At 36.7% G+C, this 72,089-nt stretch overlaps 1 protein-coding gene across 1 annotated transcript; it reads right to left on the bottom strand.

Annotated features, from left to right (window-relative positions):
* Positions 1–3,110: 3,110 nt before the first annotated feature.
* LOC145999278 (uncharacterized) lies at positions 3,111–55,126 on the bottom strand. The gene is made up of 3 exons (XM_083136215.1): positions 55,011–55,126; positions 11,732–12,240; positions 3,111–3,142 (listed from the first exon to the last, which is right to left on the bottom strand). The coding sequence occupies exons 1-3, from the start codon at positions 55,124–55,126 to the stop codon at positions 3,111–3,113; spliced, it is 657 nt and encodes a 218-aa protein (XP_082992341.1).
* Positions 55,127–72,089: the final 16,963 nt, after the last annotated feature.

Here is a 72,089-nt window from a genome sequence, read left to right on the forward strand (position 1 = left end):
TACCTCAAACAATCACACCTTTTGTGTTCGATGGAGACTTAGGACGAATAATGGACTATATTTCTGAGTGCATAGTCCAAAAATCGTCATACACTGACTGAAAAATGACTCACTCCTCCACCCCATTCCATTAGCAATCTTGTTCTTTGAAAAGGAAATACACTGCATTTGTCTGATTACAAGAACAGATCGTTTTGCCTTTGAAAACCCATGTTTAGGGTACAGAATTGAAGAACAGGAGTGATATTCAGAAAATAGTTTATGTAAAATGTATGCCTCTAATATGGGACTCCCCCTTTCACAATATAGGCAGAATGAAATTACTATTAATACTAATCATACACTTCAAAGCTCATGTAGCAGAAATAACATTTATCTCGGAACAATATCTGAGTAAAAGAAAATTCCGAAAGATACAGTATTGGCAAAAAAAGAAAACCTACTGGTGCAGATCTTGGACAAAAACTGATAAAGAGGAACTCTACTAGATCGATATATACAGAGTGACCACTCTAAGATCATGATAAAATTAAATTATAATTACTAGTTTTCAAGGCAAACTTTCCAAAAATTCAAAGGTACAAACAGATGCTATGCCTATTTCAACATTATGCATTACCACCTTTCATCACCGCCACACAAACAAACACACATATATTAACAAAATAATGGGTCTGTGTGATTCCATTGAATCCACAAATTCTAATTTAATTCAAAGAAACGGTATGGTATATATATTATTTAATATATTCAATTCAAGGTGTAGAGTTTACATTTGCTATTTCACGTACTCAGGCTTCAAATACATGTACAAACAGAAATATACTATTCTATGAAAAGTTGTTAATTGTGTAAGAATTGCAAACTCAAAATTACACAATGAACTTCATATCTTGCAATAATCTGTCTGTCAGATAGATTGTTCTGCAAAGGGCACTAACAAAGTAAACGTACTGAGAGAGATTTCTATTATATCTTCGATGCAGCTTTCATTTCTATCCTTCCTCGATAAAAATAAAAGCTAAACTGTGAAAAACTCACCTCAGGGCATTTGCAAATGTATGAATTCATTTGGATTTACAAAAGTTGCAATTTTTTACATAGAATTCACGCATAATTAAAAGGTAAAAAAAAAGGTAAAGTGTTCCCCTGTGCATAGCACCACGCCATGAAGGCGTATAGGGGGTGTGGGGGTAACGCCCCACACTTTCTTGATCCGGTCGTGAGTGGGGGTGATGTGATCAGCATCACGCCCCTGACCGCCTTTACCCCCCAGGGTTTCCCCCAGGTACCCATGTTATTCGACGCTGGGTGTGCGCCGGGGCCGCTTCCACCGTTAGAAAAGTTCCCGGATTTGAACCGGCCGGGGATCGAACCCGGGACCTTGAGCATGGTAGTCAGACGCGTTACCGACTGAGCCACCGCGGCCACTTAATAATTAGCAACCCTGATTTAGTATAGTTGATGCGGAATGCATATATTTCAGTATGTATAAATGTTCTGAACATGTATAATTGTTACAGTGTTGTACCATCATGATCAAAAAAGGGGGGGTACTATAAGATTATTGGAAGTAGTCTCTTACACTCTGTCCTAATTATATTCAATAAATCTGAGGCTAAAGTAAAGTATTCATTAATGTCGTTGAAATATATATTCAGAAACTACACATGAATGCTATAGGAAGATAAAACTGACAGTTTTTTGTATCATGCTGCCCTTTCTTCTTGTGTGCAGGTCACATTTTTTTCCATTTGCATTGTCTTCTGCTATGAAGTCTCACATGTATATTAAGTATCTTCATGGTTAAAATCTATGTTTATAATTAAGCAATTAAAAGTATTCTCCTTGATGTGAAACATAATATGCAAATAATATATGGAACTTTAATGTTGGGATTTATAAAGTTCTTCATTGTGATGAATACTTAGAACTGTTTCAACACCAACCTTTTGAAGTATTCACAATAAAATAAAAAATACAGTCATACGTAGTGTTTTATTATAAAAAGACAGGATATTACATACACAGTGCAAAACAGAAAAGAAAACATAATTTTAAGGTTCTGGCAGTTCACATGACCAGTGAAATTATATGCCGATTTTTCAAGAATGGAAATTTTTTAAATATATATTACATGTTATAACTAGGGACAAGAAGTTTTCTTTTTATTTTTTCCTAAATTTTGAGGTTATTTATTACTACAATTCAGTGTTATTTAAAGCAAAATTCGGTGACATTAATTGAAAATCTGTGTTATTTTTACATGCATTTTTACGGTTTCTTCTATGCATAAGATTTTCACATTGCCTTAGTTATGGAAAATTAAGGCAAATAGTTTTAATGACAAAAATAAATCAATCGAAGGCTTACCTTTGTGAGAACTGACTAAATTTCTTGCATTTGGAAAACTATTTCATCTGATCGGTCACTAAATATGAAATGTTTATTGATGGATATCACCCAAATCTTTGAACACAATCATATTTCAAACCTTTTCACTGTCACAAAATAAAATTTTCAAAAATTGTTTACTTAAATTCATTTTCAGTTTACAATAACATTGATGATTTTCCATGCACAGATTGTGCATAGTAAAAGTTCACAGTATTCACTCACCACACTTCCCATATTTATAAAAAAAAACCTTCTAAATAGAAAGACAGCAGTTTTTTTTTCCCCATTCACTCTAATGGAATGATTGCTTTAACGAAGGCTTCCACAGTTCGAAGTGTGATTTGCACCTTGTCTTCTTTCCTTCTCTTAAGCTTCTCGAAGCCTTCGACGACAGAAAGTTGCCGGTTTCTAACACTCACTTTATTCTTGTTCTCGGGCCTCTCCGACAGTGTAGTGGTAATGTCGCCACCTTGTAATTAAGCGGTCCCGGGATTGATACCTGGTGGAGGCACCACAGTGGTCTGGATTCAACAAACTTTAGGTCCAGTCCCGATTAGCCTTTATGTGCATAAAATGTATGTGAAACAGCCTCTCACTTCCATTGTGCTTAATCAAGGAATCCTTCCGCTCTCATGTTATTTTGCAATTCAGTGATTACAAAATAATATAAGTTCTATCTTAAGCATAAAGTCTTTCAGAAGCAAACTATGCATTCACTGCTGGCCTTGGGATGCTGCGGAGTACACTACAGTAGGAAAAGGAAATAAGACACTGCACAAATTGTGCATCTGCAGTAATTCTGACTGACTGAAATTTCCCTATGAATGTCAAAAAATCCATCTGACCTCAAAATACAGTTTTGTGTACACACATACAACCACATCCCTATGTAATCATTTTAAATTTACACAATGTTAAGGATAAAGACTGCCATTGTTACGTGCATGCTATTCATCAATGTTTGTTTCTAGTTATGCAGTGAACCAACATGCCATTGATCAAAGAGCACATTGATGCTACCTTACATTGTGGTGGACAGTGCAAAGAAAGTTGCAGATCTCTTTAACTGCAGACATACTGAGAGGAGGCTGGCCAATTGTTCATAGCGCAGTAGTGAATCTCGTTCAGAAATTGATGCAAAGGAAAAGTGTTTGTGATCACTAAGAAGCAGCAAGCATGGTTTCAGCAATGCTTGCGAAAAAAAAAATCTATAGGAATGCTCATATTGTTGATATTGAGAAGCACATCTAGGAGAAAAGTCAAATAACGAAAATTAAATTCATCAATTTTCAGTTCACATTAAATGTTACGATATTAATTTTTCTCAGTGCATCAGCTGTGGGTGAGAGAAAGATCCTCTTATGAGCTACATCAGTGGTTTCTAAATATCATTTTAACATGTTGTATTATGTAATCTGCTAAAAAGTGATCATGTGTACATAGGTGACAATATGCACAGCTCAGGCCAATAAAATCCCTATCCACAATGTACAGTGGGAACCATTCTAATTCCCGGATGATGGGGAGGGAAGCTTCTCCTTCCAGACAGCTGTCGCTGCGAGGCTGTTGGTGGGGACAAGCTGTGAGAGGTGGTTCTACCTGCCTGTTACGTCACACCGGGAATCGTCCTGCGTGGAGGTCACAAGCCCCAACTGCGAAGGTTGTGGGAAGGAAATGGAAAGGTGTTTCAGATGTATTGCATGTTATGTCTGCAAGGGGGATATGTGGATAGTAACTATCATATGGGGGGTAAAGGCGGTCAGGGGCGTGATGCTGATCACATCACTTTACTCACGACCGGATCAAAAAAGTGTGGGGAGTTACCCCCACACCCCCTATACGCCTTCATGGCATGGTGCTAAGCACAGGGGAGCACTTTACCTTTACCTTTTTACCATCTCACTCTATATACGCTTACATGGGAATAATGGTGATAAAATTTCTCAGTTTGAATTCTCCCTTTCTCCCTATACAATTCAATTTTGAGAAGTGTGATTTTTATTAGCACAGATTATTGACCTAAAAGTAAAGAAAGATATCTGAAAACTTGCAAATATTCCTTCTTCTTCTTTTTTTATTGCAATCTGTGCAGTGTGTTGAATAGAAGGATAAAAATATTATTCAAACTCTTAAAATATGTTCAACTATGGCTACTGTCAAAATCTTCAACATTTACACTGAGGTAATAATGTTCCCAGAAGCACAAACACACATCAAGTTTCGTTTGCATAGCCTACTCTGAAATACACGTTGTAGAAAACGAAAAACTACTGACTCCTAAAACAATTAAACAAGTCCCTGGTTGGACTTGAATATTTATCACTCATTCTAATTGCTTGTGCACATATCTAGATAAATGCAAATAATTTGTATACATGAAGGCTAAACAGATTTTTTGGCATGATCTGTAACATAATATTATACATTCATTGCTTTCTATAATCAGTGTCTTTCCTAAGGAGCAAAGGGTGGGGTGTATTGACGTTTTAATATGTAGACTGCTCTTGCTATAGGCCCAAAGCTACACATGAGGATTTGACTGTTCGGGGGAGGGAGGGGACACAATTTGTTTCCAGTAACTATATTTTAAAGATGTTTACTCTGTACATCAAATGATGATAATTGCATATGTTTCTGCACATACAAACCTCAATAAAAACTTGTTTATATGTGCCGTCTTGCCTAATTTGTAAAGATGCAATTTCAAACCAGTTATGTTGTAAGTTAATTATTTATTGATTTTCTATAATTTACTTCGCTTTTTTTGCCAATTTTATATGTGCCGTCTTGCCTAATTTGTAAAGATGTAATTTCAAACCAGTTATGTTGTAAGTTAATTATTTATTGATTTTCTATAATTTACTTTGCTTTTTTTGCCAATTTTCGCTAATCTTCAAAAATGGGGTGAGTGATGATTAGATAAAATTGATGAATGAACACTCACAAACATCCATGCCCAGGCCAGGATTCGAACCTGGGACCCCTGCCATCATAGCGCAATGTGCTAACCTCTCAGCCAAGAGGAATGGCAGGTTGTTAGTTTAAAATCGCTTGATAGTTTGTCATTGTAATTCCTAATCAATACATGTGCAGGGCCTCCCCGATGGCATAGCGGTAACATCGTCATCTTGGGTTCAATACCTTGTGGAGACACATAGTGGTTCAGATCCCACTTTAATCTGTAATTCCAATCCACGATTAGAGTAAAATTACACGCACGTATTCATATTAACTTTACAGAAGTCATGGTAATTTATTTCAATGTTTTGAGAGAGAAATGCATTACGTCTCAGGGAAGCACCGACCCCTCCACAAACACGTTATCACTCTTCTAAATGCCACTTAATATTACATGTTTTTTATTAATTCTTTGTTCTGAATTGATGGACTGCGAACTTTACTTTTATTGCCTTTTAGGCCTCCCCGATGTTGCAGTTGTAGCATCGTTGGCTTGTAATCAAGGGGTCCTGGGTTCAATTCCCTATGGAGGCACATAGTAGTTTGGATCCCACTTTAAACTGTAGGTCCAGTCCCGATTAGCCCTACTGTGCATAAAGTTTACTTTAAACACCAACTCAATAAATCAATCAACAGGGTAGGCTCTTTCCCTGGCATTCCTTACTTTTGATTTTCCACTAACTTTGGAAATTTATACTTTGATATGATGACAGGAATAAAGAATTGATAAGGCAAAAATGGGAGATGATACCAAAGACACTTTTCACTTGGTCACAATTATACGAGGTTCACTATTTATATTTTGAGGCTAACAATGAAAAAACAGGAATTTGGCATTGAAAACTGCTTTATTGTTTTTCGAAGTATTCTCCTTTATGGTCAATACACTTTTGCATTCGTTCGAACCATTTGTCAAAGCAGTTTCTCCAATCTTCTTGAGACACCTCCATTATATGGTTTTTCAACGCATCAACGGCATCTTCCGCCGACGAAAATCGTTGTCCACGCAATTTATTCTTGACATTCGGGAACAAGAAGAAGTCATTGGGTGCCAAATCAGGGCTGTACGGCAGATGACCCATCAATTCGATTTTTTGACTGTTCATAAAGTCGGTTGTTAGACGAGATGTGTGACAGCTGGCATTGTCTTGATGAAGAATGATCCGATGGCGTTTGTTTATTTTCTGCATTTGACCGAAGACCTCTGGCAAACAAATTGTTGTGTACCATTCAGAGTTAACCGTTCTACATTCCTCTAAAGGCACAGTTGCCACATGACCAGTTTTCCCGAAAAAACAGGCGACCATTTGTTTCGATGTGCTTCGAGCGCGAACAACTTTTGTTGGATTGGGTTCATCTTGAAACACCCATACAGTCGACTGCTGTTTACGTTCCGGCTCATATGCATATATCCATGATTCGTCACCTGTTACAATCTTATATACGTCTTTTTTTGAAGCACCACGATTGTATTTATTGAGCATTTGTTTGTACCAATTGACGCGAGCGTCTTTTTGAGTTTTTGTCAAATTGTGAGAGATCCAACGAGAACATACCTTTCTCACAGCTAAATGATCATGTAATATTTTATATATGCTGGTGGAACTAATGCCTATGGTTGCCTCAATCTCACAGTATGTCACATGACGATCTTTCAGTATTAGGTTTTGCACAGCATCAATGTTTTCTTGAACAACAACTGATTTTGGACGACCTTCGCGAATCTCGTTGGTGAGCGAATGGCGGCCACGATTAAATTCGTTATACCAGCATTTCACAGTGGCAAAGGATGGGGCTTCATCGCCAAATGTGGAAGTAAGTTGATCGATGCACTCTTGTCTTGATAATCCACGTCGAAAATCGTAAAAAATCATCGCACGAAAATGTTCACGAGTTAGGCAACATAAACAACACAAATGAAGTTATTGACAAAACATTTCAAGTACGTTATGGTCAATAATGCCAGACGATTCCGTGCAAACGTTAAATCGCGCCTAACTTCAATCAGTGTTGCCAAGGCTCAAAATATATCCGATACAAACCCGCCCATAGTTTGAACCAGAGACTAGTTCAATATGTCCTTAATGACATTATAGATTGTGATTGATGGTAGAAACATGATTGATTATTGCAAACCGAAATCTGGTTAGCTTATTAGTGTAGAAAGCATAAAAAGTTTGTGTCATAAATTTTATTTATTAGAATAATAATACGTAAATGACAAGAACATGTTGCACTCTATCTTCTCTACATTTCTTTAAATAAATTATATTATGAGCTAGGGGAGGCATTCAAGTTAAACCGGGAGTTTTGTTTTTTCAGAATAAGGGAACACATTTGGATGTATAGAAAATACTTTTATTTATCATGTAATCCTGCTCTAAACTAATGCACTCATTACAGCGTTTCACGGGCACTTGGATACCAACAGCGTAGAAAGGTATGTCAATGAATATTTCTCGGTCATGATCAAACTGCTTGCTTCTTCATAACACATGGCAAAGAAATTCATTGACAAATATATATATATATATATATATATATATATATATATATATATATATATATATATATTCTGTGGATCAAACATGTGAAGTGTATTTTCCAAAATTCTGTTAGTTAGACTTTAAAGTGAGCCAATAGCTAACCATCCTTCGGAGTTTCCAACTTCTATAACAATACCAGCTAAAAGGATCTACATTTGTTGCAGTGATCATGGACACACAATTGGTGATGTCATCTTAGCATCACGCGCCCCATCTAAATTATGCACTATATTTATTCCATATTTTAAACCCTCTTGTGAGTCTCCTTCTCTAAGCTCCCCAGGAATCTAACCTAGGCAGTGTTTGAAAATGTCCAAACTGACCAAAATTTACAGCTATGTGTGTGAAGGTTTGTTGGCAAAAATTTGCTCCCAGCAATGCAAATTCAGTCAGGATTTTAAAGTAACGAAAGTAGTTACTTTGTGAAACGATAAACTGTGCCTCAGGTTACATTTTCGGGTAAGGAACATGGTCGTCAGGAGGGGTCTGTGGACTTAAAACAACAATTCAATAAAACAATTCAATTCTATATTATTTCGACTATAGATGGCCTCAGCCCTCCCCCCTTCCCTCTCCGTCACAAAAAAATTCTGGCTACGTCCATGGTAAGAAGTTCAATTGATTTACTCAAAGTTTTTTTTTTTTTAAGTTAATAGTTATGTGTATACATTTGCAATGTGGGTTATTTTGGATGATGTGGTTTTTCAGGTTCACTATCAATTTCGTGTCTATTTTCATGTGAGTTTATTATAATTTTTGAAAATGAATGTTCACTTTTGAGGATAAAGACGAGGAAAGGCTGCTTTCAGTTCCAGCATGTTACATGTTCTACGAGGTTTAGCTTATATGCAAATAACATCGTTACTCTTTAAAGTAATGGTAAACTATGCAAATCAGTTACACTCCATAAAAAGTAACTATCTTAGTCACATTGTGGGCAAAATACTACAACTGGCTTTCTTTTACGAAGTAATTTTACAAAGTCTGAATGCAACAAGCACTTGATCTGTCTGTAATCTGTCTATACGTGGGAGAGGACATTTTCAGATCAGTTTTCAATAATTCATTTTCATTTCTGTCACATGCTTGGAAAATAGTTAACTGCATTAAAATTTATACGTAAAAATAGTAGTCCAGTGAGAATCAAACTTTTAACGAATCATGTTGATGAGTTAATAGCTCAAAATTTTGCATTTAGCAAATTTGATGAGTTATATTACGCGCATATGCTTAATGTATACTTTCTTAGCTTTGTGTTTATACTATTGATAATAAAATACTTGGGACAATAATGGAAATTAACAAGCGCTTCTCAAGTTGCCACCCATTCCCTCCTCCTACATGGAAGGTAACTGTGTAAATTACTGTGTCGTGCAATCTGTAACCTTCCTTTCTAAACATAAAAACAAATTGATGATATTGAATATAAAGGATCATTTTCAGAAGATTCAAACTCAAGAACGAACACCTGTTTGGTCTACTGGCAGATGAGTTATCATCTTGACCTGACATTGCGCACTATGGTGATGATTAATTATTGTATATATATTTTTTTAAAAAAAAAATAATCACATGTGCTTTAAAAGTAATAAATACTTCACTTGTCTCGAAACACTTACGAATGAATTACTCCCTATATATTTCCTTTGGAGAATGCTGTTAGAGGAGTGTTGTGAGCATGCAAAAACTTGCCTGCAATTAGAAGTGCACCAGGTGGGGGTGGGGAGAGGCTGTTCATTGCAGACACCACTTGGCTTGTACCCAGCGACAGCGTCCTACCTGTCTGCAAGGAAAAACTTCCCCGCTGTCTGGGAATACAAATGATTCCCACTGTACAGGTTAAAGAGCCTGTTATGAGAGCTTCCATCTCTGTTTTGTACCTTCGATAAAGAATAAGCATAAAAATTGGTTTGTCAGTTAAAAATCAAATATCGGTATTATCTTTCAACTACTGGTGGCATGTTTGAAAGCATGGATGAGATCCCTGCTGGATATAGATGTGCAGACAATTGATTCTGAAATGCAGATGTCAAAATCCTAAAGCATGTGAGATGTGCACAGAGTCAAGAGATTTCTATTTAAAAATCCATTTAGAAATATAGATGTTTGCAAAACTTCCTTAATGAATTCTGTTAGGTGTGTAATCTCCTCACATGCATAATAACTTTATGTTTGCAGACAAAATATTTGATTCAAATTAAACAATTAATAGATTTTGTTTCAAGTGTGTCCCCATATGTACCATGAAGTTATCTTTACAGGAAAATCTTGTCATAAATACAGTTTCTCTTTCAGATGAAACATCCTTGTATGTCTCTATTAAACTTATCATTCCAGCCAAAACATTTGTTACAAATTGAACAATTGAAAAGCTTCTCTCTACCATGAATGCACATATGCGAATTAAGACGTCTTTTATTCCCAAAACATTTGTTGCAAATTAAACATTTGAAATATTACTCTTGACTGTGAAGCTTCATGTGTACATTAAGTGTACACCTCCAGACAAAACCTCTTAGCAAATTGAATAGGAAAAGTTTCTTCGTACTGTGAATGCTCACATGCACATTAAGTCAGCTTTTAGGAGAAAAACCTTTGTTGTAAATTGAACAATTAAAGGCTTCTCTTTTGAGTGAACACTCATATGTACACTAAGGTCTCTTTCAGGGGCAAAATATTTATTGGAAATTGAACAACTAGAAGGGCCTCTCTTTATTGTGAACCTTCACATGGTCCCTAAGATGTTCTTTACAAGCAAAATCTTTATTGTAAATTGAACAATTGAAAGGCTTCTGTCCAGTGTGACCCCCTCACATGCTTATTAAGATAACCTTTAAGGGCAAAACTTTTGTTGCATATTGAACAATTGAAAGGCTTCTCTCCAGTATGACGTCTCACATGCTTATTAAGATGAACTTTACAGGCAAAATCTTTGTTGCAAATTGAACAATTGAAAGGCGTCTCTTTCATGTGACCAGTCATATGTACACTAAGATCTCCTTTACGGGCAAAATTTTTATTGCAAATTGAACAATTGAAAGGCTTCTCTTTAGTGTGAACATTCATATGTACACTAAGAACTCCTTTACATGCAAAATATTTATTGCAAATTGAACAATTGATAAGCTTCTCTTTAGTGTGAACATTCATATGTACACTAAGATTTCCTTTATGGGCAAATTTTTTATTGCAAATTGAACATTCGAAAGGCTTCTCTTTCGTGTGAACAGCCATATGTACACTAAGAACTCCTTTATGGGCAAAATATTTATTGCAAATTGAACAACTGAAAGGCTTCTCTTTAGTGTGAACATTCATATGTATACTAAGATGTTCTCTACGGGCAAAATTTTTATTGCAAATTGAACAATTGAAAGGCTTCTCTTTAGTGTGAACATTCATATGTACACTAAGAACTCCTTTACATGCAAAATATTTATTGCAAATTGAACAATTGATAAGCTTCTCTTTAGTGTGAACATTCATATGTAAACTAAGATTTCCTTTATGGGCAAACTTTTTATTGCAAATTGAACATTCGAAAGGCTTCTCTTTCGTGTGAACAGCCATATGTACACTAAGAACTCCTTTACGGGCAAAATATTTATTGCAAATTGAACAATTGAAAGGCTTCTCTTTAGTGTGAACATTCATATGTATACTAAGAACTCCTTTACGGGCAAAATTTTTATTGCAAATTGAACAATTGAAAGGCTTCTCTTTAGTGTGAACATTCATATGTACACTAAGAACTCCTTTACATGTAAAATATTTATTGCAAATTGAACAATTGAAAAGCTTCTCTTTAGTGTGAACATTCATATGTATACTAAGATTTCCTTTATGGGCAAATTTTTTATTGCAAATTGAACAATTGAAAGGCTTCTCTCCAGTGTGAACCTTGACATGCTCATTAAGATGAAACTTACGGGCAAAATACTTGTTGCAAATTGAACAACTAAAATGTCTCTCTTGTGTGGGAACACTCATAAATGTATTATGCTCAGCTTCATGGACAACAGTTTTCTTGGAAACTGAGTCTTTAAAAAACATCTGTGGTTCATGGGTTATAAAATCACCTTTGTCAGGGAAAGTGTTGTTGGAAATGGGGGCAATACATTGCTTTCTCCTGTTATTAGGCTTGAAACCTTCAACATGTGCCTTGCTTGCAAGGGTTTTTGTTGCAGTTTCAGCTTCTAATTTTTCAACTGTACTAATACATTCTGCAATTTCTTTTGGCTGCTCTTGTTTTCTCAAGTTTCCTGCGGACACTGGCAAATGTGGAACTGACCTTGGGACATCTTGTACTTGTTCTTCCACATTGTTCTTGATCCTGTAGCTGAAAAAAATATGATACAAATGTAGTTTCACTTTCTGAGTAAATAATGAAAGACTAACATGTATAAATCAATGGAAAGAAAGGAGAGTAGAGTAGACTGTTGAAGGTGACGTACATATTATTGTGTAGAACTTTCAGCAAAAAAATGCAGGCTGGACCAGGATTCGAACCCAGGTCTCTGGCATTCGATGCCATTGCTCTATGACTGAGCTACTGAGCCGGCTTGACTTTCAATGAGTTTTCACTTAAAGTTCTATGTAGTACATCTATGTGTGCCTAATTTAATGTATATTACTCCTGCAAGAATAAATACATAATATTTTTTCTACTACTTAGTCAAAAAATATTCATATCTTTGCTTCAATTTTCATTAGGTTAGCCATAAAGCTTGGTACATATCAATAGTGTGACAACATGTTGTCATTGTCTCGCATAGTTACATTCATTCAATCTTCCATTTCTTCTTTCTGTTGCGGGGTAAAAATGAGTTACTACAACCATATCTACTTGTGACCAGATATGTTAATTTGACTTAGGGCTGCCACTGCACAGTGTCAAAGCTCAAGGTCAACCTCCATTGTCACATGCCCTCAGCCTCTGAACTCCCATCTTGGTCTCATCCCTATCTCAGAGCTCAATGTAGACCCCTGGTCTAACATGAATTCAGTGACGTGCGGTGACGTCGACACTTGGGGTAGCAGTCAGTAGTGTGCTCAAGGGGGGTTGGGGTTGGTGTGGGTCACACACCCCTCCCCTTTAGGGTTCAGTATTCCTAAAAAAAGAATGCCAATAAGAGGAAAAGATTACAAAATGATGAATGAGTACTAAAAAAAATACATGTACATAAACCCCACCCACATTCGAAAATAAAAAAAACGATTTGATTTGACTACTAAGCCAGAGATCCTGGGTTAGAATCTCAGCTTGACCATGGGTATTCTTTGTGTGTGTGTCCCTTCATCAGTTTTATCATATCATCTTCACGATTAGCCAAAAGTGGCGGGAAAACGAAGTAAAACAAACCAAATCCAGCAATCAATCAATGATTTGATTTCATTTTTGTTACTTAGCGTCGCTTTTTGTCACATTTGGTTAATTGCGAAGATGATACGATAAAATTAATGAAGGTACAAACACAAAGAACACCCATGCCCAGGACGGGGTTCGAACCCGGAACTCCGGGTATCGTAGCGCGCTATGATAACCACTCCCGCACAGTTGGTTGATTTGGTGTTTTATGTCCACTTTATGCACAGAAACAAAACAGGAAACAAAACACACTTTTTTTTGTAGTTTCTTCAATAATATTCATTTGGCTTTTTGAGTTCTGAGATACACTTTCCATTCCAAATTATTTCATTATTCACTGCAGAGTACAACACATAGGACAAGAATGCGCACTCATCACGGGTTCGAATCCCGGCCTGGATTGTTCATATGAGGTTCCTTCATCAATTTCATCATATCATCACTCATCCTCATTTTCACGATAACCAAATGTGGCAGAAAAGCGAAGTAACATGAACCAATCCAACAACAATATGAACGCGCGTTCTCTTGCCCAAATAAATACATCCGTATTTATGACTGTTAGAGGCCAAGAGTAGTATATTTAAATAAAACAGTACTAAAACGAGAGTGAGAGAGAGCCCGAGCACATATTTGTAATTTAATCATTATATATTCCATACTTGAAAAAAAAGAAAGAAAGCATAACATTATTGTCTGCACATAACACGTTCCCATTTCTTAAATAATAAAACTACATCCCATATTATACATACATATTGTACAACGTGTAAAATGTTTTGTAAATACAGAGAACTGCAGAAAATTTTACCCTGAGTTCTTTAGAGGATTTACAAAAAAATCTATGAGAAACCAATCCCCTATCTGTCCTATAGGAGATAGACTGGGGGACCTGAAAGCACGGCTTTCAACCATTGCAGCGGGGAGAGGGGGCAAGGGAGGTAGAGGTAGAAATCTTCCTTTTCTTTCGGGCGGCCGTTTCTACCTGGAAACTGCTCAGGCGGAAGAAGAGCGAGCTAGGGTATCCAGCTAGCTTTGCCCGCGGAGAAGAGCGTGGAAAAAAAGGTGTTGCATATGAGCTGTGGTGGCTTTAACAAGACAATAAATATTGTGATTTGAATATAATTCGAGATGTGAGATTGATTGATCTATCTCTGCTAGACTAGCTACTCCTCAGTGCACGTCACTGCATGAATTCACTTGTAAGTCTCTTGCAGGCTGGGGACCAATCTCTGGAAGCTGTATATTTGCAAAAGTAAAACATTCACAGTAGTCGTAATTGGGGGATGCCTCAAGTAATTCAGAAAGTGATTTAAGTGTTGTATTCACCTGACATTTTCAGCCACACTATGTCCACTCCAATAAAATTTATTAGGCACAAGTACACGTTACCTTTCAACTTTCTCTTTTTTACAATGCTTCCAATTATTTTTGATTTGGTGTTTTAAGTCCACTTTATGCACAGTAAGGCTCACTGGGACTAAACCTAGAGTTTAAAGTGGGATATGAACCACTATGTGCCTCCACCGGACCCCTTGATTACAAGGCAACGATGCTACCACTGTGCCATTGGGGAGGCCTACAATGCTTGTAAAGGTGAATGCCACAGAAATTATCAATTGCTTCCAAAATTTTCTCTACATATTTACAGGTACAAGTATCCTGGGTAACTGTAACAACTTTTCTCATGGGATTTCGACCACAGCATGGGACCATGGCCACTCACCATCGTGGGAAAATTGGGGAGCTATGAATAAGTAGCATAAACCAGTCATGGATACCTACAACAACGACTGGGGGTTTGTTGTGCTGACCACCTCTGCTGAGGCATATGGGAGGGAGACAGGCAGTCAATACGTACACCCTGAACCTTACGGGCTGTTGCACCACAGGTTGAGGGGGAAAAAAACAACTGCATTCAACGCAATTTTTATTGGATAAAAAAGTCCAAACTAAATAATTTTGGAAGATATTATCAATGTACATTAATATTTCGATTTGGTATCTATTGCCACTGAGAGTCTCATGTTAATAATAATAATGGAACCTACTTTCTAGTAAGTACAAGTGCTAAGCAATTATTTTGAATATCCATATGGTTGGTTTATTTCTTATGCAGAAGTAGTAAAGCGGCCATTATCACATAGAAGGAAGTGTATTTTTGGTAAACATAGATGTAGCTGTAACAAAGTTACATTTTTGGAAGATTAGCTGTAGCTGTAGAGAAGCTACTTTTAAAGTGCAGCCTTCTGATTACTGCTAATATATTTGCTCAATACTGGTGCAGTACCAAAGCACAATGAAATGCTGCCTACTCTAACTTTTATATTATTGAGATACAAATAAATTATGTATATAAAATCTCATAAAAATGAAAAGTGTGCTGCATTTGATGAAAGGATGAACCTAGATTTATAGACCAGTGCAGGTGCGAGAGAAAATGAGAGCTTTAGCTTGGACAGTCAAAATTGGAGAGGCCAGACTCCAGACTTATTACTGAACGTAAATACTGAAACCAAAAAACCTTGGAATCTTGCCACCTTTTGGTATGGTGATACTCAACTTTAGCCTAGGAAGAAGTAAATGAGTTGCTTGGTGGGGTTTACTGCCTCTGTGTTCTGTAAAAATTGTTCTTAATATGCTGAACAGTGACATATGTTGAATTATGTAATCTGCTGAAATATGATCATGTGTACAAACAACGGCAAAGGTAATAGTAGACCTCATGGCGAAGTGGGTTAGAAACCCTGTATGCTTCAGGACAGCTTTGATAAGGCACCTGAATTGTCTCGAGCTGAACCAGGAAGATGGCGATCTTTAATCCTCAAGGCCATTCTGCAAAACGAATGCCAGAAGAGGTTAGTGTGTCGATTTGCTGGGTGATGATAAGTAGATATGTTCCTGTTTTCTGTTTTCGTTACTTTACGTTGCTTTGTTACTTCTGGAATTTGAATGACGAATAGAGTGATTTGATGAACTGAAAACCAACCCCGTGACAAATTGGTTAGCGTAATGCGCTTCAAAGTCGAATGGCTGGGTTTTGAACCTGGTCTTCATCCTGCCTCCACCTATCACATCTTTAATCTTTATCATCGCAATTAACGGAAACTGGTAGAACAATGGCGTGAAATAACAAAAATCTAAGTTTCGGTGTCCGCTTTTGAGCTTGAAGCATTGTTGTTTCGTCAATCAACAAACATCAACGATAGATCGTGCGAGTGAAATGAAATAATTCTTATTTTCTAATGAATAGTAACAAGAGAAGAACGATAGGTATTCCTCGTATTTTTCGCAAAAAAACTAATTTCCAATCTGTGGTGATAATGAACTTTATTTAGTGTCCAAAATATGTTTAAAATGAATTTACGTTAATCCATGCACATGTAACCCATTGCGGAGGGTCTTCAGGATGGCGTAGTAATAACGTCAAGCCATGTAATCAAGGGGCCCTGAGTTCCATACCCGGTGGAGACATATAAAGGTTTGGATCCCACTTTATACCGATTAGCCTATCTGTGCATAAAATGGACTTTAAACAAAAACCGAAACTAATTAAGAACTTACTGTAAAATGAAGAATATTTTAAGAGTATATCAAGAATGGTAACAACAAAAATGATTTCGAAAAGCAACAATATGCAAAGCACCTGAAATCCCCACTGGCTTACAACATGATACTATTCGTCATATAAGAATTATTATTTCAGAGTTAAAACTCTGACATTTGCAGAAATTTGCAGCTTTGAAATTTATTGCTACTCTCAATGATTAAGTGCTTTCTTAGCTTTGCATTGCTCTGGTTCGCTCAGTCGCTATCTTTGTGTGAGCTTAGATTCAATGTGATAGAATCTTATAGTCAATCCTTCACACAACTTTGCTGTATGCTTGCTACAGGTTTGACATATTAACATAACAATAGCGTCGCTTTTCTGCCAGTTTTTTTTTAAAATTGCGACGATGAAGATGAGTGAACATATGATAAATAGAAGATTCAAAAATAACACCAATGAGCAGGCCGGTATTCGAACATGGGACCCCTGACGTAAAAGCATCTAGTGCTACTACTCAATCAATTTTCACATAGAAACTTACACTTACACATCTCTTCCTTACATATGTATTTTGTTTTACCTGCTGCACTTCTCTTATGGTGAATACTAACCCCTCTTTTCAGGTTTATCTCATGTTTATAGCTATTGCTTTGTAGTGAATGATACTTAGTTCTATTAAGCCCTCGCGAATCTTATTCCGAAGAAAACCCTGTTAGAGGATTACATGTGAAGTGTTATTCATAATATATAATAAAGTCTGCTTTGGTCAGCATTTTTAGTGTATCTAATGAAAATTGCATTTTCATTTCGTGTTGAGGCACATTTTCGTCAGCCAGACTTTGCATTTAAAAAATGTAGGTCAAGTATATATTAGTCATTCTGAATTCGAGTCAATTAAAACATTTTGCGTTCCGAGATTATCCATTAGGATAAAATTTGGACGTAATGAATGTAAGTAGAGAAAATTCAAGTAGAGAAAATGCAACTTCAGGGTGGCTACAAACAAGCAGAATGAAATTCCCTGACTTTTCCAGGTTTTCCAGGACAAAATTTACATTTTTCCCTGACAATTACTAACTAAACCAAATTGATGTTTTTGCAAATGGAAATAATAAACTCATAGAGATCCATGTATGGTTTCGTTAAGTACCAATATTATCTTCTATGAAATTGACTTAATTTCTTTATTCTCTATGATTTGAATTCAAACTGCAAAATAGTGAATTTGGAAAATTATTACAATTCACAAGCTACGGAAAGATTATGGAATTTTGTCATACGCAGTAAGTTTAAAATAAAATACTTGATTATTTTTAAAGTTACGACTAAATTAGATACGAGAGAAGAGTGATTGTTTAAGATATACAATTTGTAATTTATCAGTCTCCTTATACATTCTTGGTATAATATGTTGATATTTCCAGTGTCCACTGAGATTTGGAACCCTCTGCTTGCAAGAAACGTGAGTGCGGACTCATTTTTCAATGCATAAAGCTACTTCTCTCTTCTCTGTAAAGCAAACAACTTAACTCTTGCATATGAGTGAAACAACTGAATCGAACAAAATAAAGTGTCATATTTCCTTACATTATCAATGGGATTTCTGCTTCAGTACAGTATATTCAAATGAAGTACTGTGAAACTGACAACAAGCAGTTATACCGTTAATGCTGATGAAAAGGGTATATAGGTATTAGAAATTTAACACAAGGAATTTATAGAATTGCATTGTATAGGTACCTCATTTGGCTAACCACACATTAAAACAGGTACACTCTAATAATAAAAGCTTCTGAAAGTTCATATACGAGGGGCATCCTGAAAAAAGCTCCAATGGTGCCTTTACGCAGCACTAGTGGTTGGAGAGCAACACACACACATGCAGGCAGGAAGAAGTGGCATGTAGCTGTAATCTGGTACAGTTGCAATGCAGCCGTTTTAGGACAGTTCTAGGTTAAAGTTGCAGCTCGAATACAGTCTCCCACCAACTGTAATGTAGCCTACATTGCATGCTCAGAATTTGCCAAAGAGCCACCAGCAATCGTGTGTGGTGTGCAGACCAGACGTCATGAGTGATAGTATGGTCAGACGATGGTGCAGACAATTCACGGAAGGCCAATCGAATGTGCACAACCCCATACAGCTGAGTACACATGGGCCCTTTGCATCACTTCAGGTGAGAGATCTTGGACCACTCCCTGTACAGCCCTGGCCTTGAATGTACCGACTTTCATCTCTTTGTTTAACTGAAGAGGTTTCTGGCAGGCCAAGGATTTGACAGCTATGCTGCGGTAGAGATAGTTCCAGTCTTTGCTGTCAGATACATATACCATGGGCATATAAAATTTAGTGCCATGCTACGACAAATGACAGAACAACGGTGGTAATTATGCCCAAAATTAGGTTAGGACTCACTGTTACGAATGCAATAAACTAAACTGATATTCTTGTTTTATTTATGCCTAATTGGTAGGGACCTTGATATTCTGAATTTTTTTTTTTTTGAAATTGGTGTATTTTCTTCTTTTTTTATTTTTTACTATACGGTGTTATTTTTCCCAAAATTCACATTTTCATTTTAGGGCATTTTCTGGCAAATATCTGAAATTATACCTTCATGGTGTTTTAAAACTACTGTTTCAAATTGTAAGTCGCATGGCCTACGCCTCTTCGTGAGAGTTTCATATCTTGAAAGTTATTTTGGGAAAGTTATTTTCCATACCCCCTTTTTAATTTTAAGGACGGGTTTTAGATAATGGAATTTTCCCCGTATATACTGAAGGGTGCAGAATGACCATAAGTGTCGACACACCAAAAAAATTAAAATCAATTTCACGTGACAGATATCGATATATTATGGCACCAAAAATTGGCATTATCTTTTTTTGACTTGTTAGTGTTATGTTTCCGAAAATTCGCGTTTTGGTTTTAGAACATTTATCTGCCAAATATACCGAAACTTAGTACTCCATTGTGCTTCTAAACTATTATTTTAAATTGCAGGTCACATGGTCTACGTATTTTCGTGACAGTTTGATATGTTGGAACAGATTCTTGAGGAAGTAAAAGTAAAGTACTCCCCTGCACTTTTCGATGAAGGGGTATAGGGGTGTTGAGTTAGGGCCCCACACTTTCTTGATCACGGCTGAAGGTGGAGGTGATGTGATCAGCACCACGCTCTTGGCTACCTTTATCCCTAAAAGTTTCCTCAAGGTACCAGCTTCATATGATACTGGGTGGGTGATGGAGCAGTTTGAATATGTGGAAAACATTCCGGTTCTCCCCCGCAGGGGATCGACCCCGGGTCTCTCGCATAGTAGTCAGATGCCCTAACGACTGAGCTCCATTATTACTCGCTCGACAAATGCCGATGGTACGCACTTAGCTTGGTAATTCAAAACATATCTCGTGCGACAAATACGAAGATGTGGCTCCCGTGTGATGGTAGATATGCTCTCGATCTCCTGCCACTTTGCTGTGTGATGGAAATGGTTTTGATAGAAGTTGAAAAAATCGCGGGAAATACATGATTTAATGTGGCTGTCAGAATTATTCCATGTACGTATAACTCTATAGTTTACTCTTGAGTAAAATGTTGGAAAACTTGCATGTTCTATGTACACAAACATGGCCTAGAAAAGACAAGAATGTTGGATTTCATGGAATTCTTCGTTGTTATAGGCCATTTCTTTTTTAAAAAATCGCTAAAAACTCCAAAAATTCGCATTTTATGCCAAATTCGCATTACTTCGATATTTTCAACGGGCAAAAAATATGTCCAGACATCACTGGACATTCCTAAACATAACTTCGCAGCAATTGCTTTTTTTCACGGTTTTGGCGTTTGCAAAAAATCAATGTCCCTACTAATCGGAAATTACTTTCTGACCACCCCTCGTATAAATCAGTAGATGGAAAGTGAAAATTTATCAGGGCTGGCAGAGAAAAGTCAATTCTTGAAGAAAGTGATTTGCTTTAATGATTGAATGATTCGAGTAAATATGATATTAAAATATTTACGTATTTATTATTAGTATTTTATTTCATAATATTGGACATTAACCTTACTCAGTGAGAGATTAATGACCATATCTCACGAGTTTAAACAGACAGGACAGAGTGTGGCGTTAATTTCATTGCAATACTAGTGTTGCAGTAAATTTGAGGTTGGGAGCATGCACTTGCCAATTTTTATAACATTCACCAATGCAGATTTATGTTTCACTTTTTCGTGATAGTATTCAATATACACTGCTGGACAAAAAAAAACGGACACTTGCATTTTTTGTGATAATGCATAAATTCTGATTCGAAGGCTAACTAAAGGTTACAGAAATTATTGGAAATAAGAAAACCTGAATATATTCAACAGAAGGCAAATTAAAATTTATTGTTAATAAGATAAATTAGAACAAAAATGAAAGTTACAGAAAACTACCAAAAAAAAAAAAAGAGAAAAGGAAATCTTACCAATATTTTTTTTTAATATTGTTAACTGGTACTGGTGGGGTATATAAGCTGTCTAGTAGTGGGTGTTACCTCCCCTGGCATCAATTACAGCTTGTATCCGCCGTGGCATACTTCGAATAAGATTGGTAATCACTTCTTGGTCCAATTGCTCCCATTCTTCTTGAATAGCAAGTCTTAGCTCTTCAATTGTTTCTGGAACTATTGCGCGATTTCTGATATGTCGTTTCAGTTGATCCCAGACGTGCTCTATCGTATTTAGGTCCGGACTTTATGATGGCCATTCTAATCGCTTATCGCAACTTCGTCCACGTACTCCGTGACAATATTCGCAATGTGAGGACGCGCATTGTCATGCATGAAAACAAAGTCCGGGCCTATGAATGGTGCATATGGTACTACATGATCTTCCACACATTCTGTAATATACCTGCAAGCTGCCATTGCCTCATTGTCTACAAGAACCAACTCTGTCCGTCCTTGTAAAGAGATACCTCCCCAGACCATGACACCACCGCCTCCAAAGGGTGATATTTCAAAGAAACAACATTGCTCATAATGCTTATTAGGTCTTCTATACACGTGTTCACGCCCGTCTGATGAACGTAGATTGAATTTTGACTCATCGGAGAATAAAACCTTTTCCCACTGCTCCACATTCCAATGTAAGTGTTTTGTAGCAAATTCCAGTCTTCGCTTCCGGTGACGTGCTAACAACCTGGGATCTGTAGCGTCCGAGATGATAAACCACTTTCATTCAGTCTTCTACGAACTCTTCATGAAGAAACCACAGCTCTATGAACATTTCTCAAACACTCTACCACAATATTTGAAGTCGTACGACGGTCTCTTAAGACTATGATACTCATTAAACAATCTTTCCGTGCTGTTGTGCATCGTTTCTGACCAGAACCCGGTCTTCTACCATAGGAACCAGTTGAATCATACCGTCTGAGAGCTTCATGGATAGTACTTTGTGCCATATTTAGCACCCTAGCAATATAGTGTACACTACGACCATCATCGTGAAGAACTACTGCTTTTACTACCTCTTCACGTCTCATTTTCAAGCTAGCAAACTTACAATACACTTGCAAGAAAAATACCAGCAATGACAATGTCAATAATATCTGTTACTATGGTTACTATGAACCAAAATTCATGGCTCTCTAGACATTAAACAAAATAACATCAACAGGAATTGAAAATCAATAACTTAAAACAAAATTTCATGAAATTGATTTTGAGCCTACTAGGTGTTCCAAATAAGTAAATACGAGTAAATAAATAAATAAATAAATAATAAACGGAAAAGCTATGGAAAATGTTCAATAATGAATGTTCAATTGTTCAATACTTAACTGAGAGCGTAATTCATAAGTAATTGCAAAATAGATGTCAAATATTAAGGTGTCCGTTTTTTTTTGTCCAGCAGTATATATCCCGTTTGGTTGGATTCTTCTTGATATCTAAGAATAGGGCAATGTCATTGTAAATGTATGTTAACTTGTGCGAAACCAGTAATATGTCAGGATGATGAAAGAAAACCTTCGTAAACACTGCTACATTAAATAAAGTGAAGTGAGCCAGAAGAGTAATAAATTTCCAGCAGCATATTTGCAGTCTAAAGTTCTTCTTGTTTATGCATGCGATTTTTGTTGGATGTTGCAGTCCATGCAATTTCTGTCACATGTTGTAGTGAGATACTTTGTCGGGTGGCGATATTCGACAAAAATCGTATGTATCAATGGAACCTATTTGTTTCCATGTTCCTTCAGTTTGCCCAACAAAATTCCTTACTACGACGTCCGACAACTATCGGACGGCACCAACCGCTCTTATCCCCTCCATCTGTTGACAAGTCCCCTTACTACTCCCATACGGACAAGAAAAAATAATACTTCAATGCATTTTCCACGTAATATTTAGAGGCTTGACCTTTACTCCCCCGATGATACCATATGGTATCATGGTGATGATTACGAAATGAATGTGCTTTTTGGACCTTCATACTCTTATGTTTGAGTGGAAACTCAGACACAGGTCTGGAGCAAGCCTGGGAAATTCATATTGATGACCAATCTCCCCCCATCTCCGCAACATATTCATGCCACATTTCCGAACAGAGTTTCACATCTTGGCTCATTATTCATCTTGTATGGCACCCAGAAACATGAAACATATTTCAGTCTCTTTGGAAACGTCCATTCTTTGAAAATAATGCTCCAGATTTTTGTTTTTTTGTTGAAATTCGAGGGTCACACCCTCCAAACCCCCTTCATCGTTCGGCGTTCTGAATTGTACACGGTTGCATGCTCTGATGTTTTAGCTGCAAAACAAAACTTATCTGAAGTAGATTTCTCCCATAGTGCCAGAGTTATAACAATTTTCCTTCAAAAATGCAAATTACATATTTTTCGTAAGAAAAAAAAATCACATTGTCGCTCATTATTCAACTTGTATGGCACCCAAGAACATGAAACATTTTTCATTATCTTGAGAAATGTCCATTCTTTGAAAAGAATGCTAAAGTTCGCGCGTTCTCCCCAAAATAGCGGTAGAAGAGGACATGGCCGTATTTAGAGGGGGGTTTGTAGGGTTCAAACCCCCCCCCCCCCGAAACTTCTGACATGTTGGATTAATGGATGTTCAGAAACCAAAATATGTAACAAATTTTCAATTTTTTTTCGAAGCATCACAAAAATACAAGGAGACAATGTTGAAACGATCGAGCTAGAATTTTCATACATTTGGAATTCTGAAAGTTGAGTGAAACAGGATTTATTCTCGGAATTGCAGCCCACCAGCGACCCCTCCATTATCACTTCTGCTGTCATCTTTCCAGTATTGTTCCTGCGTCACAAGGAATATAGACTGAAGATTCCCTTATGATTGTCCCAAAATTCCCTTTTCAGCTTTAAAATTCCCCATTCGATAAAGTCGAAAATAAATCCCCCTTGATAGGAGTTCAAACCTAGTACCTCCAGTTTCGTAGAGCATTACGTTCGCGATTGAGGTTACAATCCATGCACCAGGCTAAGCTTTTAAAGAGAATAACTGGTTCTACACTTTTCAAAATTCCAAAAATTTAATTTTAAAGTCAAACAACAAAAACTTTATGACTAAAATTTCCATCTAACTTTTAAAGTTTTTTCTTTAAGGTATCTAAAGTATAATGACGAAGTAAAATAATTGTACATTTCAGTACACACTGTATGAAACGTAAAAAACAAAAAGAAACTTATGCTGGATATTCACTCATCTGCTGGATTAAGTAGGCCCCCTCAAGGATATAACAATAATATAATAATAATTATTATTAGTATTATTATTATGGAATAAAATTGTTTTATTATTATTGTACAATTATTATTATTATTTCTATTATTCAAATTTCTGGCGGCGCCCTGGGAACAATTATGAATGAACCCCCCCCCCAAATTTTTTCCTGCCTACGGCCATGGAAGAGGAGGCAAACTCCAGATTTTTATGTTTTTTTCCATTGAAATTCGGGGGACGTGCCCCCCCCCCAAGCCCCCCTTTCTCGGTCCGGTGTTCTGAATTGTACACGGTTGCATGCACTGATGTTTTAGCTGCAAAACAAAAGTTATCCAAAGTAGATTGCTCCCATAGTGCCCAAGTTATAACAATTTTCCTCCAAAGAGTGTTCGAATTTAAAATTCTCGCCGAGAAGCCCGGGCGAGAGATTTTCTCTCTCCTCCTGCCATCACTGGTTTCTGGCGCCGTGGTTGTGTTGCGCATAAAAGGGACCTAAAAGTTGAGGCCGAAACTTACGAACGAGATTTCCTGTTCCTGAGCAGAGACCCACAACGATATCTTTAAATAAATAAATAAAAAAAGTCAAGGAAGACGATATTCCCTGACATTTCCCTGACTTTTTTTGACACCTCAAATTCCCTGACTTTTTTTGACACCTCAAATTCCGTGACTTTTCCTGGTTTTCCAGGTTTTCCAGGTCTGTCGCCACCCTGAACTTGTATATCGAAATTGACATGTCCAAATGATCTGTGAAAGTAGTATTTAGCATGTGCCGGCCACTGTGGCAGAGTGGTTAGCACATCGCGCTTCGATGCCAGGGGCCTCGGGTTCGAATCCTGACCTGGGCATGAATGTTTGTGAGTGTCCATTCATCAATTTCATCATATCATCATTCTTAGCAAATCAGATAGAAGTGGCACAAGAAGCGAAGTAACAATCAATCAAGTATAGGCCATGATTGTATCTGGTAGCCTATATGAACGAGATGTGACCCTCCTCTCAAACAATACGTGCCTTGTCCCCACCGAACGAAGTGTGGATTAATGTCAGTTATAAATTAATTGTCCGAAAGTACGTATTAGGCATGAACAGAACAAAATATACTCCTGAAGAATTACAAATGTTATAAGCCAGTTCAAGGCCGGGAGCATGCTGTCTGTCTATACAATTTCCTCAAAAAATGGGATAAAACCCGGAAGATTGAACCCAACATCGGTTTCCACGTCACTCCAGAAGTTATCCAAGCTGCTCGAGAAGAACGAGAATTCACGTTGGATTTGTGACGTGATAGTGAGGGGGAAATAAGAAAATGAAGGGGAGAGGAAAGCGTTCCTGGAAGAGTGATCTTCACGTAGATTAGGAAACACAGTTCAGCAGGAAAAGCCAAACCTGCAAGTTGTACATAGTGATACATGCAGGTTTTTAGTCTTTTAACGTTTTTGAAGTGGGAATAGGGTAATTGTGCAAGTTTTTAGAGAACGACGAATATTTTTACATACAAAACCTGGGGGGCGTATATAATATCATGTATCCACACCAACCCTTGTCCACTATGCTTTTATTACATTTCGACGTGGTACCATGTTATGTACCTAGTTTTTTTATACGAACCTGAAGAAGGGGATAGTTAGTCACCGAAACATAGTTCTAAAGAAAGGAAAATAGGAACAACATACTTGCATACATAAGTACAGTTTTTAATGTTAATTTTTGACGTCTTTTTTATAACTATTAACTAGTTAAACTAAAAATCCGTTGTTGTTCGTTATCCTAAAATAACATTTTGTTTCTTTACGCTAACAAGATTCTATGATTATTGAATGGGTTCACTTCAGGCGTTAATTATGAGGCATTTTTAAGTCAAGTCACTAGAAGGGGTGATTTTGTGTTTCTCTTTCACTTAGTGTTTATGCAGAGGATTGTGCATGATTGGTGAATGGATGATTTCTGCGTGATTGAAAATTGACAAGTTTCATTAGAGATTTTGTTCTTGAGGGTACAGCAGTGGCGTACTGGTTCAATTGCCCCTAGAGATTGTTTCTGGGTCTTGGTTCTCGTTAGAGACTGAAGCGATATGTAATAATGCATCATTAGCTTCCTACTTAGTGACTTTTGTGATTACTATACTGAAAACAACTCCATCTGGTGGTTGACCTTGAAGGCTATTTCTGGCCCTTTTTGTCCACCAATCATTTTCAGGGGAGTGTGATCCAATGGGTGTCCACAAGCTCAGTTGCGAAGTAAAACTGAAGGTGACGTTGCCAAGTGCAGTTCTGATTTTGCCAGTTGTCTTTATATGACTGTGTGTCCTCCTGCATTCCGACCTGTGGGTGGTCCTTCCGGAAACTTCATCGCTCAGAACCGCGTGTTCAGTTCCATTATAAATTTATATTGCCCACCTAGCACATTACAATTTGCTTTTTTCAGTCATAAAGATATTGTGTGTACCCTGTAGAATCCCATAATAATTTACTACAAACAATATTTATGATCTGCTACAAATGGCCATGATTGGCTGCTGCTACACATTCATATGATGTATGATTTATTTCATTCTGTTGACCATTGTACAGTGGTTGTTTTCCACACATGGTATGGAACATGTCAGTACATAATTACAGTTAATAATCATGTTCAAATACGTACAAGTATATATATGTGTGTGTAAAGATATTATACTACATTACTATATAATTGTTTGGTAGGTAGATCAGTGTCACCGATTGCTTGATGACTTACTTACTCCACCAACTACCCTACATCAGGCATGTCAAACTCAAAATATGAACTGGGCCAAATAGTCAGTAGTGTTAGATAGGGCGGGCCGCAAGGAAAAAAAATATCTTTAATACTTTATTTTAAAGAATGACTAACATAACACTTAATAAAGTATATTGAACATTCATTGAAACTTGATCATTGCTTCTTGCCTGACAGCTGGCATCTTTTTTCTGCCACCAACTTATCAATATCAGGAGACATCTTATTCAAAGCAGCTACTTTCAGAACACAGCTAAGATGAACGTCTGAAAATCTGGATCTCGTTGGTGACTTGTTTCCTTTCACGAGTGAGAAAAGTTTTTCACACTGGTAAGTGCTACCGAACATGGAAATTATTTCACACCCAAATTTGCGGGTTTCTGGAAAACGTGCAGGCAAGTACTTGTAAAAGTCAGGGATACCCACTTCGCTGTACTTTTGTTTCAAAGTTGAGTCGCACTGAATTTCAATTACTTCCATCTGCAAATGTGCTGCTACTTTTTCTACGTCAGTCGTAAACAGGGCTGAAAACAGGGAGATCTTGTCTTCGAAACAACGAACATCGTGGAACCTTTTCCCGAATTCAGTATTCAAAACCTGAATTTTTTTGGCGTACTTTTTGTACAAAACAGGGTCCTTTGAACTTGATCTGTATTTAGAACAAATTAAAAAGTGCGTCAAGTCTTCGTTTCTTAACTGTTTTTCCCAAAGCAATAACTTACGCTCGAATGTTTTCACTTGATCATGTTGGTGATTATTTGATCTTTTCCTTGCAGTTTCAAATTTAAATCTCACAAGTGTTTCGTTATATCAACAAGGAAGGAAAGATCTTGTAACCACGTTGGTTGCGAAAAAAGGCTGGAGTCTTGTTCTTTCATTTCCAAAAATTCGCATATTTCATCTTTGAAGTTCCAGAATCTTTCAAGAACCATAGAACACGATAGCCAAGTGCACTTCTGTGTAGTAGGGCACTCCAGAATATTCGCTTTCTAAATCTGTTAAGAAAGCAGAAAATTGTCGCTGGTTTAAGCCACGGGATCTTATGAAGTTGATAGCTTTTTTCACAGGCTTCATCACACTTTCCATGTTGATTACTTTTGAACACAAGACCTCTTGGTGAATGATGCAATGCACATGATGGAACATGTGTTTATCGCAGGTTTCACGAAATTCGTTTTGCAGTTTTGTCACAAAACCATTGTTTTTCCCCGTCATTGAAGGGGCACCATCCGTAGCTACACAGGATAACTTTGACAGAGGTACATCATACTTACGCAAAAGTTCACGAACAGCAATAAATATATCCTCACCGGTAGTAGTATCATGCAATGGTACAATGTCCAATAGCTCCTCATCACAAGCTAAGTGAGCTACACCACCGATGTCTGTACTCTGATCACAAGCGATGGAATAAGCAATGAAATTTGACACTTTTGTTTTAATTTGATCACTCAAATCACAGGCCAGTTCGGTTACTCTTTCAGCAACCGTGTTGCGGGATACTGAAATGCCTTGGAAAGCTTTTACACTTGCGGGATTAAGTATTTCCGTTTAATAAACTCGCCTTCGGCAAAAGGTTTTGACTGTTTAGCTATCAACTCCGACAATGCGTAGCTTGCGCGTACCGCAGCTTCGCTTTCTTGAGCTACTTTAGTTGGTTTTCGGGCGAAGGCAGCTTGTTCCTCTTTCCCTTCAACCCTCCCCTCATTCTAGATTCCGGAGGAAAAACTGCGTAGGCAGACGACTTAGCCTTCGGCTCTGAACAACTGGTAATCACTACATTCGTTAACCACCCCAATAATGCAACACGACCACCTTTTTTCACCTACCGACGGGTATATCCTGTCCAAGAGGAAAACGTGAAATTTCACATCGTCTTATATAATAACACAGATATTTTAGCAACTACTACATCTGAAGGTTCTATTATTTAAAAACAGGTAATAGCAAAGGAGCCGCACAAAAATATATCGAGGGCCGCATGCGGCCCGCGGGCCGCGTGTTTGACATGCCTGCCCTACATATACCTGCACTGTGGCCACTGAAATCCTACTGGCCCCATTCCAGTCACACACAACAAACGAGAGACAAAAGATCAACATTACAACACCTCAAAGAGTAGACTAAAAATGAGCATGACAGTAAGAAATTAGGTTTGCTTTTATATTCAAGAGAGCTCTTCTAGCGTGCATGGACTGTTACAGTGTAAAATCTCACTAAATGCTGTCTTCCTGGTTTGTTTATGATGAAAGGATGATACCAAATGCTTCTCAGTAATTATAACTCAGTCGGGCTTGGCAAAATTTGCTGAGATTAAACAAAGAAAGCCAGCATTGAGGGGAGAGGAGGAAGGGGGGTTGAGTTTTGATGCACAATCCATGCAGGTCACTCATAAAAATAATATCAACCTGAGGCAAATGTTGAAAAAAAAAATATATGTTTAGACATCATTTGACATATTATTTTTGTAATGCAGGGAGGGATCACGGTCATCTATAATCCAAGGGAGGCCGGAGCCTTCAATTTGGCAACCCTGTAAACCATGACATCAGCCAGCCAATGTTACTCTCAAGAAACATTAGAGAATGAACGTCCAAACGTAAAAAAAGTAAAAGTTTCTCCGTAATCACTTCATTCGCTCAAATCGCATTCGCTAGTTTATTCGTTATTTTGCATAAGTAAAGCAGTACGTTATTAAGTTGTTTAAAAAATGCATTAAAGTTTTTGAGATGCATTCAAGCATTTCACGGAGCATTCCGTACTTTTCATATGTGGTGAATCATCAAATATAATAAATATCCAATCATTATGTCATTATGATTTTTAATTATGTGCAAAATAAATCAGCTACGTCAAAAAGCTATAACCGTGACATAGAGAATAATTTAAAACATGTTTATGCAAAAAGCAAATTCCACGCTGAGAAAAGTTGTGTGCATGAGGCACCACAAGCTAAGCTTTAATGTTACTTGTATTAAGTACAAGGCCGAAACTAGAACACCCATAAAACAACAATTCATATAACCTTTAAGAGCATAAAACTTAACAAGCCTAACCTATTGAAAACAGTATAACACAACACTCATTCCTTCACTGTAACATATCTCCACAAGACAAAAACAATGGAAATGTAAAACTAATTCCTAAACCATGCAAAATTATCCACTTTCTCTCTGAGAGTATTTAGCCACAAACATAAAAAATGCCACTTGTTTGGAAATATTTATTTTAAGCTAATTAATTTCGTGGAAGGCATTATTTTAGCCTGTACATATGTATGCATTAGGGTGATGACTTTTTCATTTTTTCTTCTCAAAAATTATTTCCTGTAGCACAAATGGATGAACTTTTGCCTATTAATGACTAAAATGAGGTATATTCCATTGAAATATTGAAAAAGGTCACGCACAAACCATGTTTAAATTTTATGTATGCCATTTTACTATTTCATAAAATTGTATTAATAATATTTATATATAATATAATTCAGCAAACGGAGTTGTGCAATAATTGATGCACCAGAGAATTGTATCAAATATTCCAGAAAATCATAGAATGCTGTGCACCGTCCGGCCGGACTGAGACGTCAAGGTGATGTAATTACTCGGGAAGCTTCTGTACAGTACTAAAATTTTCTTCAGCTGTTTCGCAGTGTGGTGTAAACTGCTATATAAGCGAGGTGTTCAAAGCGGATAGTTGAGTTTTAATTAGATTAATTTGGTGTCAATATTATTATTGCCTTATTATAACTATTGCGCAATATCCAGAGTATATTATAAAGAAATCCTTGTATTATTTGGTGAGCTACATTGAACTCTCTTGCTAATTATAATTGAGCATCTAATATATTATTAGTGTCGTGTCTTTTTTTTTATTTTCTATAATTCCTTTTTGCTTGTTTTTAAATAAAATATATGGAAACTCAATAACAGTTTCTTTAATTTGTTAAGTATTTAATATTTACGTTAAGGCCTTTTCTATTTCAGTTGCTGAGTAGAAGACAACATGTTCAAGAAGAGCTCTTCTAACACGGAGAAGAACAAGGAAACCTGGACAAAGAACTTAGTCCAGTTTCAAGCGCCATCAAGAAGAGGCAACGTGGCAATATATGAAGCACCCTTGAGTGAACGGAGTCGCATGCCCCTGAAAAGCCACATCATTGGATGCTTCAAATTTCTTGAATCCACTGCCAAAGAACGGAGAGAGAGGATCGGTCTAATTGCTGTGGAGCTTAAAGCCCTATGGAGCAAACATTGAACTTCCCGCATGTATCTGATCAAGCCATTTGTGCAAAACTAGCAAACCTTCTGAAAGACTATGAGGGATGCAGAAAGAAACAAAACTTTGATTCATTGAATGAACTGTTTGATGTGACCAAGGTGAAAGGCAAATGGATGTGCAAAGAGGATGAGAACCTCTACAAACTGCAAATTGAGAGCAAGGGCCAGGTTGGTTATTTCAGTTGCAAACGTGCTAATGCAAAGACCATCCACCCATCCAAGTGAAAGAAGGCAATGGAAGCGACTGTGTCAACACTTACCAGCTCGTCGCCACCTGATTGTTCCGACGGTTACACGGACTCATCCGACAACAGCAAAGACAGTCCTTGGGAGGATGAGAATGAAGCATCAACGAGCACAAGGAAGCATAACCCAACAGGCATTGCAAAACACCTTGTTATAAGCTCAAAGCTGTTGTCCCACGAAGCAGCAATGGTGTGATGCCAGCTTTCTGGTGAGGGCATTGAAATCCCAACCCATATGTCAGTCAGCAACCCACAAGTCTATCTACACGAGCTGTTCAGATGAAGAAGCACTTGGTGAGCACGCTTCATCTGGAGAAGTGGAGCATACACTTTGACGGCAAACACATTGATGGTTTTGAATATCAGGCCGTAGTCCTCAAGAATGAAGCAAAATAAATTAAGTTGTCTGTACTCAAATTGAAAGATGTGAAAGCTCAAACAATCACAGAAGGACTCCAGGATGTGTTAGAGGAGTTCAACCTGTGGGGATCAGTTGTGATGGTTGTTGCCGACACAACAAGCGTGAATACCGGCAAGAAGACAGGCGTTGTTGTTCGGCTGCAGCAAATGTTCGAAGGGAAAGGTCACCTCAAACCCAAGTTCATCAGTTGCCAGCACCATGTGCTGGATCGTGTTCTTCACGTTGTCATGGACAATGAGCTCCATGGTTCAACTAAATCACCAAACATCGAGTACTTCTTTGTGCAGGATTTGATGAGCAATTATGATAAATTGACAGCAGCCTTCAGCAACGGTAAAACTGAAATTAAGGAAACAGGCAGCTGGAGAGACGACATGAAGTTTCTCTACCACCTCACTCGTGTCTTCCGCCACTTCACTGACAGGAATGAGATCCCCTTCGTGAAGTTTCAACAGATCCCAAACATCAGCAATGCACAATGGAACTCTTGTGCCATTCTAATCCTTCTTGTATTTATTCTGATGCCTGAAACCCGGAACAGGCTGCGTAAAATTTGTTCATTCATTTCCTGCTCATGGGCTGACCATTGGTTCAGCAGTCAATTGTTCCGTGCTGAAGATTTTGATGAACTATCTGCAGTTCTGAATGACTACCCAACAGGTCTCAAATGCTTGAAAACCCGATGGAAAACAGATGAATCTCCAATCAACATTGCCCGAAGCAACCAGTGCTGTGAGCGTGCGATCAAAGTTATGCAAGATTTGCACGACTCCTGCCGCAACAAGGACAACCTCCCACTGAGATTCATCCTGTCCAATGACATTATCGTGAATAATTGACTTCCTTGTGTGTTTGATGACACTATATAATGCTGTATATACGTACTCTAAAGCTTGTGTTCAATTTTATATCTGCTTACAGTGACTTCAAAAAATGGGCAAAGAAACTCATAAATATTTTTTTATAAAATCATTTTGTTTTTTATCTAATCACCTTGAAAGTAAGATTTTATCTAATCTTTAATGAAAGCTCATCAAATTATGATACAGGGAAATGAGGTTGTAAAAAAGTCATCACCCTAGTATGCATACAAAACAAATATATGCTCATATGTACATCGTAATTACAATGTATTGTCTGTTGAATAAAATATTGGCAAATTATTGTATCAGATTGTTAACAGAACTTTCCGGGAAGAAAGAAGCAAAAGGAATCGAAACACCCCTTTTTGAGATAATAGACTGAGTCCAGTACACAAAGGGAAGTAAGCGCTCCTGGATTTCCACGCGGAGTAGTTGAAGCAGTTGGCGCGGAGATTTTCACTGGAAGGTGGTCGTGCAATTTAGTGCTCTGTCTGCTGAGTTTTGCATACCTCCGGTGACATTTTCTTCTGCCGAAGTGGTAAAGTAGTCTCTTCAGTCAGAAGACCACGCTAGTCCACCGTTGTTTGCAGAGGCACAAAAAACGTTAAATCGGTATTAAGGCTCTCCGGAAAAGAGATCGTCCGGGAATGAACTTTGTCTGAGGACGGAACAACGAGGATTTTAGTGAAGTGGTCCCCAGTGACGAGAGCTCTCGTGTTTTAACCCCCATAAGCTTCATCTTCTGATGAAAAAATCCCACTAAAGTTTGAAAAGCGCTAATTCTTTCTAAAGGCCGGACATGTAATCGTGAGTAAAAAGGTTAAATTTGTTCTTTTTTATAAATATATGAGAGTAATGTTTCTTATATTTCTTTTACCAAGATAATCTAAAGTACTGGTGTGAACTCTTGTATTGGGTTTACTCATGTAAACCAAGAACCACCAGCGAATCAGTGTGAACCTTTAATTTTTGTTGTGAAGTTATTTCTTAATTTTCTTCTGCAATAAAAGAAAGTAAAGGTAATTGGTTATTTTTTTCCTTCAAACATTAAAATCTATAATAATATTTGAAATCAGTTTATGTCAACTGAACTGTAGTTAAAAAGCAAAGCTAAGTCTAATACTAATAACAATAACGACAAAATCACGTTTTATCGTTATATGGTGTCCGAAACTCCTGGGAGTTGCCTTAGATTGTCTTGGTTAAAGAAAAAAAAATGAAAGGGTTAACAGGCATTGTGTAGCGTCATTGTCCGCGATGTTTATGTAAATATTGAGTGTTGCAACCTGCATTTTGTTTGTCGGCAGCATGGCTCGTACAATACGGAAAGCTCCTTGTTGCGGCAGATTGTTGATTTCTGACGCCGCTCTTAAATGTTCAGACTGTAAACAATGGGTGCATAAAGATTGCGTTAAGAAAGCTTTTTCCTGCAAGCAGTGCAAGAATGGAGCTGGAAATGAAGTTCATGATAATGAAACTATAGACGACAAAGAACAGGGTGTTTCAAAAGAAAGTGACGAATTTGGTTGTCAAGTTGACGTTGGTCGGGGAAAGGAAAATGATGTCTTGAATTCGATTTTGTCATTTATGGAACAGAGTAGGCTAGCGCAGAAGAACTTATGCCTAAAATGGGAAGAAAATAAGGAACAAGATAAGCTAAAATGGGAGAGATTATATGAAAAAAATGGAACAAAATAGAAAGCAAGATAGGTTAGAATGGAAACAGAAAGAAGAACAAGGTAAGCTGAAATGGGAAGAAAATAAGGAACAGGATAGAGTGAAATGGGAGAGATTATGCAAAAAGATGGAAGAACGTAGGCAGGAAATGAAGAAAGTAAGTGTTGGTTTCCAAAAATTGAGTGATCGAATGTCAGTTCCAGAACAGAAACAATCAGCTCTAATGGAGATGAAGGTCGTTAAGGTGAACGCTATCCAGGAAAGTAAGGTTCGATTTCAGGCAGGAATTGATGAAGTAAAAGATGATTGTAATGAGGTCCGTGAGAACAGCGAAAAGATAGAAGATAATTCTGATGAAGTACAAGTGGATATAGAAAATGAACAAAAAGACACATATTGGAAAGTACAGGCTCTAGAGGAACGAGTGTGCGTGTTGGGAATGAAAAGGCAACAAGTTGAAGATGAGTCACTTGGAATACAGCAATCTCAGGAAGTGATAAGTAAAGATGAAAGTGTTCACGAAAAACCTGAGAAAGATGATATGTTTTCTAAACTGCAAGAATGTGTAACTTTAGACGTGACGATACTGGAAATGACTCTGATCAGTAAACGGAAGAAAATTAGAATGAGACCTAGATATAGTTCAGTAAAGGAAGTGAAGAAAATGAAGAGAAAGAAATTGAAAGCTGCAAATAAAATTGAAGAAGCATCAGTGAAAGCGAAGAAGAAAGTTCGTAAAAGATCTAAGAATGTCAGCGCAGAAAGATCAGACACAAGTATGAAAGAGATGAAACCAGAAAAGAGAGCAATGCATTCATCTGATGAGCATGAAAGAAAGTCCCAAAAGAAACAAGACAGGAAAGAATGGAAGAAAGTTAAGAAGAAAGTTGCTTGTGGTGATTCTCATAGTGAGAAAATTGAACCTATGGAAAATCGGAAACAAAATGAAAAGACTTTAAAGATGAGAGAAAGTTCAAATAGTGTTGAGAGATTGTTAGTTTCCCTACTTGAAGAAAGTTGGAAGAGGAGGAAGAAGAAATTTGAAAAGCAGAGAAAACAGATGAAAAAAGAAGAGGAAAAAGAAGAAGAGGAATACGGAAACTCTCTAATTTGTTGGGTAATATAATAAAATGTAATTATTAAGTTAGTAAATTTTAGAGGAAGATCTAATTTTCCATTTCTCTTGAACATTTTGAAAATTACTAGTTTATGTAAATTTTGATAAAATAATGGAAATTGTTCAAAATGTAAATAAGCTGTTTAAAAAAATGTGTGTATGTTGTTATGAGCTAAGTATATTGAAAATGAAAATAAAAAAATATTTAATGTCAGTTGTTTTGTATAGGATATGTGAAAACTAGTTGTAGTTCAATGTAAAAAGTTTAATGATGGTTTTGATAAAAGCTCTGGTAACTATTATTGTCAATGAGTAGGTAGATAATGAAAATTTGAATTTGAAAATAACTTTGTAATAAGAGAAAAATGCCAAAGAGTAAGAGAAAAAATGGAAGTAAGCCTCAAAATCGTTAAGAATAATGAAGAACAAATGAGAAAGAAGATAGAACAGTCATGCTCAGAAGAAAATTATTTGAGGAAATTCTTTGGAAAGCAAGGTTAAATAGCATTAATAGAATGTTGAAGTGATGAGAGTTCTTGGACATAGCTTTATGAGGTAAAAGTCAGTGTGTGTTAAGATATAGTGCGAGAGAGGCACATAAATATAAGGTTGAAGGCGGACTGGAAATGTTGAAAAATAGTAGGTCGAAGGCGGACTGAAAATAATGTTAAAAATAGTAGGTCGAAGGCGGACTGAAAATTTGATGATATTAATGTACATGCTGATATATAATAAATGTTGATGTGCATAATTCTGTTGCTAGTCTGAATAATAAAATGCTATTAGAAGGTCAACATGTTAAAGATGAGAGAATTTCCTTAAATTAGAAAAATGAGCCAGCTGATACTTTGTAGAAAAAAGAAGAAGAAAAAGAGGGAAGAACTAATTATTAAAGGCATGATAATGAGGTTTACTAATTAAGGTTATTTTGAAGGAATTTATACATATTTGGCATCCTATTTGAAGATAGTAGTAAAAGTAATAATAATTTTTGATACTATTCTGCCAAAACCAGCCGAAGGGCATATTTCAGAGTAGGATTGTTAAAAAAAATGTGGTTTTTAATAGTCATAAAAAGTCAGGTTGATGATAAAGAAAAGGCTGTAAAATTTAGAAAATATGTATATTTCTGAAAACAAGTTAGAGAGTTTGATGATTTTGCAGATACAAGGTGGGTACATGAAAATGATACTATGTGTTCAAAATTAGTTTTATGTAAAATAATATATATATATATATATATATATATATATATATATAATAAATATTGTAATGGTGTTGATTAGAGATATGTAATGAATGAAGATATGTACTATGTGATGAAAAGATTGCATAGGATGATGATTACGCTTGAATGTTTACAAAATGGTGGTTATGCATATACTTTAACCGAAAATGTCCACACTCTGAGGTTGGAAAATAAAATAAAACGGAATTGAATATCACTATTATGATTGTAAAAATTGATCTGATATTATATTTCTTTTGAAATTTTTGATTAAAAAAATAGAACGATAGTTATGTAAAACAGATGGAAAGGTTGATGGTATTTTTTTAAAATAAATTTGAATAATGTAATATGAGTAAAGAAATATATATATATATATATATATATATATATATATACACTGCTGGACAATGAAAACCGGACACTTTAATATTTGACATCTGAATTGCAATAACAGCTCGCAGGCATATTACAGAATGTTCGGCAGATCATGTAGTACCATATGCACCATTCATAGGCTCGGACTTTGTTTATGCATTCGTACTTAATTCAGTTTCTGCAACATTTAGTTAGCCCTTGTACCAGAGCTTTTATCGACCCATTGCGTTATCACAAAAAATGCAAGTGTCCGGTTTTTTTTGTCCAGCAGTATATATATATATACCGCGTGAGGCACCTAAAAGTACCACCTGAAATAGCGAAGAAACCAGAAACAGTAGCGATGTGAGGTTTGCGGGAAACAATAATATCAAATGGGGCTCATAAATCGGAGGTATGGGGTGGGTCGAAAAATGTTGACAAATGGGGCATCTGGAGCAAAGTCATATTTTTTTAAATGGAACGATATACAATAACATGCATAATATAAAAGAGCACACACAGAGGGAAACACAACGCCGTTGGTCTCATGCATCTACTGCACATAGGAACGAAGATATGGCCATGTGAAAATATGTAAACAAACTAACAAGTGGCCCACTTGACCGTCAGTACCACGGCATGTACAAGTATGAGATGTTGCAAGCCATTGGACAAGATGAAGACAGAACGTGTTAAAGAAAGAAAAAATACAGTAGACATCGTCAGCACCATGTATTTGACAGTGTTACAGCATAATGAAAATGACCATGACAGTATGTCGAAGAACCACTGCGTAAGAAGCGAAAACCTGTCAAAGTGTGTGTTCAAAGTGGTGGCCGTCAGCTGCGATACAGGCAACGAGGCGCCCACGCAAAGATCGTTGCACAGAATGTAGCATCTCGTAGGGAATGTCCCTACAGGCTGCAGTGATGCGGTGTTGCATATCCTCTGGAGTTGTTGGCACATCCCGGTAGACAATGTCCTTCAGCTTTCCCCACAGGAAAAAGTATAACGGTGTCAAATCTGGGGAACGAGCCGGCCATTTGACAGGCCCTCCACTTCCAATCCAACGATTTGGAAATGTATTTTCCACACATGCTGTAGCACGTCTTGCACTGTGAGCTGGGCACCCGTCATGTTGGTACCACATTTCCCTCCTTGTCTGAAGTGGTATGTCCTCCAATAGTACAGGCAGTTCATGTTGTAAAAACTGTATGTATGGGTCAGCATTCAGTGTCCCTTGTATAAAACAAGGGCCAATGAGATGTTCACCCACTATACCACACCACACGTTCACACTCCATGGGCGCTGGCGTTCCACTTGGCGAAGCCAATGTGGATTTGTCACCGACCAATAGTGCATGTTCCTTAGGTTGACATTTCCATGATTGGTAAAAGTTGCCTCGTCAGTGAAGAGGATACGTGACAAATCGGGTGTGTCGTGTCGTAACATCCATGTGCAAAACCGAACACGGGCCACAAAATCATTCCCGTGAAGTTCCTGATGGAGGGAGATATGATATGGGTGAAACTTGTGTGTGTGCAGAATGCGCAATACACTTCGCTGATTCATCCCAGCATCCCTGGCAATTTCACGGAAGCTAACGTGCGGATTCACAGCAACAGCGGCGAGAACATTTGTTGCACCTGCCTCACCTGTAGTTGGCTTGTTCCGCACACGTGCTCGTGGTGTTACACTTCCGGTGTCTCTTAATTTAATAATTAACTTACCAAACAGATGTCGAGATGGATGTCGTCTGTCCGGATATCTCTCTGCGTACACACGGTAGGCTTCTGAGGCATTCTTTCGGCATTCCCCATAAATCAGGATCATGTCCGCTTTTTCTATGTTTGTGAACACCATAATCTTCGCTCTTACCACTACGACTGCTTGCTATGAACTAATACGATCTCGTGGACCTGCTATCAAAACTTGCTCTGCGTAAAGGCAGTTCTGTCAGGCACCTGGGAAGTCTTACATGCCGTGGTACTGACGGTCAAGTGGGCCACTTGTTAGTTTGTTTACATATTTTCACATGGCCATATCTTCGTTCCTATGTGCAGTAGATGTATGAGACCAACGGCGTTGTGTTTCTCTGCGTGTGCTCTTTTATATTATGCATGTTATTGTATATCGTTCCATTTAAAAAAATATGACTGCTCCAGATGCCCCATTTGTCGATATTTTTCGACCCACCCCATACCTCCGATTTACGAGCCCCATTTGATAATATTGTTTCCCGCAAACCTCACATCGCTACTGTTTTTGGTTTCTTCGCTATTTCAGGTGGTACTTTTAGGTGCCTCACGCGGTATATATATATGAGGTCTGGTCGAAAATTTAAGGAGATAAAGAGACTTGTAAAGACATTAGCTCTCCTTGATCAGTCCATCTAATGTCTCTTCGGGGAGGGGGCATCTGTAACAGATTGTTAACAGAACGTTCCGGGAAGAAAGAAGCCAAAGGAATCAAAACACCCCTTTTTGAGATAATAGACTGAGTCCAGTGCACAAAGCGAAGTAAGCGCTCATGGATTTGCACGCGGAGTAGTTGAAGCAGTTGGCACGGAGATTTTCACTGAAAGGTGGTCGCGCATTTTAGTGCTCTGTCTGTTGAGTTTTGCATACCTCCGGTGACATTTTCTTCTGGAGAAGTGGTAAAGTAATGTCTTCAGTCGGAAGAGCACGCTAGTCCACCGTTGTTTGCAGAGGCACAAGAAACGTTACATCGGTATTAAGGCTCTCCGGAAAAGAGATCGTCCGGGAATGAACTTTGTCTGTAGCAGTTTAGCAGATTTTCATTCAGTGAAGCCGAGATTGCAGAGAAGGATTTTCTCCAGAGACAAGACACTGAGGATCGTCGGAAAAAGAGGATGGAACAACGAGGATTTTAGTGAAGTGGTCCCCAGCGACGAGAGCTCTCGTGTTTTAACCCCCACAAGCTTGATCTTCTGATGAAAAAATACCACTAAAGTTTGAAAAGCGCTAATTCTTTTTAAAGACCGGACATGTAATCGTGAGTAAAAAGGTTAATTTTGTTCTTTCTTATAAATATACGTGAAAGTAATTTTTCTTATATTTCTTTTACCAAGATAATCTAAAGTACTGGTGTGAACTCTTGTATTGGGTTTACTCATGTAAACCAAGAACCACCAGCGAATCAGTGTGAACCTTTAATTTTTGTTGTGAAGTTATTTCTTAGTTTTCTTCTGTAATAAACGAAAGTAAAGGTAATTGGTTATTTTTTCCTTCAAACATTAAAATTTATAATAACATTTGAAATCAGTTTATGTCAACCGAACTGTAGTTAAAAAGCAAAGCTAAGTCTAATACTAATAATAATAATAACGACAAAATCACGTTTTATCGTCACATTATGTCATAAAATATGGAGACGCTGTACGGAAATATTATGTTCAAGATACATTTTACACTCTGTAATACTCGCCTATGCTGGTTTATCGCATCCAAAACTACTCTTACATCTTACTTTTAAAACTGTAAAACCAGTGTATCAGATCTTCCATCACCTAAATATTTAGTTTCTAAACAGTTTCTAATGTCATTAAGACTTTCTAGCAAATAAAATAGGTTCAAACTACTGTACACGTTATTGGAAAGTTCCATGCTGCATACGATATGTAAAGTGTGCCTTGCATTTTCTGTATATTTCCAGTTATTTAACAATAATTTTCCATTTCTATTGTTAATGTATGTTTTCCACTTACATCGTAATGTCAATCTTCTGTCCAGGTTTGGATAGGGAAAAATATTTTACACGGATTCCCATGTTTCTTTAAAAGTCAACAGCAATCTTGCTATTCGCGGCCATACCTTGTAGCTTGATTTTTAAGCTGGCGAGACAGCATTGCCAAATTTAAGAATTCTTGCCTAAATAGAACTGGTCGTGGAGGGATGCAAATATCCACAATTATTTTCTCACCTTGTAGTAAATTGTATGCTTTTGTGTGCATTGTGTAAGATACTATTTTACCATCTACATTGATTAATTACCATCCTCTAAGAAGTCTCAAAACATACAAGTTGGGTTTCGTTGCTCTGAGCAAAGATAGAAAATGTACATTTTGTGTGTGTGTGTATAATTTAAATTTGTGTAGATTGAAATTTAAGTTTAGTTGGAAAATAAATCTTTCTTGTATCCTACAAATGATATTTAAGGATAAAAATTTTGGAACAGTAAATTATTTTTAATGTCAGATAGACAGAAGATAATGTACAAGACAAACTTTTAATGAATCAAATAAAAACATGTGTATGGTCAAAGTTAAAAATTCTGTTTAATATTATATGGGTATGATCTTCCTCTGCATTTGCATATGATGAACTTTCATTGTAGCTCCACAGTACAATATTTCTTCTGTGGTAAATTTACTGCATTATGGGCAGTTTGTTATTTTAGTGCAAGGGGAAGATAATTTGGTCCTATTATTGTTAATCTCATTGCATATCACGTGGATTAATTTAATAAACTCTAATGTAAATAACAAATCTAGAATCAATCACAATAATGAAGTATTAAATAAGATTTTTAGTGTTAGAATTGAAATGTTTCTTGTCTTGAATTTTATGACCCAACATCATATATATTTAGTAACTATATAACAAATTATAAATTTTCCAGGTATTTCCTTTGCACAAGACAAGATGCAACAATTTTAATTAATCCTTTTTTTAATTTATTAAATTCCAATGAAAAAAGTCGATTTGCTTTCCAAGTATTGAGCTCAAACATCGATATGTGTATTAATTGATACTTCCTAACTTTTCGAGTATGTTGTCTTCACCCCCCCCCCCCCACATGGTTCTGCTTGTACTGGATATGTATAGTCTGTGGTTTATATGGCCTTAGAAAAGTGTTCGCACAAGTCAATAGAGAATATGCTCAGTGTCCCATCCTGTAATAGGTAATCCTTGATAGCACTTTAGTTACCAGTCACTTCCTCATGTGGGAACTTTGTATGCACACCATAGTGGGCATGGGTGGAGGGTAAAAGGGATTTACTACCATAAGTTTATAATCATTTAGATATTTTTTTAAGTAACTAAGAACATTTACTAAACTGCAATGGTATTGCATGCAAGCAAAATTTGATGAGGTGTATCAGGATGGCACATAAACAATTTTTCACAAGTTGCACACACTATTCCGTGTTGTACAAATATTTTAGTCATCTGAAGTTTGCTCTATTATATGATCCAACCCTTCTGCAAAAAAAAAAATGTAACAAATTAGTGCATAATATATGCACACTATTCCACATTTTCTATATACATGGTTTGGCAGGAATTTGTAATTCAAAATGGTTGTGCCAACTTCACACTTGCTTGACCATTGGCTCAAAATGGACCTAAACCAGTGCCAAAATTCAGTGCACAATTTTGCTACTTTGAGCATGCTACCCTGGAATTTGCACACACTCCTATCAGGCATTCAAAGTATTAGAAACTATCAGATCAATTTCTAACCTGACCTGCATGACCAAATCAAACGAACCAAAATTAGTGCATAATGTGTGCATACTTCTACAATGGATGTGAAGCATTAGAAATTCTGATAGTTCACCAGCATGGCCACTTGTTCCAGAGTTTGATATCTTCGAGGAAGTTTATTTAATTAAGAGTTGTTGAATGTTGTCCATAAACAAACACTTTCGCAATCATCAATAGCTTGACTGATCATTTTATCAAGTGAACAGTCTGTGATGGGTATAACCTAAAAAGGACTGCTGTATTCGTATTCCTCGCATTGTGGTCGGTGGAAATTTTGTCAACAGACACAGATCAAATATACTCAAGTATTGGCCATACACAGTGTTTGAATTGAATTTCCCCAGGGAAATTCCCCCTTCTACTTTTTCCATCCCCGGCTCTACATTTATATTTTTATTCCCAACCAGAGAAAGAAAATTCCCTCCTCTGAATGTGTATTCTATTATTAGTTTCGATGTCATGACAGTTATTCACTGCTTGAGTCATAAATTCAAGCTTGCTGTTGTGAAGAAAAGATACAGCCATTGCACTTAAAATCTTTTATGGGTGTACTTTATTTTTGTATATTCAGTCAAAACAGCAAAATCAGAGGGAACTCTTCGAGAGTTGTCAAGCAGTGGCAACAACAATAATGGAAATTAACAAAATGTTGAACATTTGTTGGGTGGCATCTTATCCATTTGTGTCGGCAGTAGAGTCCTGAGCTCAGTGCAGCTATCAGTTGAAAAGAAAGAATAGATTTCCTCAAACAGTTTTCATTGCTTCCTTCTACAGGGTGCTAGTGTATTTACTGCACAGTAGAAACTGGTTGTGGAAATGAAATCACTAACTTCAATGAAAGAGCACCTTGGAGAAAGTGTAAAGATGCAGAATTTTAGTTTTCTCAAAACAAAGCATTTATGAGTGTACCACTAACCGAAACATCTGAATACATTGAAAAAAAATATCATATTTTCAGATCATCATTTCCTTTAGGGACTTGCTGATAAACATTAATTCCAGATTTGAAGATCATGAAATATTCGAAGGAACTACTGTTTTGAACCATGAGAAGCAGCCAGAGAATGAAACAAAACATATGTTTTACGGTGACAAAGAAATCACTTTGATGTGTGGTAGGGTTAAAAATAGAAAGAGACTGGTTAGTTGTCAATGAATGCAAAAACAAAGTCAAGCTCAATAGGTGCTTTGCTGAGTGAACATTTTGTAAACTACAGACCATTCCAATATCAACAACTGATTGTGGAAGAGGTTTCAGTAAATGTATGTGGTTCTTACCAAACAACGAAATCGAACGAAGGATGGAACACTATGAGCATTATTATTTATCGCTGTGAACATGGTGTAGGAACATATCGTGAGGTCCTGGGTGAGATTAGTATGTGAGGCCCCCATCCGTTCTTTAAATTTGACATCTCAATGTGAATTGATACAAAATCTTCAGGGATATGTCAGGAAATTTTCGTATTTAAATAATAATAAAAAATTACTGACGAAAATTATATATAATAATTTTACTCACTTTAAAAATGTCTTTCTCTGTTTTCCGCAAGCTGAAATCTGAAGCTGTAGGAAGGAAGGAAGAAACTAATATTATTTAAACCCTCCTTGAGTTGAAAACAATGCAAGCATTTAAATGCCTCATGCTTACTTCGTGGCAGTTGGTAGTGCTTTATTGTTATCATATTATAATTGGGAATGCAAGGTCAAGAGAAAGATGAAAAGACAAGACACACTGTTTCTTAGTCAAGAAAATAATGAATGGGTAAATATCCAAGCAAGCTATCGTGAATTTTTAGTAAATGTTTCGCATGAGAAATACCGCAATAATTTTTACTTATTTCTGGCTTCCTTACACTTTGGGACCTCCTGCCTGTATGTTATGCCCAGTGGCGGCAATTGGGTTCCGAAGCTTGGGGGCAATAACAGTTTACTTTCCCTAGATTCATTAGGTTTAGCATAGTGCGGGAGCGAAAGTAGCAAAAAGGGGTTCCCCCTTAATCAACATCACTAGTTACTCCTGTATTGATGTATTCATTCAAATTATAACGTTTAACTACAATTTAAAGCCAGATAAAAACAAAATGTTTTAATATTATTGCATTCAGTTTTATTTCCTTTCCCATCTTTTTTTTCACTTCTAGTTATTAAATTTTTTGTATAAGCTCCATGGGATGCGAGGCCCCTTCAGGCACGAGGGCCCAGGCGGTTGCCCACTTTGACCACCCTTTGCTACACTACTGGCTGTGAACAACTCTAAAGACAGTTGCAAAGAATCCGGATTCTTTGAATGTATGGTTTTCTTTTCTTCCCCCTATAGTATATCACTTCCAGCTTTAGTTGTGAGTTTTGAGGTATGTAATGACAAATTTTGCAAAAGAGGTAGAAAGAAAGCTAACAAAAAGCCACAGGAAAAACAGATTCCCCCACCTCCCAAAAAGCCTTTTTTCCAGGTAATTTTCAACTCTACCTTCCTGTGACAAAATTTTCTGAAATGATGCTACAGGAAGGAGACCATACTGCAACACATCATGTACACATTAAAATCAGTAGCGGCGATTGGGTGCCAAAACTGAGGGGGGAGGGGGAAGCAAAAGGCTTAGCATTAAGAGGTCATAATGTAGATCAAAAACTGGCTGGGAGGAGGGGGCAAGTGCTCCACCATGCTCCCTTAGTCCTTCCCCCTACTGATCAGTAGTTCTGAAGTATTTCCCCTCTCTGCATTTTCTTCAATTTGAACACTGCATTTAAATGAAACACCACAAATCCTGTATTTTGCACCAAAACTGGGAATCCCAAGTGGATCGAATGCAACCTACACTACTGGATCAGTAACACATGACTGCATTTAAAACAACATATTTCCAAAACTATTAATGATACTTCTAGATCTGTTTGTATTTCATTAATATACTATTGATTTTATGACATGCTCGAATAATGAAATACATTGTAAAAATGATTTTTCTGAAGGATTTGTGTTATAGAAGTCAGGCTCTCGCATTGGCCCTGTGAATGCAAATAGTTTGAAATTTGCAGGTAATCATGACAAAATAACACTTTTGAACATGTCACCATCATATTTAAAAAGTGCCTGCCTGGAATGTCCACTTCTCAAAAGGTTCATTGGAAAAGCACGTGTGCATTCTTAGAGCATTTTCTGTACTACTTGTCCTTAAACTTGTATGCAAGAGTTTGTTTGAGTTCCTTGTTTTAAATCCACTTTATGCATATTTGGGCTAATTGAGACTGGACCTACACAGTCCGGGTGCCAAATGGAAAAGCTTGACTTGGGATATGAATAAAATATTTTGACTGATTTTGAATGCTTATGTTATGTACATTTGAGATCCGATTGATGCCACACTGTAAACCTTGAGCGATTTGAGTAATTCAAGATGGCGTCCAATATCTCAGTAACCAATGGCCATAAACAGAAAATATTTTTTTTAGTTTTGATCGTCATTAGATGCACTACGAAAAAGATTCTGTGTAGTATTTTGCTAAATTACCATAATTAAAAAAACTAATACTTAAAATATGTAATTTTTCTCGCACCTTTTGAAGTTTTTGCCTTGTAACTTTTGAATAAATTAAAAACTGGAAATTGTTTTGAATAAATGTGTTAGCCCAATTAATAACCATTACATAAAATATGTCCCAAAATGGAGGATAGTGCCAAAAAAGTGCTTCATTATAACATCTGTCTAGATTTAACAATGAATCCTACCAAGTCTCTTGCTTTTATCAAAAAGTCAATGATTCGAGACTTAGCCGCCGGCTTGTGATAAAGATGCACTTCTTTGGCACTATCCTCCATTTTGGGACACATTTTATAGTGTATTTTTCAATCAAATGCATTAAGTCTTATATTGTTGTAAAGGTTATGAATTGGGCTACCACTTTTATTAAAAAATAATTTTCTGTCATTTAATTTGTTCAAAAGTCACAAGGCAAAAACTTCAAAAGGTGCTAGAAAAATTACATATTTTAAGGATTATTTTTTAAATTACGGCAAAACTACTGACATTAGTGAAAAACTACACAGAATCTTTTTTGTAGTCCTTCTAATGAGGATCAATAATAATAATAAAAAATATTTTTACAAACATTGGTTACTGAGATGTAGGTCATTAACTGCATAGTCCGCCATATTTGGATGCCATCTTGAATTACTCAAATTGCTCAAGGTTGACAGACTGGCATCAATTTGATCTGAAATATACGTAACGAAAGCTTTCAAAAACAGTCAAAACATTCTATTCATACCTCAAAACAAGGTTATGCCATTTTTGTCATTTGGCACCCGGACTAACAGTTTGGAGTGGAATCCAAAATGCTGTGTGCCTCAGCTGTGTGACATGTAACCACTTCATCACTGGCGAGGTCCTTGCATGCAAGTGTGTTCCAGGAAAACATGTATGTGGAACTGTATAAATTTATTGACTCAATGATAGCATACATCATTAGATTGAAGACTTAGTTGGCACATTTAATGGCCAAAATGTACTTTTTTTTAAAAGAAAGTCATAGAGATTAAAATGAATATCAGTTTGCAATTTCAAAACAAGCTACATCATCTGGCATGTACTGGTAGCAATGCCAGGTGCATAGAATTTTACACCTAGGTGTGAAATTTCGGTGGGAAATTATAATTTATGATTTTCCTTGTAAATATATGGTCCCTCACCATGGCTGTGCAGTCTAAGGTGCCATGCTTTGCGTTTAGACTATGAGACCTTCACAGGTTTGAGTCTCCTAGGGAAAGCGTAACAAGAGATTTTGGCCTTTGTGTGATACCGGTGGCCACCCACCATCATGAGGAAATTGGGGAGCTACAATTGAGTAGCGTAACCCGGGCATGGAAACCTACAGCAAAGACTGGAGGTTCGTTGTGCTTACCACACGAAACCCTGTAACGGGTTGGATGATCTCGCACCTCGGGCAAGTGAGTGAGTAGGATCAGGTGGGAGTGAGGCCGACAGTTGGTGGTAGACCTGGGCCCTCTTTGGGTTGTTGCACCATGGGTTATATAAATATATGGCCAATATTAGGCACATGACGCTTCTGTATGTTGACAAAACTTTGGCTCTGTAGTGTTGTCTATAAGCTCGAATACTAAGTCTTCAATCCTCAATTGGTCAAAGAAACATTTTTCCTCCCTGCCAACTGGGTACATTGTAAAATATTCCACTGGCATCTCAATACTGTGGCCTTATGCTTTGTTTGTGTTCATTATCAACATGATTACACATTCATTGCTTGTAACAGTTACTCAATTTACAATTTTGAATCTGGACCGTAGTTTCTTTATTGTGTTACTGCTAAAATTCAGTGATTACAACAATCAGTGCTATAAGAACATGGCAATAAAATGTACTGGAATATAAAAACATTAATATTATTTAAAAAAAAAAGGCCACTGAAGTGCGAAAACGAAAACTGTGGATGATATTGGTCAGTGTGCTCTGTCATTCATGCAGTACTTCCTTTGTTTAACACACACACACATATGTAAAGCCCCTATCACACGGGACTAGATTTCTAGTAGGAATGCCCTAGTTGGCGCTGAACTAACTTTCTAGGTAGCAATCATGGCCGCCTGTTTGACTGCTTCACTGGTTTGGAGGAATAGGACATGTTCTAATTGCTACTTGCTTTCCTCGACTGGATTCTGTGGAACAGCCAATCAGAGCAAAGTTAAGATAATCTGTGAGTGTCCAAAGGAGCACTTTTGTCTGTGGTTTCCGAGTGTTACTCCAGCAATGTATAACATATACAGCATGAAAGGTGCGTTGAGTTACACCATCTATGCTGAGTGCACGGTGTTTACATTTGAAACAAGTAAAGTATTCTTCCATACGTGTACAGTAAAAGTTGTAAAGTATGTATTTAAGCAGCGCCATTGTTTTGTACCTAATAACATTCAGTTGAATAGTTATCAGCTTTTACAAATGTGAAGTGATACATTGTTGAAATCTCATGCAGCTGCCATTACAACTTCCCTCGTATGGGAACAAAAGTCTATCGACAAGTACGCTGATAATTATTGTGTGAGGCGAAAACTAGTAAATTGGTAGTCAGTCCAGCACCAACTAGGGCATACCTACTGCAAATCCAGTTCCGTGTGGCTTTAGTGACTGGGTCCAAACTTGCTTCAGTAATTTTTGGATGGGAGGGGGAAATACTGGTCAAAATTGTAAAGTCAAGTTATATACTTCAGTCTGGTTCAGTCAGGAGTTATTACTAAAAACAAGTTTCATATTTCATTTGCACAATAAATATGCAAAATCTCAAGCTTGTTTGAGAATTGGATAAATATATCAAAATGAAGTGCAAAAATTGTGAGTCCTATAGTTAAGGTGGTTTGAGTTATCTGATGAGATTTTGGTTATAACCATCACATGAAGAGAGAAGAAAACAGGTTAGTTTTATGAGGTAAAATTATAATCTAGACAGTACAGTGGGATCCATGATTATTACCATGCAAATTGTCCACGACTATTTTCATTAATATTTCTCTTTCAACCTGTGTGATTTTAAGCAATGGATTTTTATGTATGCTTGTGCAGAAGTTGTCAACAGCTTGTTTTGAGTTTTCTTTTCATTCTTGAAGCTCTTATTGGGTCAAATAGAGGGCATGAACATGGTGATGAACAATTTGCATGGTAATACTCATGAATCCCACTGTACATATAGGCATAATGTCCACAAAATGAAACTAGCTAGAATGCACAAGACACCAGCAACGCCCTTTCTGCATTCAAAACTATGCACTAGGGCTGCTCATACACATATGGGTTAAAAAATATTTTCTAATCTTTTTGCATAGTTGCTCATTTTGTTCCACTTTGTTCAATAAACTAATGTGTGAAAATTTTTCCAGATTGGATAACATTGAGAGGTTGCTCAAGGCACATATATTTTGACTGTGGTATTGTATACTTTTGTATAGCTTTCTTATACTATGAAAGTCTCTGTACTGAGAAGAAATTAATATTTGTGTGTGGAGTTGTACTGTTGAAAATGTTGACAGTGTTACTGAAATCCCTTTTCCAGGTTACTGAGCTGTTCTGAGCAATGGAGTCCAAACATCTCACCACTAGAAACAAGACCACTGTATGGCTTATTGGACATCAAGAGCCTCATCTACCGGATTATGTGTTACCTACAACAGGAGATGTTCTTCGAACCTTCTTCCATTACCATATCTCACTGAGACAGTTCCTGTCACTTTGAAGTGCACTTGTGAGGAGCTGGTGACCATATTGGAAAAAGCCCGTATCCCTACTGCTTTTGAGCCAAACATTATCTCGAAGATGAAGGGTGTTGTAGATAAATATAATTTGATCAAGAAAAACAAATCACAAGTGTCACAAGCACAGAGAGACAGGGAGGAAGTATTGTCAAAGAGAATGTCAAAATTTTTTGACACGGCTCATAAAGAAACAAGGACTTTGATGAAGATTGAAGAAGACAGACAGTTCCTGAAGGATCAGCATGGAGACAGAAAGATGTGAATGGCTGGTGTAGATGTGCATTTGGCAAAACAGGAAGAAAGGGCAAAATTACAGAAAGAAGCATAAGAAAAGAATGGAACGTTAAAAACAAAGAAAAGAGGAAATGACGCCCATTGCAGCAGTTGGCATTTCCAGTAGCAGTGAGGAAGACAATGGCGGTGATGCAAATAGTGATGATGACGCTTATGATATTCAGATACCACTGTATTATATAAAAAAAAGTGACATATCTCGGGCTGAATCTGATGATCCTGGCCCAAGTACATCCAAGAAGTCCCGAATTTTACAAAACATGCTGAAACTTCCCCAGAAGTTTCTTCAACATTAGATTGTATTAATTTGTCAGACATCAAATTTACAATTTTAGCTGCAGCTATAGCAAAAGCAGATTGTCAGGATCTTGCAGATGCTAACTGTGCAACTTAGAAGGTCAGCTCATAGCGCCAAAACCACAGACAAAATAAAGCAGATTTCACACAAGCAGCGAAACCAACCCTTACTGTTCACTGGGATCCAAGAATTATGAAAAACAGTACAGCTGATGAAACTGCTACCAGAACAACTAGTTGAGAGAGACTGGCTGTCGTTGTCACTGGCCATAACTTGGAAAAAATACTCGGAATTCCCAAAATACCATCTGGAACAGGACAAGCACAAGCAAAGCTACTTATGAGCTGCTTCAATTGTGGGAAGTGTGATCAAACACACGACTAAAAAAAGGTGCTTGCTCACTTCTCGAAAATAACATTGATCGTAACTTTCTATATTTTGCTTGTCGTCACCATATGCAACTAACTAACTAACTAACTCTCTAGCCTTCTTAAACCCAAAGGTTCATGGCTGCAGCAACACAGGCCTTCCATCTGTCCCTATCTTGAGCAAGTTCTATAGACTCTTTTCCATCCCTACCGATTTTCTTTAGGTCCATCTCAACGTTGTCCCTCCATCTTCGTCTTGGCCTTCCTACAAGTCTCTTACCATCAGGTTTCCCAACAAGAATCCTATAAACTCCTCTTTCCTCTCCCATTCGTGCCACATGGCCTGCCCACCTAAGTCTTCTTGATTTAATCATTCTAATAATATCTGGACATGAATACAAATTATGTAGTTCTAAATTATGTAACCTTCTCCACTCACCTGTCTCCTCATCCCTTTTAGGTCCAAAGATTTTCCTAAGGATCTTGTTTTCAAATACTCTCAATTTATGTTCTTCTTTCAATGTAAGGGACCAAGTTTCACACCCATATAATACTACAGGCAAAATTACTGTTTTGTATATTTTAACTTTTAGTTTCTTAGATATTAAACGAGAAGACAAAAGTTTATAAAGAGAGAAGTAACATGCATTTCCTGAATTAAGCCTACTTTTTATTACCTCTTTAATATCATTTTAATTTGTTAGTATTACTCCTAAGTAATTGAATTTAGAAACTGGTTCAAACAAATTGTTATCAATAATTAGATTTTGATTATTACCTAACACTTGGTTTCGGCCTGTAAGCCTATATTTAGTTTTCTCTTTGTTAACTTTCAAACCTATCTCTTTAGCTGTTTTGAAAAATATTTTAGCATTATTCTTAATTGTATTTATATCATCCCCTAATAAGTCTACATCATCTGCATATGCTAACAACTGAGTTACACCATTTAATTTTAGTCCTTCTTTAGTTTCTCTTATCTTCCTAACAGCATATTCTAACGCAAAATATAAGAACAATGGAGATAATGCATCTCCTTGTTTTAACCCATCATGAATTGTAAATTTGTCAGACACATTAATACCCACACAAATTTTACTTTCTGTTTCACTGGTGCATACCTTTATCATACTAACAAGCTTCTTGGGTATTCCAAACTCTACTAATATATTATATAATTTATCTCTTTTGACCGAATCATATGCTTTTTTGAAATTAATGAATAGCTGATGGATGATTCATTTCTTTCATGAACAACACATCTACACACTCTTAGTTGAATATTTTAGATTAATTTCTTAGTGTCTAAAAGCAGTTGAGATATAGAAAAAATACATTTTCTGTAAATCAATTTAGTAGTATTATTTCGAGGTCTCTGAGCAACCAGTCCCGGGTTCGAATCCCGGTCAGGCTTGGTTGTTTGTGAATGTCCATTCATCAATTTCATCATTTCATCACTCATCCCCATCTTCGCAAATTAGCCAAGAGGCACAAAACGCGAAGTAAAATAAACTAACTCAATCAATCAATCAATCGCTGAGCAAACCTCTAAACACAAACTGATCTTCTTGAATTTTGGTAGGTATATCCTCTAATGTGAAAGCAACAAAATAAGCCACTATGTGAAATTCCACCTAACAATATTTTTTTTCTGAACACCCCTACTACACACGTAATGCCACAATCTGGTATCTCATCCCAAGTGTGCACATTTTTGCTTAAAACATTGATAACATTGATGTTGCTTGGCATGGTGATATGCATGCTGCATCAAACTTAATTTTTTAACTATTTTAAAGGTAACAGTTCCGACTGTTTTATGATTTTTTTAAAGTTCTCCTAGCAGAAAGACTAATATCGTAGAATTTTGGAAATCATTGTCACAAGAAATTTGAAACTTCCTTAAAGAAGCACTGTTTTGATTCTAGAAAAAAGTTATTTATGTTGATTGATTGATTGAATTGTTGTTTTAAGTCCACTTTATGCACAGTAAGCTAATCGGGACTGAACCTACACTTTAAAGTGGGATCCGAAACACTATGTGCCTACACTGGGTATCGAAAAAGGGACACCTTGATTACAAGGTGACAACGTTACCACTATACCATAGGGAAGGCCCTTTATTTATGTTGAAAAATAAAACTTAAAAATTACCTTACACAAGCATGCGTGCTTCGCATGGACAAGGTATTCTTCACTGACAAGTTACAGTTAGTATGGTAGACTAGTGGGAATGAATGTAGAAGCAAATCAGAACCTTAGTAGAATGCATTTGGGGACTTTATTTTAATGCTAAGAAAAACAAACCTAACCTTCCTAACCTAACCACGAAAGCATATACTTAACAAAATCTTAAGTAATCGCTAAAACTCCCCAGTATGTGTTAACAAACATAAATCGAAAACGAACCATGTAAATATTGCATTCATACCATGATGAAATCGCAATAAAACAAAAGGAACCTGAGCCCAAAATATTTACATGCTGTGTAACCTTAAGGGGATGGGATGGGAAAACGTAGGGGACATATCTCCCCTTTGGCCCTCTATTCCTAAAAAAATTAAAGCCAGGAAAAGACGACAAAATGAGGGCTGACTATCAAAAAAGTATATATAACCCCCCTCCTCCTTCCAAAAATCCTGGATACACCACTCTACACATGGCTTGATCTCATAAAAAAAAGGCATCAAATGGCAGGAAATTTTAGAGGACTATAAATTCCAAACTAGAGTTGATATTCCAGAAGCAAAAATAAATATATGGGTTGTTATACAGGGTGGCTACTCTAGGACCATGATAGAATTCAAGTATAATTCCCAGATTTTAAGGCGAACTTTCCAAAATTCAAGCACATTTTTTTTTCTATTTTAACCTTATGTATATTACTGTCTCTCAACATCCACACACAAATATCTTAATAATATAAAGGGTCTATGTGATTTCAACATCCAAAACTTCTGATTCAATTAAACGGTATACGTAATATAATTAAAACATTTAATTTAAGGTGCTGAGTTTCTATTTACTATCAGAGGCGCAACCACAATTTTTTTTCAGGGGGCAAGTTCCAGAATAAACTAACAATAATAATATTATAATATTATAACATTATTATTATTATTGATTTGCTTTATTTCATTTCACTTCTTGTGCCACTTTTGACCAATTTCCAATGATCCAATTTTTTGCAGGCTGAAATCAATATTGATTTAATAGGGCGCAACTAATTTCACTGGACGCCAATGCACTCTCTCTCTCTCTAACAACTTTTGTGCCCCCCGATGGTGTAGTGGTAACATCGTCGCCTTGTGATCAAAGGGTCCCAGGTTCGATACCCAGTGGAGGCACATGGGACAGCAGTTCGGAAGACTAAGAAAAACAGGAATTGCGAGAGAAGCGAGCAAAAAAATTTTATGGAAGTATTTTTATTTGCATAAAAGGTGAAGTTGTGGGTGGTAATAAAAATTGTAATTCTTTATATCTATGGAGAAAAATTCAAGTAGAATTCACGCATAGGAATTTCCGGTGAGTAGCCACCTTGCTATATATGTCTAAGGATATCATGTAACAAATTTTATCCCAATCTGACATGGTTGGGTGGACACTTCTGGAGAATCTTGTATTGAATGACCAGTAACCTTGCAGCACTGGTGGCACAATACAGAAATTACATGAATTATAATCTACAAGCAATAAGGTCCAATTTTGAACCTTAGTACTGCCATGCTCATTTTCAATCCTTGTACTAAAATTTTCTTCACCTACCTATCTGCAGGATCTGCCATTTCGCCTTCCACCTCATCAGGATTCTCTACACTATACTTCATGTCTTTATCTTCACTTAAAATTAATTCACCATTGCCACCGTCTTCAGATGGCATTTTTTTAACAAGTTGTCCATGATAACATGGAAAAAATCCTTCACTTTGATGAACATTTTGCCCACTAGGAACTTCCCGATTTCTGCCTTCAAATTGAATCCAACTATCACCACTCACATTTTCCACTTTACAAACTGAAGTTTCTTTTATGTACTCACTCGATAGTTTGCTGTCAACAGAAGCATCCTGTATGCACTGATTAGATGGTTTGATGTCAACAGAGATATCAACATCAGGAGGCTCTTTGAATGATTCTGTTTCAGTCTTGACACATGACTCATCCGGAAGCCACACATTCTCCAGAGATGTTTGTTCACAAACGAATGGATCGGCACTTTCTGATTCAGACTTTATGAGCACTTTCACAGAAGAGAAACCTGTGTCAGCCACTTGAAGAGCCAAATTTTCTTCACAATCATCAGACCAGGATGGAGAAGCCTTCTGAAAGACAATCACAAGCAGTGTGGATTAAAAATGATGATGTTTAATTTAAATGTCTTTTCTACTTTTTATAAAAAAAAATAATCAGATTTTTTATTTATGAGGCTCAGTCAATAAATAACAAGGCAGAGGATATTTCACAGTACTTATGTAACATCCCTCAGAAGTATTGTCTGTCACCATTAGGCATTTATCCCATTGTGACACCAGTCACAAAATGGCATGCTCGTAGAACTCCTTTGGCTGATGTTGGAACCAACTGGACACGTACTCCTTGACGTCATCATCCAATTGAAACTGTTGTCTCCTCAGTGTTTTCATTTTTGAGCTCACCGAAGATGTGGAAGTCACACGGGGACAGATCTGGACTATAGAGAGGAGGGAAGGGGCTCAGGACTTCCCACTTGAATGTTTTCAGACATTCCTTTGAGAAGGAATGAGAGAAAACAAGATGGTGCCAGTTGAGTCGGTCCGATCCTGTGTAGCTCTTTCAAAGAATCGTGTGATCACTGATATTAAGTGTGTTAAATGTAGAAGAACTGTTTGAAATGGTATCTTATGCGATTTGTGGAACCATTTTAGATGCCTACGAATAAGTGACAATGAGTTGCCAAGTGAGGGAACTGAATGGATTTGTCCGAGGTGTGTATGTCTACAATCCAATATGGCTGATACACATGTGGCGAGTGCACAGAGTGGCAGTGGTAAGGGGGAAGAAGGCACTCTTCTGGAGATAATATCTGTGTTAAGGCAAGATATTGAAACATTACAGGGTGAGAATGCACAGTTAAAGAAAAACCTGGAGGCGTGTGACCTGCAGTTGGGCAAGGGATTATCTTGTGGTGAAGTGGTACTGAGGGCTGAACTTGATGAAAATGTGTGGCAAATTGTTTCACATGGGAAGAGAATACACTCTATGAGCCAGAAGAAGAATCATGCAATGGGTGATGGTGTTATTAGTGATAATCGATATGCAGTCTTGGGCAGAGAGGAGGATACATGTGGGGACCAGGTTGGTGAACCAGGGCTCACTGGGGAAGTTCAAATAGGTGAAGTGCAACCTAACCTACAAAGAAATAAGAATAAAAGAATGGGTAGGATCAAGATATACTCTGATAGTCATGGGCGTGGTTTATCTTCAATGCTAACTTCTTCAAAATGTGCTGATAATCTAAGAATTGAAAGTGTTGTGAAACCAGGTGCAACTTTTGAACAGGTGGTAGGGAACAAAGAATATTCAAAATTATCATCTGATGACTTTGCCATATTACTTGGTGGATAAAATGACGTAAGCAAAGATCAAACATTTGATGCTGTAGCTACACTGCGAAAGACTTTGGGGAGGCTGACTCACACAAATGTGATTGTAGTAAATGTTCCACACCGCCATGATCTCAGAAGCTGGTCTATTGTCAATAAAGAAGTAGAGAAAGCTAATAGCATGTACAGTAATGTATGTAAAAATTTTGAAAATGTAACGGTTATTGATAGTTCCATACTTGCTAGACAAATGCATACCAGGCATGGCCAACATTTGAATGCAAATGGAAAATTGGAATTGTGTAAAATTATACACAGGGTTATTCAGGATAGGCTAAATGTTAGACAACATATGAAGAATGCTGTAACTGATCGTACGGAGCAGGGAAACCTGTAATAGTGGTCAAGTGTAATACTAGTGAAACTTGGCCTATATCTATATCTACAAACCAATCTAACTTAAGTATTCCTAACAATATCAGTAAACCCGAATGTATCACTTCCTCATATTCTGAACAATCAGGTGTTAATTTTGGTTTTGAGAATTCTCATGGGGAAGTTAGAGCATGTTGTTCTAACTCTCACACTCCATTGGATTTAAAGATAGGTTATCTCAATACACAGGGATTCGGCAAAGAACATGAAATTTATTAATGATTTTGCTAATGGAAATAGTTTTGATGCTGTTTGTCTAAGTGAGCATTGGTGCCATAAAAGTGAAATTTCCTCTGAAACACTAGATGACTTCTATCTGTTTAATAGTTATAGTAGGGAAAATTCAATATGGTGGAGTGTCTATATATGTAAAAAATGCATTTGTACATGGTAGTCATAAGTTATATTTTGAATTCCTCTGTAGTGAATTAAACTTTGAAGCCACAAGTTTATTTATTAGAGACTTGAAACTTGTAATAGTTGTGCTTTATAGATCACCAAATGGGGTTCCTACTGTTTTTCTTGAAAAACTTGAGGAAATGTTAGATTTTTTCAGTAAGTCTCAATGGAAACACTTTAGTATCATAATTGGTGGTGACCTAAACTCTCATTTTGATGTAACAGAAGATAAACAAAGTGTGATGATGTAAAAATCTGTTCAGGCAATTTAACTTTAACTATATGAATAATAAACCCATTAGAGGTTTTGGCATGCCTGGATAATATACCGTATTTACTCATGTATAATGCACACTTCCTTCTAATATTTTTGCTCCCAAGAACTGTGATGCATATTATTCACAGAATAATTCTGACAGCCAACGTGAAACCGTACAGGGTCATGCCATGATTTTGGGACACTTGCATTGATTTTTCATGTTTATGGAACCTTATCATGTTATATATCATTGTAAAGCTTAAATCCTGCAGTTTCTGAATATGGCAACAGTATTCAATTCAAGATAACGACACTAATGTGAAATGCGGTTGAAGTAAGTTCATCACAAAATGAAGGAACGTTCTGATTTCTATGGTGCTTTGCATGAAGGAAAACATAACGAAAAATAAAACAATAATTAAAATGTATTACTGGCCAAATAATAATAATATATATATATATATAATGGATAAAAGCAAGGAGGGCCAAAAGGAATAAGTAAAAATCAAAGAAGGTAAAAGGAAACACTCACCGGACAGTAGAAAAATTCAAAATTTTCGCTAATTTCATAGCATCATCGGTGTGAGGAGAAATAGACTGAACTGGAAGTTGGGGCACTGCAGAGTTGCCAGGTCCCCATCGAAGAAGAAGCGGTGTGTAGAACGAAAAAAAACACCGTTTCGTTACCAGGCTCATCGTAAACTGTGAGTGTGCAGGAAGAGTTATATACTACATATATATATATATATATATATATATATATATATATATATATATACGGAGTGTGTAAATTCATTAATAGAATAAATCTTGTGCTGCTAACTTTAGTTTGAAGGTCCTGAATGTGCATTGTATAAATGTTACATTATTCATGGTAAAAGTATATATTTTGAAGTTATTTTAGAAAAATTAAAAAAGGAATGAGCAAAACCACGTATAAAATTTTGAAGGTCATTTCACACGATTTTTCACTTTGTAATGCAATGTTCTATGACAACAAGAAAAGCAGTGCAACTCTGGCAGAATTAAAGCCTGCATCTTCCCTCACATGGGATGCATATCAGCAGAATTTGTTGGGAGAGAAATAATAGAAAATAACTTCCTGAGCACTGCAAATCCATAATGTAATTTTGATCTCGCTTTCTACTATTACAGAATAAATAAGGTGGTTAAAGAGTGAAAGCTTTGGGATGCTAAACACAGTGGAGGGAGAAGGGGGAGGTGGTCTGTGTTGGAGACTTACTCTTTACACAAGAGGATATTCTCCTCTTGGTCCACATAGCAACAGGTGACTCATTGAATAGGTATGATGTTATTCACTCTTGATCAGCATAGCAACAGCTCTACGACCTACAACTAAGGAATCCATTTCTTGAAACTGGATTGTACTGCACATTATAAACGAGATATAATATTTTGTAAATTTTACCCATCAAAAACAAGGGTGCCCATTATACACTCATAAATATGGTATTTACAAACATAAAAACATCTCGTATAATATGTGATGTAACTGTATTTGCATACTCAGATCATGATTCTCCTTGGCTAAAAATACATAACTTAAAACCGTGTGATTGTAACTGTAAGGAATCTAAACTAGAGATCTCAAGACCAATAACGGATGATAAAATATTAAACTTCAGGAACTTGCTCTGTAATATAAACTGGCTAGATCTGTTAAGTAAACCTCTAGTCCTTGGATACAGAACCCACGTTGGCTGATGTAACATTTGAAAAGTTTCTAACAGTATTTTTAGACATTTATGATAGGGGTATTCCCCAGAAAAAGTGTGAAGTTAGTCTTAAAGTTAATAAGAAGAAAATACCAAAAAGAATGCTGGTTGGTACACTCCTAAGTTAGCCGGTATGAAATGTAGGGTTTTATTATACTTAGATTTATTTAAGAGCAATAAGACAGATCTGGCTAAATCAATCTACCTGAGGGCAAGAAAGGAATACAAATGAGCTATAAATGAATCAAAGAAATTGTATAATCTAACTAATATTGAGGCATCCAGGAATAAATGCAAGACTGCATGGAAATTAATTAATTCAATTGCCAAATAAAGCAAAAAAGATGTTGCAGAAATCTCTCCTAATGACTTTAATAATTTTTGTATTAATTCTGTTGAGGAAATCTGTAACAACATTGTACGACCCTCTGAAACAGTTTCCGACTTACTTGAACAGTATAGCGTAAGACATTCTGAAATAAAATTTGTTTTTTCTTGAATAACTCCAGAGATAATTATAGATGTTGTGAAAAAGCTGAAACCATCAGGTAGTGTAGATATCTATGATATATCCAGTAATCTTGTGAAAAAAATCATACATTGTATAATTCTTCCACTGACCTTTTGTATAAATGTGTGTCTTAGGGAAGGAACTTTTCCAAATGTATTGAAATTATCAAGGGTTGTACCAATTTATAAAAAAGGTGAGAAAAATTGTTTAGCCAGCTACAGTCCCATCTCACTGACTCCAGAATTTTCAAAAGTTTTAGAATCAATTATGCATTCTCAATTATGCAATTACTTGGACCATAATAACTTAATTTGCAAATCACAGTTTGGTTTCAGGAAGGGTAAGTCAACAATTTATGCCATGGACTCTCTAGTCAAAAATGTACTTAAGGCTTTGAAACTAAGGACTTTGCTCAGGCATCTTTCTGTGACCTGAGCAGGGCTTCTGATTGTGTAGAACACACTTCACTTTTAAAAAAGATGACATACTATGGCATTGGTGGTACAGATCTTAAACTATTTCATTCATACCTTCAGAACCATAAACAAATTGTCTGCATAGGAATGGAGAGGTCAAATGTGGTGTACCTCAAGGTTCGGTTCTTGGACCTTTATTGTTTGCTCTCATGATGAATGATTTACCATTTTGCGTCACTGTTCACACAATACTGTATGCACATGATACTACCTTCTTTAATGCCAGCTCCGACTTTAACACTATTAAAGCCATAATTGATAATACCCTGTATCAATATTCTTTATGGTTCAGAGCTAATGTTTTCTTGCTGAATGAAAGTAAAACCCAGGACATGTTTTTCAGTCTTAGAGACATCCCGATCGATAATAGCTCAGATAATGTGAAATTTCTAGGTACTGTCATTGATAATAAATTATCTTGGGAGCCACATATTAAATACATAACTGCCAAGCTCTCCAGGGTTATATATTTGTTAAGGAATCTAAACAGTCATGTACCTGAAGATTACATAAGACCAGCTTACGTTGCTTTTTTCAAAGCATTATATCATATGGAATTTTACTTTGGAGGAACTGCAGTTAGGTACAAGAAATTTTAATAATTTTAATGAGAATAATTACCAACTCACACAAATTAGTTCATTGTAAGCCACTGTTCATTAAGTTAAAATTTATGACTGTGATAAATCTATATATTTACACTGTGCTGTTGTATGTAAAGAAAAATTTGCCCCAGCTACAAAGTAGACAGATTTACATTACTATACTACAAGAAAAAGCAGGCATATAAATATACCCTATTGTACACTCTCAAAATCCCTGAAGAGTTATGAAGCACTAGGATTAAGACTATTTAATAAGCTACCTCTTTATGTGACAAATATGCCTATGAATGTATTTAAGCATAAAGTGTATGCATGGTTAGTTGCTACACCATTGCACTCAACGCAAGAATTTTTTGAAATTAAAAATATTGTATTTTAGTGCAACTTAAACATAAAAGGGGTTATAATTTTATATTATTTTATAATATATTTTACATGTATTTTGTTCTTGACGTTGTCTATTGCTGTACAAGCTTAATGACAATAAAATATTATTATTATTATTATTTGTTGCTTTGTATGTGTGTGGTTTAGCATTGTCATGCGATAGGCAAGGTTGGTATTTTGCCCACGTTTTTTTCTGGGTGGGTTTTTCATTTTTTTTTCCAGATAAAATCCAGGCAAAACTGGGTTTTATTGGTTTTCTCAGGTTATATTTAAAAATATATACCTAGCAGTAATGTATTTGTATTGCTTTATACCCTGTCACAACTCTCTCTGGAGCAAGCGAACAAGAACAAGTCTCTGCGCAAGTAGCGTGAGATGGCTCCCCGAATGAACATGGGAGAGAGAAATGGATTTCCTGGAGAGGAGTAAGTGACTGCAGTTACCAGCCTTCACGGCAGCATGTACTGCTTTGCTCTGCCCACTCTATTTCCTTCCCTTTTCTGATGCTATCCACACCCTTGCTCCAGAGATAATTGTTAGAGGGAATAGTTATTTAATATTTCTGTTCTAAAATATTTGTCCAACAACTTGATTCAACTCTTCCTGGATGGTGTAATAGTTAATGCTGTTGCTTTGTTATCAGTTTTCAGGGTTGCATTCCTTGAGGAGGCACATACTTTGGTGTATCCAAGAATCAAATTAATGGGGGGAGTACAGAATATGTCATTACCAGTATTTTTTCTTTCTGGTCGTCAACAAGGGTACTCCACACTGCCAACTGATTATAAGTGAGGACTAATAACATTTTATTCTAACAAGAGAAATGCCTATGATGCCAGAGGTCCTGGGTTTGAATTCGAGCCTGGGCATGGGTATTATTTGTATGTTCCTTCATCAATTTAATCGTATCACTCGTTTTCATCTTTGCAATTAGCCAAATGGGGCAGAAAAGAGGAGTAAAATAAAGCAAATCAATTGATCAACCAGTGAAACAAACAAGAGAAATCCATATGTATGTGTGTGTGTGTGTGTGTGTGTGTGTGAGAGAGAGAGAGTACTTATATGCATCATCGATTATGAACATAACACAAATTTGAGTAGTTCTTACGATGAACACATTAACAAACAACACGGTAACATAAGATATCAACTTGAATAGTGCCGAAACATTTCTTCCCACAAAAAAAAGCAGTAACTAACTTTTTACAGACTTTTAATTTTCTTAATTAGGTTTGCTACCTTCTTCCTCCATAATCATACTCAAATTTAGACGTTAAAGCACATGCACATTTTCAGTTAATACTATTAGTAAATATTTCATTCTGAACTTCGCCGGTCCCTGTGGCGGAGTAGTTAGCACATCATGCTACGATGCCAAGGGTCCTGGGTTTGAATCTCAGTCTGGGCATGGATGTTTGTGAGTGTCCATTCATCAATTTCATCACATCATCACTCATCCCCATCTTCGCAAATTAGCCAAAAGTTGCACAAAAGCAAATTAAAATAAAGCAAATCAATCAATCAAATCCATTCTGAACTTCAGTTTATGAAACAAATTATTTTGTGAATGCAGTGTTGTACATATGTTGGAATGAATTATGTTACAAACACGTTTTTTTTCTAATTTATTTAATATGCATAGACCATTCAATAATACAAAAATACTATGTAACACAATGTTTTAAATCTGCTTCAATACAGTTTGTTCACAGTTTATCACAGATGTGTTTTCCCATTATTTTTCGGGACTTTTCAAGCATAAATACCTCCCCCATGTATTAACCATGACAAATTATAAGTTTGTCATTTTTAATTGTCTGGCTGATTTAATCCAAATGGAATACCTTATACATCTTCCAAAATATCTGGCTAGCATTAATGCTGAATCAGAAACGAAATGAGTAATTACTCCTGCTTGATCGAGAAAACTTGCAAATGCATCATACTAAAACGTGAACACCTTCCTTAAGCTGGCTTTATTCCAACTACTCCACAATAAGCTTTCAAATGCTATGAGAATGGCAATTCTCATGGTCAAAACATTGGTGACCTCCAATTTGGTCACAAAGATCCCAAAACATGCACTATATTTCAAAACATTTATTGTCAAATTATAGCTTAAGCAAAGCCCTAAAATTCTTAAGACTCTTTTCTTAATCTCCAAAAATGTAGTTTAGGCAGAGATTTGAAAGTGTCATCAGAATGTGAAATCTACTTCAGCATAAGAAAAATCCATTTTTTATCTACACTCTTGAAATGCTTTGAACAAATGCACATGCAAAACAGAGCCATTCCCTAGGTGTATCTAGTTGGACTAATTTCAACTAAAAACCTCTGAATTTGCTGCAGTTATTGTTGTCTCAAAATTGGTGACTTACCCCCACTTTCCTAAAACACACACACTACATTACACAGTTTTAATTAAAAACTTAAAACTCAAGTGATGCTGTAACATTCCTGAGACTTGTGTTTCTTAATGTACGAAAATATAACCTAGTCAAATATGAGCATAATTTAAAGTTCTCGCAAGACATGATAAACCAGTCTGTCGTCTACTATCTTTAAACATGGTGACCAATTTTTCTCAGATACAATGTGAGACCAATCCTTTAAGTTATATTGCAACTATAAAAAGTGCAACTCAAAAGCTTTGCATTTATGGCGGTTATCAAAAATAGAATGTGTGTGATCTTACCTATTACTATCATTCCTCTCCTAAGCCAAGAAAAATAATTTTAAAAGTTTTGCTGCAAAATTGCAGACCAATGAAATCTCTAAAATTACTCAGTTTAATTCCTCATACTCTGAAAATGTATTCTAGACCATTTTGAAAAAGAAAAAAAAAAACATTGTAAAGCATAGCATAGCAACATGCAGAAAATAAGTTTTTCAACCACCACTTTGAAACAAATTGTTCAATTTGGTTCACAAGTTTTCTAGCTGCAGAAATAATTTTACCTAAATTATTCTAAAATTACAGCAGTTATCATGGTCATTAAATACATGACTTATCCCTCTCTGCCCATACACCATAACTCATGCTCCTCCTAAATCATGCATCATATTTTGATAATTTTATTGTCAAATTATGGTGCAAGTACATAATACTCCTTAAGTTTTGTTCAAAAAGCTGATATTGTGGTAATTATGAAGATGCACAACTTACATGGGTATAGAGCTCCTAACCAGACATAAATAACATTTTACTGCATAGGCAAGCAACCCATTAGGATGAGAAATGACAAAAATCATTTAAAGTGTGTTCCAAGTTAATTATGCCACAATTAACAACATTTCAATAAAATGTACTCAATTCTGCCTTGTAATGTTTAAACATGCAAAAATTTATTGTTATCAATTGATCGTTACAGCAGAAACTATGATCTGCCACTACCGTTTCCCCTCACATAAGGAAGTAACTGATAACCAATGTGCTCCCACATTTCAAAATTATAAGCTTCGTTCAATTATGCTGCATCAATAAATGCAAAGGATTTATCTAAAAATTTCTGATACATTTTCTATTTTGTTTCTTAGATATATAATAATTTTATTTGCTAGCATGACTTGAGGATAATAACTTGAAAGAAAAAAAAAACACTGTGCATTTTCTTTAAAAGTTTTACAAAAAATTTTGACAATCGCAGAACCTCACAAGTATTTAATGCAATAATTTACAACATTTTCTGAAAGAAAAAAAAAACTTTTGTTTGGGTTTTTCTAAAAAAATAATAATGGGGAAAACTGGGATGGGTCCACCTGGACCAACCCTGGCAATAGGATGACATTGGAGGACCCATTGAGCGCAAACTTTACGGAACATCAACGTGTCCTTGATGATTGTGTGGGCAGTACCATGACTAAGCCCCACTGATGCCGAAATGTCATCCACTGATACACGACGGTCTGTCTTGATGAGCTCATCCACCTGCATAACATGCTGGTCTGTGACACACATTGGTGCCCCACTCCGCGTGTCCTTCGCGAAAGCCTTTGTTCCACTCCTGCACTCTTGTCCGGGACATACAGTGCACCCCATATACCCATATATCATTTCCATTCGTCGATGGATTTCACGAGCCCCTACACCGTCTGCTGCCAAGAAGCGCACAGCCACCCCACTGCTCCTCTTTGGACGCATCCATTACGCGTCACAGTCAAACACGGAATGACTGGACACGGCCGCTGCTCAGTTACCAGCCTTGGCACATACCTTGCCAGACTCGTAACATCATCTAGCTAGAAAACATGTGCAAATCAGTTTTGTCACACCTGCACCTCGATTTCAGGCCCATCGACCCATTTCTAACTACCATAGATTTGGTGTAATATCCTCTGCCTCATTATTTATTGACTGAGCCTCAAAAATCACAGGTTGTTAAAAAAAAACACCACAGAAACGTCTGCACACTGCATGCCTTAAGACTTTCTAAAACAAAGGGGGTGTGAGTTTTGATACACCCTAGTGGATACAAGGGCAAAGAAAATTAGCTACAACCAGATGTAGCCCCCTCTTTTGAATGTCAATTGTGGCGTGCACTATAATAAAAGTCCCCCATGCATATTGCACCGTGCCATTAAGGCACATTTAGGGGAAGGGGATGTGGGGGATAGAGCTACACACATTCTCAATCTTGGTTCACTATGGAGGTGATGTGATCAGCACCATTCTCCAGCTGCTCTTTACCCCCAGGTACCTATTTATTTGAGGCTGGATGAACCTCAGAGGTGCTTTATACACATGGACAAGGGTAGAAAAATTCTGACCTCAGATCACCCACTTGGGCATGAAACATGCTCTATGGTTTCTGTAAAAAGTCAGATGGGCAGAGACTTGAATAGACAGGCAGATTACTTGAAATAATACAGAAGACAGTCAGCATGTTCCAATGGAGCAATCTACTATAACAATGGTAAATAATTCTTTGGTCCATTTTGTCCATGCTGTATCTGAATGCTGCTCCAAGTAAGAAAATGCATAACAAGCATTACAGTGTAACTTAGAATAAATATTCCTCAGGGGGTAGTAGCTAAAAAGGTAAACTAAAGTTTGGGGGGGGAGAGAAACTTGAAATTGGGGTTCCAGCGTGTGTGTGATTCGATTTTGTTGAGTAAAATATACAATAGCTATGAAATACCTTCTATGACTGGTTATTAAAAGATAAAATGCAGTGTTCTGATCTAAACAAAGGTTTCCATCAGGAATGTTGTTATATGTTATTATACATTTGTCCTACACATTAGCCTTTAAACCTCCTCATTTTACAAAGTTCCTGATGAACACTCATGTCATAAGATTGAAAAGTTGGATGTGGTGATTTCATTATCCACTCTAGGTGCGACTTTCATTACTAGTATTTTATTATGATCAGTGCATTTACATAGACATTTATCAAGAATGTATGGTAAAATATAATGAACACATGCAACTCTTGCACATTACGTAACTCAATTGAATTTTAAATATATTTTTTAACATGGCAATATCTTGTTCTGTAGATATATTCCATTCCTCATGTATTTTAAAATAGTTTTACAATGAGGTCCCTGCCACTCACAAAATTTATTTGCTGTGCCAAACAGGAGAGAACAGTGTAATATGAAACACAATTTTATTCACAAGAACCCTGATACTAACATATCAATTTCACAGTACTTATTCAAGGAAGTATAAATTATTCCATTATTAGTAACAGCATGTGTAAAAATAATACTTTTCATTTCTTAGAAATACATCTATTACCACCCCAAGAGCAAATAAGGGTTGACTATTTTTTAGTACATCACAACTCCTTCAAATAAAAAATAGTAACTTTACCTCAAAGCCCATCTCCCTTCTCTGCTTCTCTTCTGCAGATGATGGGTTTTCATTCAGAAGGTTTTCCGATTCAGAAGACATGTTATGGAAGTCCTGCAAGATTGTCTGGCTTGTCTATGCACGGATAGCACACAAACTTTGGCAAACTGCCATTCTCTGAAACCTAGAATGAAGAAAACTGAAGTCATAAGTAGGGTAGGGTTGGGACATGGGTATTTAAACACTGAGTAGCTAAATAAAATGTGGGTAAATACAGGGTATTTATGAAAATTATAGTCAACTACCAAGAACAGACATAGCTCAGGTTGTAGAGCATCTGACTATGACTCGGAAGACCTAAAGTTCATCCCGGGGCAGGTGATCTGCACAAGGGAAAATTTTCCCTGTTTCTGCATGGCTCTGAGGTTCACCCAGACTCATATAAATCAGTACCTGGAGGGTAAAGGCAGGATGCTAATCAACATCACAACTATGGCTATGATCAAGAATATGTGGAGCACTATACCTTCACACACCCCATGTGCCTTCACAGCATGTGTGCACAACAAACTGGGATACCTTGCCTTTTTTTTTAAGTTATCTAACTCAAAAGTAGATATTTATTACAAATTAAATGTTCCGTTTATATTTTGTCTTGAGACAAAAATATGAACATTCCTCTTTGCAATTGTTACAGTTGAACATCTGGATTTCCAGTAAAATTTAATGTAAACTGCATTTTAAAATTATACAAAGCTTTGCATATTTCTATTCCTATTTATATTTTGCTCATTCCAGTTATATATTGTGTGTCCTCACTTTCCTAGCTACATTCACATCTCTTACTCAGTATGGCCACTATTGGACCATGATAAAATACAAGTATAATTCCTGGTTTAAGGCAAACTTTCCAAAAATTCAATGGTATAAACAGATGTTTTCTCTATTTCAACCTTACATATTACCACCTCTCACCTCCCACAAATATAATTAACAATCTAAAGAGTCTGTGTGATTAAAGGCCAACACACTCATCTCTGCCGTGGTGCAGATAACAATTTTTGTTTCATCTCCCTGCCTCTTAGCATCACATGCTCTACCCTGCTCGCTAACCTTCGCCATTGTTGCCAATTCTCATTCCATTCCTGGACACACTCATGCAAACATAATTGAAAACAATTGAATAGAGCTCCAGCCCACACTGTCCAACAGGGACATTCATTTGGAAATACCAGGTGGTTATAATTAAAGTGACGGTGTTCAGAGTGGTACAGCACGGGCTGTAATGAGAGTAGCAGTCTGAAACTTCGTAGATATGCTAATGAAGCAATGCGCTCGCGAATTATGTAAAAAAAAAAATAGTTCCAATTCTCACTACCAGGGTAAAACATGGCGCTGTAAGCAGTCAAAACGTGGAATTTTCCGTAACTCTGACGTCAAAGTCGGCGACATTGCCTAACCATTGTGTGAGCTCCCTGGTTGTTGTTGGTGACGCTTGTTGCTTTTTCCTTTAGTAATGTTCATGTAATTCGAATAGTGAAATTGTAGCGATATTTTATTACAAAGAGTATTGCTTTCTGCGATTTATAGTGTTTTTCCTGTAACTATACCAAGTTTTGTCTGCTTACAGCGCCATTTTTTTACTCTGGTGGCGAGAATTGGAACTTTTTTTTTTTTTTACATATTTCGCGAGCGCATTGCTTCATTAGCATATCTACGAAGTTTCAGACTGCTACTCTCATTACAGCCCATGCTGTACCACTCTGAACACCGTCACTTTAATTATAACCACCTGTTATATCATGACATAATGGTTGCTAGTGTGCCAACTGTATTAATGAAGCACTTTTCTATCACGGAAGGGCAAAGACAAAGTGACTGTGAGTTTTGTTGGATTGGAAGCAACATAATATTATTTTAAGTACTTGACCAGTTTGATGTTGTGTGCATGTATTGCATGTATGTGGGTGTTTGGTTAGTGAACATTGAATTCCATAATGCCTCCAGTACTATTGTTCATACTTCATCACTTTAGAATTGCTCAAAAGAAATAAATTATGTGGATGCATAAGCATTTCTGTGTTTCAACTCTCGGCTCTGTCACATGTTCTTGCAGGAATTGCACGAAGGAAGGAAGCTGGTATTTTTGCTGTTTAATGCAATGCATAGTGTTTTCTTTGTTAAAATTGGCATGCTTTGATGGCAAGTTCATAACAAAAGAGAAGCCCCATCCTTTGCCACTGTGAAACGCTGGTATAACGAATTTAATCGTGCCCGCCATTCGCTCACCGACGAGATTCGCGAAGGTCGTCCAAAATCAGTTGTTGTTCAAGAAAAGATTGATGCTGTGCAAAACCTTATACTGCAAGATCGTCATGTGACATACTGTGAGATTGAGGCAACCATAGGCATTAGTTCCACCAGCATATATAAAATATTGCATGATCATTTAGCTGTGAGAAAGGTATGTTCTCGTTCGATCCCACACAATTTGACAAAAACTCAAAAAGACGCTCGCGTCTATTGGTGCAAACAAATGCTCAATAAATACAATCGTGGTGCTTCAAAAGACGTATATAAGATTGTAACAGGTGACGAATCATGGATATATGCATATGAGCCGGAATGTAAACAGCAGTCGACTGTATGGGTGTTTCAAGATGAACCCAATCCAACAAAAGCTGTTCCCGCTCGAAGCACATCGAAACAAATGGTCGCCTGTTTTTTCGGGAAAACTGGTCATGTGGCAACTGTGCCTTTAGAGGAACGTAGAACGGTCAACTCTGAATGGTACACAATAATTTTTTTGCCACAGGTCTTCGGTCAAATACGGAAAACAAACAAACACCGTCAGATCATTCTTCATCAAGACAATGCCAGCTGTCACACATCTCGTCTAACAACCGACTTTATGAACAGTCAAAAAATCGAATTGATGGGTCATCCGCTGTACAGTCCTGATTTGGCACCCAATGACTTCTTCTTGTTCCCGAATGTCAAGAATAAATTGCGTGGACAACGATTTTCGTCAGCGGAAGACGCCGTTGATGCGTTCAAAAACCATATTATGGAGGTGTCTCAAGAAGATTGGAAAAACTGCTTTGACAAATGGTTCGAACAAATGCCAAAGTGTATTGACCATAAAGGAGAATACTTCGAAAAACAATAAAGCAGTTTTCAATGCCAAATTCCTGTTTTTTCATTGTTAGGCTCAAAATATAAATAGTGACCCTCGTACAAGCACTAAATGTAGACAAGATGGGTATTTTTGGGAGTCATAATAGCTACACCCCTGTTTTGGATGTAATACAGAATTTGTGAAATAGTAAGATGGAATGTAGTCTCTCTTTCGCCCTGCTGAACTTTTGTCAATTATTTGCAGATTATCATGTGAGGCTCCTAGGGAGTTTTATGCTCAAGGCAAGATCAAGATGTGATCAGGTGTTAAAGGGGCATAATTCTACTGCTAGGAGACCTAAAGGTGACGTAAAAATGCAGTGGCCATGAAAGAATTGGCATTAAACAATAGGCACTTGGACACGCAGATGCTGATAATGATGAAATATCTTGCTGCAGCTGAAATTCAGTTGCTGGTGCTGAAAATAATTCTACCTTTTTTTTTTGTCAAGTTACACATGTTGGTTTAATTCTGTTAGAATTTTGACAATTTCTTGGTTGTATCACTCTTGATTTTCTGCCCCTCTTTACTAATCATGATGATGAGGATGAGTGATGATCAGATGTACAAAATTTTGTTGATGGGATTAAAAGCCAACCAATTGATGTGCTTGGCCACAGAGCCAGCAAAATTTACCTTTGATACAAATTGGAAACAGGCTTGTCATGAGGATGCTGATATATTCAGGAATATCATTCAGCATATTGTTGCCATGTACCCTGTAGGCCCCTGAGTGGCTGTGTTTGTAGTTCATACATGATCCTTGTGCATTTACACAATGCACAATTGCAAACACATTCTTGAAATTTGCATATTTTTGCATTTCTTAGCATTTACACATGGTTCTACACATTTTGAATGTGCATGCAACTGGTTCAGACACATAAAAATTGTGGAAGTATTTCACGAAAGAAGTACGTTGGCCACATATCATGACTAAATACATCAGGTATTCGAAATTCTGCATTGTGAACAAATTTTATGTTATGTAAAACATGAACATATATTAATTGAAAATGAGAATCAACATAAATTTAGAGGGGTATATTTGCTCACCAGCCCTACATAGGTAACGGTTTCGTATGTTGAATGATTTTTTTCCATGTTTTTACACGTTGTACAATGTGTATGTATAATATGGGATGTAGTTTCATTATTTATGAAATGGGAACTTATTATGTGCACACAAAAATGATATGCTTTCTTTTCTTTTAATATGAAATATATAATGATTAAATAACAAATATTTGCTCACGCTCTCTCTCTCTCTCTCTCACTCTCGTATTAGTAGTGTTTTATTTAAATATAGTTTCTCTTGGCCTCCAATGAAAACAATTGAATAAGCATATATTCATTTGGGCAAGAGAACGAGTGTTCTTATTGTTGTTATTGATTAGGTTTATTTTACTTCGCTTTTCTGCCACACTTGGTTATCGCGAAAATGAGGATGAGAGTGATATATGATGGAAATGATGAAGG

Source organism: Lepisma saccharinum, chromosome 15 (assembly GCF_977018435.1).
Source record: "Lepisma saccharinum chromosome 15, izLepSacc3.1, whole genome shotgun sequence".
NCBI classification, from domain to species: domain Eukaryota; kingdom Metazoa; phylum Arthropoda; class Insecta; order Zygentoma; family Lepismatidae; genus Lepisma; species Lepisma saccharinum.

What these genes read in the sequence shown, in the direction of transcription:
- LOC145999278 (XM_083136215.1), bottom strand. Translation starts at nt 55,126, where the DNA reads ATGCCATCTGAAGACGGTGGCAATGGTGAATTAATTTTAAGTGAAGAT. An exon ending in ATGGCAGATCCTGCAGATAG is followed by an intron (nt 12,241 to 55,010) that starts GTAGGTGAAGAA and finishes TATTTTTTTCAG; the next exon opens with CTACAGGATCAAGAACAATG. An exon ending in TGCCCATAAAGGAAATCTTA is followed by an intron (nt 3,143 to 11,731) that starts GTATACATATGA and finishes TTCCTACTGTAG; the next exon opens with TGTACTCCGCAGCATCCCAA.